Source organism: Euprymna scolopes, chromosome 35 (assembly GCF_053919585.1).
Source record: "Euprymna scolopes isolate OS-2025 chromosome 35, ASM5391958v1, whole genome shotgun sequence".
NCBI lineage: Eukaryota > Metazoa > Mollusca > Cephalopoda > Sepiida > Sepiolidae > Euprymna > Euprymna scolopes.
The window spans coordinates 74215089-74287177 of record NC_136516.1 but is presented as its reverse complement, the minus strand read 5'-3'; the positions used below and the strand labels follow the sequence as shown (position 1 = coordinate 74287177).

Below are 72089 nucleotides of genomic sequence, written 5' to 3'. Positions count from 1 at the left end.
GTTCTAGAACCTGCTTTTAGATGTAGAAAAATAAATTTTTTTCTAATTAATTACGAATTTAAAAATCCCTAATCAGAGCAAAAGTCTTTTTTCCCTCCGAAATATACAATATATAAAAAAAACATTTAAATATTAAATAAAAAATAAAATTAATAATTACAAATAGTATGCCCCAAATGTGGGTGACTAGAATGTAAACAAACGATAGGTGATATATATATATATATATATATATATATATATATATATATATATATATATATATATTTCCCCTATTACATATATATATATATATATATATATATATATATATATATATATAATAGGTGAAATATATTTCATATTACCTCCCTTTGTCTCGTAGAGTCATTGACATGGTGATATCCGATTGTACTTGAACTCTTTAATCTTAATAGGTAGGTGTGGAAACTGAACGGATAATAAAAGTATCAAAAGAAGTTACATTAGGAGACAGTAAAAGAAAACAATTTAAAATCAGTAGTTGTAGTGCAACTCTTTTTAGCAACATTCGTAAACAAGTGGTTTCAATCCCTTCAGCCAGTCTTACTTCTGTTTATTCTACTAACTCAAAATGTTCGCTTTCCTAAAACGAACGTCAGTTGTGAGACTTATATACCTAAGTCTTATCTCGGCTTTGCTTCTTAACATTTTACTAGCCTGCCTGTGTGCTCGGTGTTGCCCGAGTGTTTGGAGGTGTGTGTTGAGCAAAAAAAAAAAAAAAAAAGTGGTAGTAGGCAGGCAGGCAGGCTCTAACCCGTACTGCGAAGGAGAAAAACAATGTGAAAAAATAACGTGACGTCTTTGCCGTTGAGTCCATCGCCAAACCGGAAATGGCGAAGGTTTAAATTAAGGCTAGTCAATCGAAAAGAGGGGATGACTTTCGAAAATATCGGCGAAAAAGCGACCCCTCCTTGTTTAGGGTGAAGGAATTAATGTTTTTAGCCAATTTTTTAGTTTGTCATCCGAAGGGTCGAGCTTCCAAACAGTACCGACCTTGTGAAAATCCGTCACCTCTGTCGAAAGTTTTAGGCATACATACATACATACATACATACATACATACATACATACATACATACATTAAAACAGACAGGTGAGATTTATATTATAGATGAACTATTCAGGAAGTTATACCATTGAAATGTCAAAAACTGAAAACCTATTTATCTAATCAGATTAAAATTTTGAATGCTGCTATTATCAAAAAGTATCAAATCATTTATCAAATTCCACCATTTTATCTTTTATCCTCAAACTCCTGCTTGTGGAACTCTCTTCCTGCTGACTGTTTTCCTTCTACCTGTATAACCTTGATCTTAAAACGAATGGTAACCGGCATTTCCTCTCTTTGCGTTAATCATCGTTCGTTCTTTTTTTCTTGCTTCTTATATAACGCACGCTTTCCTTATTTTCTCCTTTAGTCCTCACATTCCATGAACGAAGTTTCTGGCGAAAAGGGAAGAATTGATTTTTAATGGGTCATAATCGATTCCACCTAACAGTTATTGTTGGAAAGTTTTTGACCTTGAATATTTTTACCTCCTTACATCAAGTGGCTTCATGCCTTGCCTGGAGTGGTTTTCATTAAAAAAAAAAAAAAAAAAAAAAACAGAATTAAATGACTGCATTCCTTTTCTGAGGCGACTTCCATAAAAGCAAAAAGCAAAACAAGAACAAAAAAATGCGAAATTCCATTTTATACAATGATCAGACGCGAAGTTATCGTCAAAAATTATGATCTGTACCTTAACTGTAATCTTGACTTTTTACCTAGGTGTCTTAAAATTACATCAGTTCTAAGTTAAAGCATGATTGGCCTTTTGAGCGAATTTGGTAACAGCTAATTAAGCAATGTTATCGCTAGTCTGTACATAAACAAATATAAGGAGAATCTCGATCGAAAGCATGTATATAATTCCTAATAGGCCAGCTTTTTTTTTATTACTACTGCCATGTTATATAAATTAACATATTGAGTAACACAATCTAATATACTCTCCAATCTTGACAACCATTTTGTTAGCTAATATCATTCACTTATAATATAAGCGGCACTTTCTCTGGTTGTTTGTAAGTCTGTCTGTATTTTCAATTTTTTCAAGGGAGATAATTTCATGAAAACTTCCGGCGTCAAAGGGCGCTGTGGTCGTACAAAATAGATACTAAACTTTGAATTATTTATTTGAAAATATATATTAAAGGTTTACAATTAAAATTTAAAAAAAAATTAGACACAAGGCCTTCTGAAAGTGTGGAGAAACAGGTGTCGTTGGTCATCCTTTGTCACCATAACTACTAAATGTCTCTCCTACTCTTAGCTAGAATCATCAATCACTATCATACCACGTTTACTCCAGCTGCCGTACTTCTTAAACCCCCCCCCCCAAATTATTGAAAATAAATAGCAACCTTTCTATACAATAATTTTATTAGCGTGGAGTGGGGAAAAACAAAAACAGAAATTTTGATTATTAAAATTCACTGAACCCTTTCTAAATAATAGTGTCTACTGTTTTCCGGTTTATTTTGAACCGAAAATAAGCATTCTAAGTTGGTGAGATTTAAGTGGGGGGGGGAAAGAAAATATAGGTTGCGTCGATTGGAGAGTGAGTGATGTCGTTCTAAGTTGAATACAATTTGGGAAAGACAAGTGGCGAAAATTGTTTTTTTTTCTTTTTTTAATAAGAAGTGGACATCTTGGAACTTTCCTATGAGCATGGGGATCATACAGTCGACTATCTCAGAAACTTACTTCAAGCGCTGAGATTCGACAGGACCAGAAATCGTGTTCACTATGCTCAGGAAGGGAATACGTAGTCATACTTGACTTTTCTACACACACTCGCTACTTGTATCCACCTTCTTTTAAATATCGCAAAATGCAATCGTTCTTTCACATCTGAGCTTGACTTTCAATTGGCGCTTGAAGAACGCGATCAGATTCTAATCTCCTGATCAGCAAAAGATTAAAAACCTTGGTTATCACTCAGGCACGACGTTCACACAACTATTCATACTACGAGTAGAATCGTGAAAACACCATTCGTCTCTATCCCAGCTCAGCAATGTCGATTACATAAAATATGTTCAATTGGTGAGGATGCTTCAGATCGATACGAATCGTAACCCTGCTGACATATCACCAGTGTCAACGGGGTTCGCGACATTTCTAAGAAAGCTTGTTCAGGCGTACCTTCTGCTGGAGTTCCGCAGCGGAGACAGCCAGGCGAACTCAGTATTCTGGAACTACGTTATACTACATTGAGAGACAACGCATTTCGCGCCAATTGCCAGATAAGTGAAAACTCACAGTTTTTTTTTTTAAATAAGTCGAACCTAGCGCCCAACTGTTCAGAACGGGTATTATTCTCCGATTATCCAAATCGCTCATCAAGCGTGCCATCAGCACCCCTGATGGAGTTCTGAGAGAGGTTTCCAATTCCTCTTCTGTTAAAGAGACAAGTCTGTGTTAACAGACAGAGGCACACTTTTATAAACGCTCTTCTCCAACTTTGAGGGGGAGTACCTTTTACCTCTTCTTCCCGTTAGAATGAGAGGCTGATTGGTTCCTCTTCCCTAATCTCTGACGATAACCTTTATGAAAACCTGTGATAATAATATTGCATTCAATAAGTCGTATATACAGAGTGAAACGATAAAGTTGTCCCCCTTAAAAGAAACAACACTACGAATTTATTTTAAAACTTTTATTGAAAACATCAATTCAGGTAACTTGATTATGTAATAGAGCTGACATCTATCCAATGTAGCCGCCTTCAGTCTCAATCACCGCCTCGATAGGAGTCCGCCACTGGGAGAATGCATTTTCCACAAGCGGCGGAGAGAGCTCGCCAAATATTCGGTTGATGGCGGCGATCAGGCTGACTTTGGTGTTGTGGGAGACCATGTTGGTGATGTTCTCGACATATGACCAAACGAAGTAGTTCAGCGAGTTCAGGTCGGGTAGGAGGAGGGGGGGCCAATGAGAGGAGCGTACAAAATCGTAGCACTCTTTCTGAAGCCAAGCGTGGGTCTCTTTCAACTTGTGGGCCGGCGCCAGGTCCTACTGCCTCACCAAGAATCTGCCAGCGGCTACCTAATTGCACCAGGGGATCACCACACTCATCAGTACCCCTTGGTACACTTTGGTGTTGACTTTCAAGCCGACTTCGTCGATGTGAGGTGGCATGATGTGGCCATCACTTGAAACAACACCAAAGACAATAATCGTAGCCAGAAACTTTTTCTTAGCCTGGAAACGTTCTTGCTATTCGCGACAATTCAACGATTCATTTTGAGGGTGCTGGCAATGGTCCTGTTGTCATAACTTGGATCTGTAGAGAGCATGAGTTGTACATCGACGCATCTCCGATTTCGCTCATTGAACATTGTATCACTTTCAGACATGATCGAAGGCTTCTTGGGATTTATACACAACTGGCCAACTATAATAGTAGATGATCTGCAACAAAAAAGAAGAAAACTGGTTTTCCTCAAACGGAAATGGAATCATGTCGTCTTTTCTATGTCGAAAATCTTATCGTTCCGCCCGTACACCCGTGTTGAAGATCCTAGACAGAGAAGTTATGTTTAAACACTGCATTGTCTGGGGAAAATACTTTCAATATGTTCCGTTATAGTGTTGCTTACTACAGAAAAACAGTGTTGCTTTTCAATAATAGTAATTATGATACTAATTAGAAAATATTAAATAGGCTAGTTAGAGTATGGCTGTGTAATAATACAGTATTACACTTAAGTTGTAGATGCTTAATCAAAAAGTGATTAATACTCAAGATAGAGCAGGCATGTTCAACGATACACTATTACACTTGCTGAGAGGTATATACTTAATTCGAAAGTTCTCAATATTCTAGATAGTGCGGGGGAGTGTAATACAGTATTACATTTAGCATGTAGTGTATCCAAGCGTGCTCAATACACTAAATACAGCAAGCGTTTTAATAATACTATTAAATATTAATTACATTTGGTAAATGAAAGATACTTAATCAGAATGGGATGAATATTTTAGATTGAGCAGGTGTGCGTAATAATTCAGTAGTAAATCGTATAAATAGTATATACTGAATCCAAGTGCTCGATATATTAGATAGAGCAGGTGTATATAATGACACATTAGTACACTGGGTAAGTGGTATATGCTGAATCATAAAAAAAACCCTAAATACCTTAATTCTTTAACGTACAAACATGGAGTAGACAATAAACTCGGCGTTGCTCGGGAATCCTATAAAACAAACATGTCTTTCATTAGATGAGAAGAAGGAGAGAAACAAAATCTCAGTGTCACCCCGGGAATACATTAAAACAAATCTATGTTTGATTATAAAGTTGATGGAAAAAGTGAATAAAGTCGACGTTATCCGGGAATAGATTAAAACAAATATATGAGTTATTCTATTGTTGAGGGGGGAAAAGACAGACAAGGAACTGAGCCTTACATAGAATATGAAATATGTGTTTTATTGCAGTCTTGACAGAAGAACAGAAACAGAGAGAGAGAGAGAGAGAGAGAGAGAGAGAGAGAGAGAGAGAGAGAGACATACATACATACAGACAGACAGACAGACAGACAGACAGACAGACAGAGATAAAGAGTGGGGGACACAAAAACTCGGCGACATTCCAGAAATACATCAAAATAAATATGTGTTTCATTAAAAAGTTGACGGGGAGAGGGCGAAAGGCAGTATACTTGGTCTTGCTAGGGAACACATTAAAACAAACATTATTTCATTGTAGCGTTGAAGGGGAAAAAAGAAATTAAGGTCCAACTGAAACAATTAAAAACAAAACATGTTAAGAACTTTTTAAACACGAAACAAAAACGTTTAAATGTATTCACATGGATAAACAATAATGTTTATAAATATTATTCAATTCAAATCATTCAAGTGGTGCGTTGCCTGGTACAGGCATTGAAGATTATGTCTCTCTCTCTCTCTCTCTCTCTCTATCTATCTATCAATCTTTCTCGAGGTATTCATGAATTCATTGTTGCTCATCATTTTTTATGTTTCCCAGGAGTTCAGACTGTCAATGTATGTTTCTCGCTGTCGTCCTCTGCTTCGTCTACCCACTGTCTTTTCCGTTATTCTTTGCTGGTTGTTGGAGAGTAGATATATGATGATTAAGTGCCACCTGTCTATTCTGATTCACACTGTTCTAGAATAAAGAGTCTAGTGTATTACCATAGCTTTCTTTGCAGTTGTACAGACTGTAGGTTGCAGTTTCTTTCTGTCCGAGCAGTGCCCATACAGGGCAATTGTCCTGTCCATTGTACCTAGAGGTATCTTCTGTTCAGCACAACGAAATACGTAACCATGAAAAGAATTGTTTCTATTTGCTTCCGTATTATATACATCTGCCCCCACGTTGCCCAGATCGGGGGTCGAGAGATCTCAACCATGCCCAAGGGTCTCTCGCAGGTTAACGGAGGGAAGGAGGTGGCTTACTTTTCCTTTGACAGTAGTGCTGTCTCGCTACCCTATTTAATATTACTTTTCTCAGACGTAAAATAAAACGTCTCGATTCATTTTAGTTTTCGATCCAGAGTTTTCAATCTTGATTATTTTAAGAATTATATTTCTGTTACGCAGTTTCTCCAAATTCATCATAAAGTCGCATTTGCAATCATCTAAACAAATAAACATTTTGGCATTTTCTTTTCATTATGACTTCCTGTTTGTTCGAGTAGACATGACGCAGACAAAAGCGAACATAAACAATAACAACAGTTATTATAAACAATCATTTCATTTGGAAGGCAGTTTAATTAAAACAAATATATTTTGCGTATTACTTGGAGTCTCCCGTCTACAGTTCTCATCTTGAGTGTTATTTTCACAACGTTTTAGTTGATGACACCTTCGACCTCTTTCAGGTGTATTTTGTCGAACTCGAAATACTTTGTATCTAACTCGGGAATCTGCACTTACGAAAATTTTTATTTAATCCACATAACTTAGTTCATGCAGATTCCCGAGTTTGACAGAACGATTCCTGAGTTCGTCAAGATACACCTGAAGAAGGTCGGAGGCTACATCGACCGAAGCGTTGTGAAAATAACACTCATGATGAGAACAACTGCAGCTGACGTTCTTAAGGAAGCCCAAGAAATACGAATAGTCAATCGACATGTCAAAAATTCAAAAACGAAATATATTGCTTATAGATGGGTAAATATAATCTACTCAAAGAAATACTAAAAAAAAAACTATATCAAACAGGAGAATGCTATTTAAACAAAGGGTTGCATTATATGTATAGACATATATTATTTTATTTGATTAATTGGAATTTAAATTAAATAACATATACCATTCGGTACGGACGCGACTATGGAAGATCAGGTAACAAATAAATGTGGATTTATGAGACGAAAAAAATCCAACCTGGATTACCATTCGCAGTGGATAGAGACGTTGAATCTCTACAGTTCCAGGCGAGCATTGTCTGAAGATAGCGGTTTCAGTCCTACCCAAAGCCGGCCAAAACGTAGTGAGACGACAATAACTATTGAAGGCAGTAATTACTGAGGATACAGTTAAGAGATTCAGAATTCCTATACCGTCGCGGTTAACTACCTGACTAAGGCCAGAGGTTGGTTGTTTTGTTTTACGGCATATCAACCCTTTTCAGCTTATTTAATGCCGAATCTGGTGATTTTGAAGAACGATTTTTTTAATATAGTATATTTGTTTTTTTAAGTCGTATTCTATTTAACCCATAGTTGGGATCCTAACAGGTACTACCACTCCGGATCAGAGTGGACCTGGGAGCAATGGCAATTAAAGGGTGGCTCCACACTCCCTAAGGCCTGCAAGCTGGGGCCTCACCATCGGATATAGTTTAAGGTCATATCCAGGACCTAAGGCCAGAGGAATAGTTTGCCGAAACATCGTGAAACAACAACTGGAAGATGAGGATAATCGTCCGCAATAAATAAACGAATACGTATATTATTTTATTTAAAAAAATATACATTACAAGGCCTGTTGAGTGTACCAGAGTTTAATCGGTTTAGGCATGTCAAGTCTAGGATCAAACCGATTTATAGCAACAGATTGACTCATTAACATTTTTGAATGGGCGAACAGACTGTAAAGTGTTAAAAAGTCGGTATATTACTAGAAGTCGACTTGTAACCCAGTCTCAGCACTTTAGACCTTCAGCACCTTTCAGTAATCCAATGTTCGGAAAATTGACGTCTATCCCAAATTCAGCATTTCTAAACAAATGGAGCTCCATTATATACAAAATACACTATAATGTATAGATTTAAACAAATAAAATACCTTATAATAGTTCGCATAGAACATATGATCGAACACTTTATTGTTTTATTCTTCTAGTTTATTCATTAATTATTTTAAAAACCTTACAAATATTTCAAGATGTTATTACGATTCGTAAATGTTATTTTATTGATAGTAGGCTTTTTTTTGTTAGTTTTTATTAGAGATGTTTCAAAATGATTGAAAAGTACTCGGACTCATAAAAAATATGGCGATTACATCAGCCAGTTCCTGCCAGAAGTGAAAACCACCATCATTCGAAAGTTGGAAAGGATAAAAAACAGAATGAGGAGATAAAATAACGTCTACTTTATTTAATGAAATCTATAGGTATTTTTTCACTGTATAATTTTTTAGTTTGAATTTGATGGATTAATAATATTTAATTTATTCAATTTTATTTTCATTATAAATTCTTACTATTTCTTTAATTGCTCTATCTAGTATATTGAGCTTTTTATTATCTTGATTCTAATTTTAAAGATGCTTTTATACATCTTTTTTTAAATTATATATTTTTTATACATCTTTTTTTAAATTATATATTTTTTATACATCTTTTTTTAAATTATATATTTTTTATACATCTTTTTTTAAATTATATATTTTTTATACATCTTTTTTTAAATTATATATAAATAATGACAGTTTTTCTGAAAACATTTCGAATTTCATTGAAAAAACACTTAATTTGCATACGATTGTTTTCTTCCAATTTCAAGGAAACTTAGAATGATTTCGGAATAAACATTGTTATATTAAATTAGACTAGGAGAATCCGTGAAAATTCTAGGGTAGTTAAACATTTTTAGAACACATACAAAAAATGAATAAAAAAATAAAATAAAACAAATAATGACGAATTTAAAACAGTAAATTCCGTTTTTAACCTTTTAAAACTAAAAAGAATTGATAAAAAAAAATAGATTTAGATTTTTTCATCGAAAATTCAACACACAACACATTGTTTTTTCTGGAATAATTTTTTTATATAAATTATAAAGTAACAGATGTCACTTCACTTGCACAATTTTTTTTCATTGTAAAAAGAAACTATAAGAAAAAATAACAGTCTCCTCTCAACACGACTTTTAAATTATAAAGTAAAATACCCAGTCGAATTTAGATCACCACTTATCAAGGCGCGGAAGCCACTCAGGGATAAGGGTTATTGCAAGTACATTATGTTAGTGTGGAGATTTGATGAAGTATTTACTTAAGGGGGCGGTTCATTAGGAATTTGTTAACATTGGACTTGAAGACATCCAAGTTGTAGTCAGGTGGGAAGCAGGCAGACGGAACAGAGTTCCACAGGCGTGCAGTTCTAAGAAAGAAGCTTTGTTCATGGAATCCACGTTTTGATTTAGGCACAGATAAAGAGTGGGGGAAATTTTTCACAGTGGATTCAGCTAGAGTGGTGTTTTTCGTGAAAGATTGGCGAGGGGGGGATCAGAGATTGGAGTTCAGACGAGCACCTGCCATGGAAATAACGATAAAATAAAACTCGAAACGTCTCTTCCGTGACAGATGTGAATAATTATATGAAAAGTAGAATTAACTTAAAAAAAATAATTAAACAGAAACGCTAAATGCTATATTATAACGTGTGTAAATGAAAACATGCTGCCTACATCTACACACACTTTATCTATCTATCTATCTATCTATCTATCTATCTATCTATCTATTTATCTATCTATCTATTTTTGAAAATGTACACTTCGCGGATATTTTCTAATCTGAAACCGTAAACAGCCAGCCATGCTTTTGAAACTTTTTGGAGAGAAAATTGTTTTAATGATTTTTATCTGATAAAGAGCGAATATAAAGGGAGGTATTTTGTTCTTCATTAATCAATTTTTGCGATGATGATGTTTTTTGTGACACCGGACGTACGGACAAGTAAATGATTATATATAGATTATGATCTCTTGTGCTATTATATACTATAAAGCCATTATGGTATCATTACGATTGGGCTATTGTATAAAGTTTGGATTAAATTAAAAAAAAACTATATATATATATATATATATATAATAGGCTGATGTAGTTTACTTGAATCATTGTTTGGTATGAATATAAATGTAATTTATAGAAGACAATGCAATGCAGAGATTTAACGGATAAACAGTAAATTAAAGCATAACGGTGGAATGAATTTTGTTGTTTCCACCTTTTATTAATATATTAACCTGGGTGCCTGGGTGCCTGGCGTTGGCCGAGTGTTTGGAGGTGTGTGTTGAGAAAAAAAAGTTGTAGTAGGTATGCAGGCTCGAACCCGTACCGCGAAGGGGGGAAAGAACGTGAAAAAAGTGTCTCTTTGCTGTTGCGCCCATCGCCAAACCGGAAGTGACGAATGTTTAAATTAAGGGTAGTCAATCGAAAAGAGGGGGAGTTATTTCATATTCTTTGTTTTGGTATTCTTTTGCGACTGAAACTGGGCCCAAAGTGCGTTGGTTCCCCCGGACAACTTTACGTGGCGTTTAAATTCAAAATTGCACAAACAGAAATTTCTACAACATCTTAAGAAAGAAATAACAACAAAAAGCAAAATACGATTTTGTCCAGGTCGTAAACAAAAAAACTAAAACAAGTAATGTATAGCTTTAAGCGTTTTCGGATTCCAGTTTGGAGTTTTAGTTTATTTGGCAAAGTTTTCTGCGGGGAGAGTCAGTTTATACTAACTTTAGAGAAACATTTTTAACAAACAACAGTTTGGATGTAATGCTCAGATTTGAAAGGGTGATAAGTAATGTTATATGATAAACACAAACAAAATCATGGGTTCAAAAGCATTAGTTCATATAAGAAGTCTCTCTCTCTACCTCGTCCTCCCCCTCTCTCTCTCTCCTTCTCTCTTTCTCTCTCTCCCCCCCTCTCTCTCACTCTCTATATATATTGAAAAAATTGTCGGAATTATTTTATTAACGAATAAGGGGGAGAATAAAAGACGTTAAGGCTTGCAACGAAATGATGTCTTGCTTACAAGCAATCTTTTCTTGTAACAGTAACTACCACAGAGAGATCGAGTGTAAAATGTTTGATACACTTAACTTCTCGTTCAACGAGATTTGACGATACTAACATGTCTATATAGTGCATGAAATCCGGGCATCCGTTTATTTTATTACAGAAAAATGGTCTAACGTCGTCCACACACGAGAGTGTCTTACTTCCTCACCTATCCACTCTCGGTAAGTTTAACAATTCCAAATTCTCACAATATATTTGTGGTCTGGCAAGGCTACAGGGGAGCCAACCGAGCAAAAAAAAAAAAAAGAAAAAAAAAAGAAAATTAATCCCAAAGCTGCAAAACTGAAGCTAGCCTGCTACGACACTATATATACAAACGTAAGCAAATTTAGGCATGTTTTATGAGTTTGAAAATATAGGTTCTATTTTACCATTTGTCAAAGATTTTTTAACCATAGTACAGTATAATAATCTTCAAAACGTTTGCAAATTTTCATGTAGTTTCGTCCCATAGAACCAAAGATATGAGCATTTCAATATTCAATTTAGTTACTAGTATATCCACACACACACAAACACACACACACACACACACCCACCCACACACACACACACACACACACACACACACACACACACACACACACACACACACACACACACACGAAATTTGGAATTTGTAAAATTGTCCAAAAAGTGGTATAATGCTCCCTATCTTAGGTTGAGCATTTGGGAAGTGATATACAAATTACCATTAGCGTATGAAGCGATGCTCTTTGTGTAAACAAATTGAGCTTAGGTATTTGGACAATGTCAAAACATTGTTTAATCACAGTCTGCGTAGCAGCAGCCGTATAGAGTAACGGTTAGAGGCTCCGACTGTCGTTTGTGCGATCGGGTTTCGGTCCTGGCTTGAGGTAGTTGCTTGTCTAGCCGCACTGATGAGCTGGGAAACATCAGAGCAGTGCTGTATGTGGATGACTATATATATATATATATATATATATATATATATATATATACATACACCACTCTATTTTACAATTTCCAAATTTCAGCAAATTCGAATAGAAAATTTAGAGAAGGTGAATCATTTTTCGTAAAAGATAAGGTGGGTTATCTATATCGAGGAGATCTTTGGTCGGTGAATACTCTGTGATTTTGAATTTTGTTAGTGAGGGTTTGTTTGTAGTTAAAAGTATCACGATGCCATGTTATCTTGACAAATCTCTGTTCATAGAGATCTTAGACACTCGAGAATTGCGCATAGAAGACGTTGTGTGTGCGTGCGTGTGTGTGGGGGGATGAATTGAAAAACGCTTTCAAAATGTCCAACAGAAAGGCGAGGGAAATTAGTGCAAAGTAAATATTAGTTCTGTCGTGGAATTTGGTTCAGATTTGTTATTGAATGGAAAAATCTGACTTCTTATGCATTCAAGATGGATCAAAACGTCCAGTTTGAAAAGTTAAGAGAAATTCATTGGATTGGCTTATAGTGTTCTATTTCATTTTTATTCAGGCCAACGTTTGTGCAGAGATATGCGCATTGATGATTTAAAACATTTTTATTTTGGACACAGTAAAGTAAAGTTCGCCACTCTTCACATAACAAACGCAGTATGATTAAATTTTCTACCGACCAATATCATTTCAACGTGTGGAAACTGTAAGTTTTTTTGCTTTCGAAATTTCATGTCGATAAAAGTTGCTTTATTAACGCACGCAAACCAAAATGGCCGCCATGATGTCGCTTAACTCTAGGAAAGATTCACATTACTACTAAGTTTTGAAGGTTTTTTTTCATTTTTCATGTAAAATTTCCATCGGCAATATTTTACAGTTGTATCTTGCAGTGGTTGCATATAGTGGTATGAAGTCTATGGATATTTGACGCGAATATTAGCGTATGAAGCAATGCTCTTTGTGCAAACAAATTGAGCTTAGGTATTTGGACAATGTCAAAGCATTGTTTAGTCACTGCCTGCGTAGCAGCAGCCGTATACAACACAATACAATATTATTGCACCACTTTTGTTCAAATTTTAATTTGTTCATTTTTTTGGCGGGGGGGGGTTAAATTTCTTTAGAATACTTATTCAAGTTCTCTGGTTAATGTTATCTTAGAATATATGTTGCTTTGAGGATTTATCTTCCCACAAAAGAAGTTCAGGACCTATTTCTATTCCATTAACTCTCGACACTTATGAAACTCGGCAATATTATTACATCATACTTGGGTAAAACAAACAATAAGACCAAGAAAGTGTTTTTAGTTCGAGTTTTAGGTTCGATATCAGATGACGTAAAAAGTGTTTCTTGCATGCATCAGCGATCGGGCGATGGTATTTTTATACAAAAATAGAGCGTGTAACGTATGTAAATGGAATTACCGTAGCGTATTATCTGTAGCAATAATATCGTTAAACAATCTTACCACGGGGAAAAAAAACAGGTGTGGTTCCAGAGCGTGGAAATCAGAAGAAGAAAAAGACGCAAGTGGTGTGCCTTGTTTTATGGAGGACGTGATAAGCCCACGTGAAGTGGCAAGATTTAATGAGCATAAAAAAAAACTTGAAAAGGGAAAAGGTATTGTTTTGCTTATGTCTGATCTGTGAATATCCGTCGGTTCGTTTACGTGTGTGGCAACTTGACTTCTGTCTAATTCCATTTCAACAAAAAATTATCAACCCTACCGAGCATTATCATATAGACAGCAAGAGCCTGTAGGAATTCCTCGATGCTTTTTACATTAATGTGTATAATTTACTGTTAAATACACGAGGGGCCTTCAATAAGTTTCCAGACATTTTTTTTTTTTTTGCACGAGCATTTAAAATTAATGTAGACTCTTGAAAATTCAGTATGTTATTGCTATACATCTTAATAGACGATTGATCTATTTTTATGATTTCAGGTTCAAATGAACAACTAGAATTTAAATATATCCTACAAAAGCTGGTGAATTTCATAAATGCAATCTAGGCGTGAGGACACTTTAGAAGAACGATATGCAAAACAATTCTGTTTTAAACTTGGGAAAATGTCACAGAAACATATAGAATCCTTCAGACTGCTTTTGGACCATCTTGCATGAATCATCAGTTTTTGAGTGGCATAAGAGATTTAAGGAAGGCAAGGAGTCTGTGAGGGATGATAAGAGGTGTGGGAGGAGCAAGGATGTCAGAACACCAGAGTTGATTGGCTAAATAAAGAATTTCATGGATTTAGGACCGTCAAGTGTCTATAGAGACATTAAATGCATAGTTTGATGACAGTGTGTGTATTTTAAATACAATTATTCGTATCGCGAGGAACTAAAAATGCGGAAGATTTGCGCGAATGCACGTCCACAACTCCATCCTTATCACAGACTATTTGACCAAGGACATCAAGGCAGTTCTTCGCCCTCCAGACCTTGCTCCCTGTGACATTTGGTTATTCCCTAAACCCAAGGAAAACCTTAGAGGCTGTCGTTATAAGACAATTGAGAAGATGAAAGCGGTTGTGACATAAGGTCATTGATATTCTCACACAAGAGAACTTCCATGGGTCTTCCAGAATTTGTTGGAACGGTATAACAAGCGCTGCAAAGGGGGCTAGAGTTTCATTTGTGTACTGTCAATAAAAGTTCCCACACGAAAAAGTCAGGAAACTTATTGAACACCCCTCGTATTTTTTCTTAAATAATAAATGTCTATCAGCACCAGACGAAATGACTTTTTTATTCTCGTAAAAACAATTGTCATTGTTAGATATTCATTAATTTAAGAAAACGAATATTTTCTTTTTTATTTAAAAGTAAAACAATTCAATTCTTTTTAAACACTAGATGTTTCTTGTCTCTTGCCGTAAAGTAAACGCCAAGCAAATATTTTTTTCAAAGCAATAAACGAATTCCATATGTTTAAATGTATTTGTTCTTCCTTAATGTCTTCCTCATCAGACAACAGTTCGAGTATGGTGTCCAGGCCTCTACCCCATATCTAACACGTGACATGCAGAATCTGGGGAGAGTTTAAAGATTGGAATGGTGATGAGTTTATGGAGTCTGCCCTTACGAAGGTTAACTCAAGAAATCTAACCTTTTCTCCTTCGAGTGTCGAAGATTACGTAATGGTCCCATTTAGACTTACAATCTCCTCAATCACCATTATAATTCACCTCACGACGTATTATTCACTTACGTGGACACCACAGGAAACAATTTCGATTGAAACATAGGAGGACCCCTTTCTTGATCAGGATCCTTAAACCGTGGGACAGACTTCCAAAAAAGTTCATAGGTGCGCGAACGACCCAGCAATTCAATATAATTTTAGATAGATGCTTTTCTGTGTAACCTTCTCTCTCTTTTCCTTATATGGCAATTTGTTTTCCGCAAATTAATTGATTCGACAATTGAATTTAAAATCGTACTGTTTCAGTCGACGATACGACATAATTTAAATTTGAAACAATTCATTTTAGAATGGGAATTGTTTACCTTTAAGGATATCAGATGAATCACCAATCATCATATTTTCTTATTGGACGATCTCATTTGTTTTAATGTGTGAAAAGTGATAATGTACGTACGAACTTAAAGTGTCTTAGTGTATATACGTCATCTATGGTAGCACATCTCAGACCGTAAATGACCAAGTTCTCTCCGATTCTCTCTCCTCTTATCTTGAGCACGTGGTACAATGGGGAAAGGAGTGACTGGTTACTTTTAATGCATCTAAAACCAAGCTTTTATCTTTACATCATCAACGCTATGATCCACATTTGGCATCAATTGAAATGAATGGCTCTCGTCTTGAGGAGGCCTCATGTTTTGACAAGCTTCTGAGCTTGACCTTTACTACTGATCTGAAATGGAACATTACATCAAATGTGTTGCCAAGGCCGCTGGAAAAATGGTGGGATTCCTCTATCGATCCAGTAGATATCTTACTGCTGATGCAATTCTCTATCTATATAAGAGCCAGGTATGCCCAAGGATGGAGTACTGTTGCCACATATGGGCAGGAGCTGCTAGAAAGGACTTGTTCTGTCTTGATAGAGTTCAAAATAGACTTCGTAGCCTCGTAGGAGATGTCCTTTTCTCTTCCCCGCAACCTCTATCTCACAGAAGAGATTTTGCGAGTTTGTCTCTGCTTTATCTTTATTTTCATGGCAAGTGCTCGACTGAGCTTCAATCTATGGTCCCCCCTCGCCAAACTTTCACAAGAAACACTCGTCTAGCTGAAAGCACTATCAATAATCCCCCCACTCTTTATCTGTGACTAAACCTAAACGTAGATTCCATGAACAAAGCTTCTTTCTTAGAAGTCCACGCCTGTGGAATTATCTTCCGTTTTCTTGCTTTCCAGCTGAATACAATCTAAGTTTCAAGTCCAACGTAAACAAGTTCTTGATGAGCCGTACCACTTAAGTTAACAAATTTACCGAATTTCCATTACTAACGATTACTATATTGTCCAATTGATTACTGTACAATATTAACCCTTATCCTCGAGTGGTCTCTGTGCCATGATAAGTGGTGATGCCTATGTAAAAAAAAGAAAAAAAAAGATTTTCAAAATATTTTTTTTGCGTTCTTTCACTCCAAGCAAAGCATATAGCCATTGAGACTTAAGAAAATACTGTGATTAGAAGCCAGATTTACGGGAGGCACCCGAAGTGAGGAGTCGTGCAGCAAGACGTTTATCCACAATGCATTTAAATGTCTATATGTTTCCCCAGTCTTGAAAACGGGAAGTAGGGTGGGAATTTTAAAAACAATCGACCCGGGAAAGAAGCTATTAGAGTAGAAAGTTTGGATCAAATGGATCCAGGCACCCACAAACAAAGCACGGCGCTTTCAATATTTAAAACTGCTCCTAAAATGCAAATAAAGAAAATATCAAGGAAAGTATATTATGTATTTACGTGTTAGGTTAAAAAAAAAAAACAACGCAATTTCACCGGTATTTTTGTTGTAAAATCGTTTTTTTTTTAATTTGATTTTCGAATTCTCCCATCGGCCATTTTTCGCTTTCATTAAGATCACTACGAAAGGGATGTAACAAAAAAATTTAAGAATCAACAAAGTCTCTGCCCTCCTCATGGATTCCAAAATTTGTACGGGGATGATTTGACTTTAGTTTTTTAAAACAAAAATACTTTACGTAAATTTTGGCGTTCAGCATTTTTTACCTAAGCGTTAGATAAATAATCAAGTTTTTGTGCAATTATATTTTTTTTTAATATTGGCGTAAATCCGGATAAGTATGTAAAGGGCACATTCGAATTAACACCGGTTGTTTTTATGCACAGTTCATAGCGCATGCACATTGAAGTTGAATGCAGACATGTGGTCTAGCTGTTGAATGTTGTCTATCACGTCGGAAAAGTAACATTCATAAACAAATATCTTCACGTCAAGCCTGAAACACAGAAGTCTACCGGAAACGGAAATCGCCCATTCCAAGCCTTTTTTTATGGTTTAGGAAAAATTTTCGTAAACATTAATATTAAACGTCACTTTAATTATTACTTATTTCAGCATTTTAAATGTTTAATAACTCCTGCAAGTATCTATTATAATAATGTAATATTTCATGTGTGTTTGTTCACAATTTTATTTATATGTACAAACGGTACACTGTTTCACAAATTAATTTTTATACTGAAAACAGACGTTTACACACTTTAGTTCCAGAATGATTTCTATATATATATACCATTTATTCAAACTTAAATTCACATTTAAGAAGTAACCTCATTTGCATATTATATTAAAGAAAATTTATTTTAAAAATTAAATTCATATTATTGTTTGTTTATTCTAATATATGTATTTTAAATGTTCTATTTTGAATTTTTTAAATGTTGATTCATTTAATTTATATTTAATTTGGTTTATATTTAATTTAATTTATTTTCAATGATTATTACTGGCACCAGTTGCCTTTAAAAACGGAAGTTTATTTAAGCTGTGGGGGTTATTTTCCGTTTAATTTTCATAGATGAAAATGAATCTTTTATGATTTCATCAATCGAACACTATTAGGGAAATCGTAAGAAGAGTCAATTATTAGGTTGGTGCAAAAAAAAAAAGAGTTAATTATTAGGTTGGTGCAAAAAAAATATTGCTTTCTCACATATGTTACTTTTATGTATGATTCCTGAAGAAATTCATTGATTAATATAACCATGTTATATATAATTTTCAAGCGCGTTTTTCGCTCTATTGAATCCTGTTATCCGTTACCGTTCTCAATCTCTTCATTCATTCATTTTTTCTAGTCTTTTCAACAGCATGGACAAAATTCAAATCCGCAGGATTTTCTTGTTCTAGTTCAAACTAGGTCTAAAAGCTGCCGAGACAGCTCGTGATATCAATAATGCGTTTGGCCCACGAACCACTAACAAACATGTGGCACAACGGTGGTTCAAGAAATTTCGCAATGGTGACGAGAGTTGAAAGTTGAACGTAAAAAAACGACATTATTTTTGCACCAACCTAATAGTATGTGATTAAACCCTCCGCCGCTAATATGTTTCAACCTGGTAACGCCGGGTATATACAATAGTCTTGTAAGTAATATTAATATTAAGTCATCACACAGCTATACGAATGAACAACACTTGTGATTCTATTTTAATCCCACGAAATTAATTCTCCTATATATACTAGCAGGGGCTCGTGACGTTGCCCGATCGTAAAATATGCTGAATTAGGATATTTTAATCGAAGCAGATTTCGTATTTATTATCATAGAGTTTCATAGGATATTGTACCGAATATCTAGTCATGATTTCAAAAGTAAAAAAAAAATATTATTGGAATGCCATCAGTTAGAATCGAAACTGAAATCAAAGCATAACAAAAACATAGTTTCATGATGGAAACTATGTCTACAAGTTAAGCAAAGACTGAAGTTTATTTGTATTCAATATGGTTGGAATGTGGAAAGGAGTGTGAATTTTATTAAATACAAGCTTATTTTTTTTTTTACTCACGTTCACCCCTAACAGGGCATATCGCCACTTGGATGTAAGGGGTTACTATTTAGGGCTATGTTTAGGAAAGATTAACAAGATATAGCACTACTTCGGCTGAGCACTTTTTTAATAGCACAGCTGGGATGAGGTCGGGTCCACATGCTTTGGAAGTGTCAAGGTTTTTTATGATAGCATGCACCTGAGCAGGGGTGATTATCAGATCGTCTAGCGTGGCGTCTGTCCGCATAGGAAATTGAGGTAGGGGGTGGTTTAGAGGGTCCAGTGTGGAGTTTGAGGCAAACCGACTGGCAAGCATGTTAGCCTTCTCGGTTGCTGAGCAAAGAACCTCGTGATTGTTGGTTAGTGGGGGAATTGTTGATTGCCCATTATTTACTACACTGTTGTAGATTTTCCAGAAGTCACGAGTTCCTAGTTTTTGTGCTTCGATGCGTTTTTTAGTGGTTTCCGTAAATTCCCTCTTAGCTGTCGCTATTTCTTTCTTAACGTTACTTCTAGCTTCTATGTACTTCTGTCTGTTTGAACTGGACTTATGTCGGTTAAACCTGCGGAATGCATGCTGCCTTTGAGCAATGGCAGTTGCGCAAGTCGAAGTAAACCATTGGGGAGAGTGGGGCTTGCTATAGAATTTCCGCATGGGAACATGCGCTTCGATTGCAGTTTTGAACCATTCAGTGGTCTCGGTTGCACACTGTTCAGCAGGAAGAGAAAAAATATTTCCCCATGGGGCGTCTCTGATAAGATCTCTGATGGCTTCCCAGTCAGCCTTTTTATAATATCTCGTTGTTTTGAGCACTGGCTCTTCAGTTTTGGGTCTAGAGTTTAGGGCGATTTCAACCATTATCACCGCATGATCAGCGTTTCCAAGTGGGCTGTCGGCTTTCGTTACACAATCATATTATTATTATTATTATTATTATTATTATTATTATTATTATTATTTTATCCCTACAAGCATTAGTGTTTCATGCGGAGGCAATTATCAGTTCAGGGGTAACAATCTCTGCCGGTCGGGAGATTCGAACACATCCACGAAGCTACCTTTGACACTACCACGAGGATGAATGGGGATTAATCTATAAATATAAAAGCGAAAATGTATGTATGTATGTATGTTCGCTTTTCCTCGATGTCCACGAAAGGCTTCTTTCAAACAAGCGCTTGCTCGCTTCACAACTTTTTAAAACTTTTTATATCATCTAGAAATTGTAATATCTACGAATTATCCACGGAGCTCGCCTCTCTATTTAATTTTATTCACTTTCAAACCTTAATTATTCCACATTTCCCGCATCGGCACGCGTTACATTCGGTTTTCGGTATAAAAAAAAGCGAAACTCGACTCTAATAACAGAAAGCCAGTTTGTTCAATGTCGACTTCGTCATAACGAGACGAGGGAGCGAGTTTTTAAAAACAAACAAACCCATTTATTCAAAACTGTCCCGCACAAAATAACTGCGAATACCTATCGCCGTCACGTCAATCAAAAACGCGCACCTGTTTTTTTTTTTTAAACACTTTACTATTTTCCAACTGCGCGTCGCCAACGCTTCGGCTTTTTTTCACATACCCCGAAAAACACCCGGGCAACGCCGTGTACCCCTCGTACCATTCGGTTTTCGGTATATAAAAAAAGCGAAACCCGACTCTAATCACAGGCCCAGAGCCAGTGAACGTTTGGTCAATGTCGACTTCGTCATATCAGACGGGGGAGCGGGTTTTTAAAAACAAACAAACTGATTTATTGACCTCATTAAAAACTGTCCCGCACAAAATGCTAACTGCTGAATAGCTATCGCCGTCACGTCAATCAAAAACGCGCACCTGTTTTTTTTCACACACACCTACAAACACTCGGGCAACGTCGGGTACCCCTCGCTAGTACCTAATAAACGTACACTTCGAGCGCAGACATTAAATAATGCAGAGTGTTCGAACGACGGAAGTCGTGAACGTAGCATAAACGCTTGTTGACTACTTTTAAGTTTATAGTGGCGATCTTTAAGTATATATATATATATATATATATATATATATATATACATATATATATATATATATATAGATAGATAGATAGATAGATAGATATAGATATATATATAATTTCTTGTAATATATATACTAATCCTTATTCCAGAAGCTCAATGCAATTACAGAACAATATAGTAAATAAATGGAACAAAAAATTACAAAATTTATGATGCTGACCATCTTATAATTTATTCCTATGATTCAGTTGGCATTTACAATTCTTGACAGTATCTGTTTCGTAGCGCAAAATCAATCACTTAATTATATCAATCAATGAATCTATTATGCTCTTAGCTCTATTATTTTTCCATTACGCCGTTTTGAATTAATTTTATTATTTATTATTTTAATATTCAATCTATATCTCTATCTACACTTTATTTCAGGTGTTCATATCTTTGTTAATCTCTTTGTTTCATTCTAGTTTCTCTATTGGTTATATGTTTCCCAGTAAACCTTTTCTTTTCCGCACGGCAAATTCAAATGAAAACAATTTATGTACTTTAAATCTCAATAAAATATTTTTTTAAAAATATATATTCTTCAGATTTAAATATATATTATTCGGGTAAAAATATATATTTTTCGGATATAAATATATATTCTTCAGGTTTAAATATATATTATTCGGGTTTAAATATATATTATTCGGGTTTAAATATATATTCTTCAGGTTTAAATATATATTATTCGGATTAAAATATATATTATTCATGTTTAAATATATATTATTCGGGTTAAAATATATATTTTTCGGATATAAATATATATTATTCAGATTTAAATATATATTCTTCAGGTTTAAATATATATTATTCGGGTTTAAATATATATTATTCAGGTTAAATATATATTATTCAAGTTTAAATATATATTATTCAGATTTAAATATATATTATTCAGATTTAAATATATATCATTCAGATTTAAATATATATTATTCAGATTTAAATATATATTATTCAGGTTTAAATATATATTATTCAAGTTTAAATATATATTATTCAGATTTAAATATATATTATTCAATAATTTAAGTTTAAATATATATTATTCAGATTTAAATATATATTATTCAATAATTTATATTTAAATATATATTATTCAGGTTTAAATATATATTATTCAGGTTTAAATATATATTTAAACCTGAATAATATATATTTAAACCTGAATAATATATATTTAAATATAATATTCAGGTTTAAATATATATTATTCAGGTTTAAATATATATTATTCAGGTTTAAATATATATTATTCGGGTTTATTTTGCTGATCAGACAATAACTTTAATTCTATCGCAAACAAAGAAAAAAAAAACAACTATTACGTATAGGATTCGAACCCTTAAAGATGGCTGAACGCTTTACCAACCCAGCCACTGAAGGAGGGAAAATATTCTGTCTCTCTAAGTCTTTTATAATGTGATGTAATGAATATGAATATATCCGTATTTCGGCATACAAGAATATGATTTGCTGGTGTAAATCATAAATACGGACGGGATAAGCAGCATGGAGAAACGTTGAAAGATACGTCGAAAACCTAAAGCTAAAACATATTACCAGCTATGACTACGAACAATTATTCATTCGGCAATTTACTAGATTGTGTTACGGGAAATATCATGTCAACGAATTCAGCAAGTGATCTCTCGGCATAGATCTAAAATATTTCGAATAGTAAATAAGCATAAAGGAAAGCTCCAATAATAAAGATTGTAAAAAGTATGTGAAATACGCACATTGACGCGACTATAAATAATCTAGACTTATTTTAATGTGTTTATTTATTTATTTTAATTACTTGCAGAGAAAGTCGAGATCATTACATACAAGTACTAGGTACGAGCAAAATGAATGCCGATGCTCAAAATGTATAAACATTTTGAACCCTCTCTTTACTTAAAAAATCAACAAAAATCAGGAAATTAACCAATTTTGATGAAATTTTCAGTATTTATCAAATAATGATTGCAGAATATAAAGAACAAATTATTTTTATTTAAATCTTAGTGGAAATGTATTATTTTTTTCAAACAAAAAATACCTTTACTAAAGTTATGGTTTTCAGTAGTAAATAAAAAACGCAAGTATTTATTTATTTTTTTTTAATATAAATAAAGCATCGTAATTTGTAGCAATAAAAATAAAATAAAATAATTTTGCATGGACATTACGAAAAAAGACCCTAAAGTCCGTATTAATTAATTCGATATGACTCGAAGAAAAATGAATTTCTCGAACTACCGATATTACCATTGAATTAAGCATTGTTTATTTAATATTTTCACAGAAAATTATAATTGCAAAAAATATTTTACTATTTTTTTTAAATTACAGGTTTCGCATAATTTTTATATGCAAGATTTTAATAATTTCCTTGCTCGCAAGAATGTGAAACTTTCGGCGTAACATTTTTTTTATATATAATATTGAACAATAATTTAAAAATAAATAATTGAAAAACAGGAACATAAATAAATTAAAAAATGGAAAAATTTATGCAAACGTTCAGAATAAGAATGTATGGATGCACGTCTGGGAAAAATGAAATTTATCACACCCGTTCCTCCCTTTTAATTACATGACGTCATGTTCACAGTCTTTCGATTGCCTGAAATTTTGGGCGTTCGTATATCCGTGTATACAAAATTTTAGTTTGTTGCGTTTTGTGAACGACAGAATCACTCGGTTTGGGGGCTAATTAATGTATATTTTGTACAAACAAGGTGTTTTTTTTACTTCAATATCTTAGGACTTTACTTTACTAATTATCTTTGAAATAAACCCAGAAAACTAATATTTATCTTTTAAAGGATTTTACAATGAATTTATTTAACTTCAAATTTAGCTGAATTGAGTAGCTCGCCGTGAAAACATTTTTCATAACTTTTTTTTTTTTCCACGTATATAATTTTTTATTTTCCTTTTGGAAATTAAGTTTAGTCATTAATCTTTCAAATACAATCAAAAAGTGTTGGAAACCTACAAAAAAATATGATAAATCGGCTTTCAAAACTAAGTCCCCCTATTTTTGTCCGCCGATTTTTGCCCGTACCTAGTAAGTACGTTGTACAACCAGTTGGAAAAGGAATGAAAGAAAGGAAACCTTTGTTTGTAAGGTTATTTTGTTATTTTGTTATTTTGTTTTCAAATAGCGAACTCGGGAATGTTTCTATCGAACTCGGGGAATCTTGACAAAATTTCAAACAAAATACATTATTTACATCACGGGGATGGCATAGTCTCGTTTCGACAGCCATGATTGGATAGAGGTCCTAAATAATTCGCCCACGCTGAAAATTGAACCTTCAACCTTCCGGAGAATATCACTTTTACAACTTAGTTTTCCAATTACTCTAACCACTGCGTAACCGTTCTTGGGGACAGTTCTAGTACAAATTTTGGGAGCCTTAACCCTATTTTATTTCTCAAACAATACGGGTATACAAACTTTGATACAGTTCTTTCATTTCTATATCTTTTTAACACCTCTTAAATTTAAGCCTTAATATAAGATATTTTCTAGAACCAAAGTCATACAATACATTTTGATCGCAATCTGTGCCTAAATCAAAACGTGGATTCCATGAACAAAGCTTCTTTCTTAGAACTGCACGCCTGTGGAACTCTGTTCCGTATGCCTGCTTCCCTCCTGACTACAACTTTGATGTCTTCAAGTCCAACGTTAACAAATTCCTAATGAACCGCCCCCTTAAGTAAACACTTCATCAAATCTCCACACTAACGTAATGTACTTGCTATAACCCTTATCCCTGAGTGGTTTCCGGGTCTTGATAAGTGGTGACCACCGTGTAAAAAAAAAAAAATTGCAATAAAGATTCTAGAGACAAGCATAACACATTGATTTTTTTGCTTTGTAAGGGTACATAACTGTGTAAAACTCTTCCATTTTAATCATTAATTTTACCGTCTTCAGACGAATATTTTTCTAGTAGTAATTTAGATATAATTAAAATGAGTTTCAAGATTAAAAACAATTTGATAATTTATTGATTTTTGCCATTGATAAATAGTAACTCCTTAGTAAAAAAAAAAGAAAAAAGAAAAAAAAAGAAAAGAACATTAAATAGGGCTTAGCTCTCCCTTAAAATGATACCCTTTCCTAAACTCATAACTTCCGTATTACAAGCTCTATTTTTATAGTTTTATTTATATTGAAATATTTTTAAAATGATTCCACAGGAAACCCTAAACCTTACTTAATTCTAACAATAACTTCGTCCACAGTGACTACATTTGGCATTAAATAAACTAAAAAGATTTACGTGCCGCAAATAACGGAACCAAACATATCAATCCCAAACCTCAAATTATACGGGCGGGTTTGGCCGTCGACAGGAAAAGCAAGAGTATTTCTTTCCCGATAACATTTCTTACGAATTCAATACTTGCGAAAGCGGACACTCTTCACCAAATAGTGACGTAATAAAACATGGCACGCTGACCATCCTACGATATCCTTATTCAAAATGCATTGTCTGACATTCTTGTGACATATATATATATATATATATATACACGTGTGTGTGTGTGTGTGTGTGTGTGTGTGTGTGAATATGCACGGTTCTATATAAACGAGTTCGCCAAAGAGGGAATCGCATCATTTCAGGATTCGCTGTAGATTGTGACAACCACGAAAGAATTTGGAGATTTCAGTTTATCTTTGGTCGTTCCATTCTTGATTCAATGGAGAAAATTCCACGTCTCTATTTGTTGGGGATCTTCCTTTCCGTAAGTCTTTGTTTCTATATATTGCATTTAATTGCTGCTAAGAGAAAACAGCTTTCTTTTTACAACTATAAGAAACCTTTTCCATCATCGATTGCCATGACCCATAGAACCCTTCCCCGAGAATATTTCGTAGGCAACCTTCAAGAACATAGAGGATGCTGCCAATTCTGATGCAAAACGATAGTCTCCATCTACCGGGCTAGAAAACTTCTCACGCTTGCCAGTATCCTATATTGCTATGAAGCCACTATTCACCGGTGCTGTGAATATTGTTGTCACATTTGGGCTACTGCATTAACCACTGACTACTCTTTCTTGGACAAGTTGAAAATAATTCCAATCTACTAGGTCCCGGATGGTTTGCTAATCTCCATCCTTTGTCATATCGCTGCAGTTTTGAAATCCTGTACTTGTTTACAAATACTTTTACGGAATATGCTCCAACTTATTGCACTTGTTCTCTCTAAATCTAAGAAATTTAAATGTAATGTAAACAAACATATTGCTGCTTATTTACGTTTCCCGCTATAAATTTAGCCCCTAATAATTTTGGCAATATGCCTTGTTTGGGGTCGAACAGAAGTAATAAAACAGTGATGTACGCGTATGATGTGTTCATCGCTAATTGAAAAGTTGAATTGTCGCGATTAGGAGTTAAGGTTAAGTCAGTTGCCTTGAAATTGGTGATGTTTTACTGGCGTAACAAATGTGTTGCTTATTTGTCGTTATTGCAATATCTAAGCAATACAATCGACGGGATCCGTACATGTTTAGGTCCGACATGGGTTGAGTTTAAGACGCGCTTTGAGAGTAGGCAACCAAGTCTTTAACTGAGTACGAAATGCTATGTCCATCGGCCATGGATTTTTATCCTGGTCCCCTCAAATCAACAAAGACTAGACCTTCTTGTAATGATCCGGCTCCCGTTGATTTTGCGGTGGGAGTTTAGTTCCGTGTAATTCTAGGAGGTCCACCCTCCCAGGCCTTACCTTCTATCTTTGAGAAGGGGTTAGTTTATTGCTAATACATGAGGTGTCCTTTTCGAGGACTGCTGACGGGACTGCCTGGGCACTGTTTGCAGGTCAGTGTACTCCTCTTTAGGGGCGCTGATTTCTCAATCCTACTTTCCGACTCTGGTAACACAGTTCTTGCAGTGGGAGATAACTAAACAACAATCTAACTCAGAAACGGCCGTTCGCCCTAAACGTGTCTCGTGTCATCAAATCTCTAGACGCCGTCGTAGGTCGTAGATGTTGACATTCGACACGAGTTGGATTCAAGATTGGCTTTGAGATTGGAGAACCCCGTGTTCACCTCCTCGTGAAACACTGCGTGAGTTCGTGAATAAATAATCCTCATGCAGTTACAGGGGAAAACGTTAAGAACAGATATATTGGAACAAATATTATGAAGCAACACAGAATTAGGACTTGATTATAACTTTAAAAACATTTTTTAACTTGTCTGATAATCCTTGTTTGACGTTAATATAACATAAAAAACAATAATGTATGTACCATATATATATATATATATATATATATATATATATATATATATATATATATATATATATATATATATATATATAATATTCGATTCTTCGTCGGATCACTTTGTGGAGAAAAAACGAATAAACAAAAAAGCTGAATAAAGTAAGATGTTATTTCCGCTTTCATACGTAATGTTTTTTTTTACTGTGTGTTGTTGGGTTTTAATAAAAATAACTTCAAATATTTTTTATTAGTTTCGGATTATATAATTTTATATATTAAATTAAATATTATATTATCATCAGTCTGATATTATGCTGTTTATAGATTATTCATATTATTCTGGCTTTGTTAATTCAGTCTGTTATATTACTATATTCCATTATATAGTTTCACTAGTATCGACTTGCAAAAATAAAAATAAAAATTTTTAAAAATAATAATGATAATGTCGTTCATCAAATTTTATCTGTGTTTCTTTACGATATCACTTCAGCTGATATTTGGGCTTGACAATGAATGCCCTGAAAAGTCACTTCTGATTAATCTTTAGTTTTAAATTATGCAAACAGAGAAATGATTTAAAGCGATTTTAAATGGTACCTCTTCTTTGATCGTAAATTTAACTTATTAATAAGAAAAATTAAAATATAATCAGAAGGTACACCCGGGATTCAGCAGAGGACAATTCGAACTTTAGTCGAATGCTCTACCATTAACTATATTTCCAGATTATAAAAAGTCTGGGTTTTTTTTTTTTTTTTTTTTGCTTCGTTTTTTAAAGAAATGATTTGCTGAAATTTTATTATCTCCTCTACCGGTCTAACGTAAAATATTCCCATGTAAAAAATTATTCATTTTTATCTATAAGATAGTAAAGCTGTTTGCAAAATTGGATTTTTTCGATTTCCGATACTTATCGGATGAATTTCTGTGAAAACATATCTAAGAACACTGCCAGATAAAACAAAAACAAATAACACGTAAATCGCGATGTATCCGAACAGTCAGCAAGATGGACGAGCGGTAGGAGCTTAGGCTTCGTACCATGGGGTCCCGATTTCGAATCTCGCTAGATTCATACGCTCTGATGAGTTGTAGACAACAAATCACGTGTCAGTGGATGATCATATTTTGAGGACAATATATATGTATACAGGATGACCCCCCAAAAAAACAAAACAAAAGTTAAATGGAGGTCATCTAGAACATATGCTGTAAAACGGAGAAAAAAAGGCCAAAGACCCTTGTGTTTTGATGTGATGTTTTGAATATAATAAACAAGTTATGACCAAAGTTTCATTTCATTCAGACAAAACACGAAGAAACGGGGCCTAATTAGAGTTGGGCCCGTTTTTTTTATCACCCTATATATATATATATATATATATATATATATATATATATATATATATATATATATATATATATATATATATATATATATATATATATATAATAGTAACATTTTATGTCTCTCTTACGACATAGTGTTCTGAAGGCGCTTATGAAGAGACGTTTTGCAATCCTCTAAAGTATAATACCAAATAAAATATTCACAATTGTTTATAGAGGATCGTACGCCAAATATTTGTTGTGTTTGATTTCTCATAACTGATATAAATAATGTGTTAATTTTATTTATCTCAACTCCTCTCTCTCTCTCTCTCTCTCTCTCTCTCTCTCTCGCTGTATATATATATATATATATATATATATATATATATATATATATATATACATACATATATATTCTTAGTTTGTCTGTTCGTCCTATCTTTTCTCGGAAACTACTTGACAGATATGGTTAAAGTTTTGTACGGAACTTCAGCGAACGCAGTATCATGGTTTCCGTTCGATGCACAATTAGGAATTAATAGCGATTGATGGGGATTACTCACTACAATATCACATTTACTCTAGGAGTTTTTCGGAAACTACTCTGCTGAAATTTTGTATGGACCTTTGTTATCATAAAGTACAGCAAACTAAAAATTATGATACCCATCTGATACACAGGGATTAATATAAAATAGTATTTCATGCAAAAAATGGGCACAAATTTAACCATATTCAACCATTAATTTGACATAAAGTGCTCATTTTAACTCAACGGATTATAACTAAAAAACATCTAAACACACACACACATCTATAATATAAAGCTGAATGTGTGTGTGTGTGTGTGTGTGTGTGTGTGTGTGTGTGTGTGTGTGTGTGTGTGGTCACGAATAGGCTCCTATATGGTTGACTATTTTAAAAAACTGATTGCATATAATGATAGAAGATGTATTGAGACACAGAAATGGGTATGCTTGATCTGGCAGAACAGTGGTTCATTAAAATTGTGGGGTCTGCGTTCGCGCCTGGTCCACAAAGTATGGAAATTAAAAATTAAAAAATTAAAAAAAAACGTTTACAAGTGTTTTTGATATAGATGTATATAAGAATACTTTGATAAGTATGTTTTAACTTAAATAGGTTTGGTATAATAAAATTGTTGGGTCTGCGTTCGCGCCTGGCCTCCAAACTTTAATAAAGACTTTTCATATCTATCTGCGTAAGTATACTTTGATAATTATGTTTCAGTTTGAAGAAATATGGTATAATAAAATTATGGGGTGTTCGTTCGCACCTGACCTCCATAGAATGGAAATATGTCACAAAGTTTAACAAGGTTTTTTTAATATAGATCCACAGAATATTGTGATAAGAGTTTCAGTGTGAACGGGTGTGGTATAATAAATTATGGTGTTTATCTATTTTATTTTTACTTTCATCATATTTTGCTTTGGTTTTGATACCCCCAAATTCGAAGCTATCTCTGTACGACCCTTCCTTTTCATAACCAATCACACTTTCATAAATCAGAGTCCACTTTCTGTAGGCTGTTTTTGAACCCAGTCAACGACGGGTACTTTTGCTAGTATATATATATATATATATATATATATAGAGAGAGAGAGAGAGAGAGAGAGAGATAGATAGATATAGATATATAGCTTAGAGAGTTAGGAGAATAGAGTAAATTCAATTCTATAAAAAGAGACTTATCGAGATAACATAAAGCTCAATAAATTTCATTCGAGCTTATATAGAAAACAACGAAAATGGAAAATGAAGCCACAAAAACTATATATTAATGAATCTAGAATGGTTCGTTTATTTAATATTTATTAAATAAATGAACCATTCTAGATTCACCAATATATAGTTTTTGTGTCTTCATTTTCCAATCTCATTGTTCCCCCCCCCTCTCTCTCTCTCTCTCTCTCTCTCTCTCTCTCTCTCTATATATATATATATATATATATATATATATATAACTGATAAAAGCCTATATTCCAAATTTCAAGATGTTGACCATTCAACAATTTATTCTTTTAAGTACGTTAACATGCACCTGTTTCGTTGCGCAAAATGATCCATTTAATTATTATATCAATCAATGAATATATGGCTGTTCGTTACTCCTTAGAAGAAAATGCATTTGGGCATGATTACAAAATCCGAAAATTGGAAGAAAAATTGCAATTATCTTTTATTTTTACGCCATTTTATAGTGAGAATATAATAGTGCTTTACTTTTATAATCCCCACCTACGAACATTAAAATCAAAACATATTGATAATACACCTTGTCTAGAATTAATTCAATTTTGATAAAAATCCAATACTTGATTTTGATTTTAGAAAATACCTAAAATTTAAGTCTTAAGCTTAAGTATTCTTAAGATGACCTTGCCTTGGAATCTTGCTTAATTGGTGTCTAATGACTAGGGATAAAATTCAAAGCAAGTCTGAAATATTTGAATTTTTAAAGGAAAGACCGTGACTATATTAGACTGTATAAAATATTTTAATATGCACCAAAGTAATGTAACGTTGCCGTTAACATGTAGCTTCCGTTGCAAGGAAACAAAAATGAAAAAGAAAAGAAATTTAACACGTTGTTTCAGTGTGTGTGTGTGTGTGTTTGTGTGTTTTTAAAGACCTTTATTCCAGCTTCTTCGGCCACGTGTGACTTCTCGTCTTGGCAAAAACGTCACCCACGTGTCTCGAACACGTCCTTTCCTGCTCTCTCGTATCTCGAACACGTCCTTTCCTGCTCTCTCGTATCTCGAACACGTCCCTTCCTGCTCTCTAGTATCTTGAACACGTCCTTTCCTGCTCTCTCGTATCTCGAACACGTACTTTCTCGCTCTCTCGCGTCTCGAACATGTCATTTCCCACTCTCTTTTATCTCAAACACGTTTTTTTCTGTCCTCTCCCTCTTTCTCTCATGTCTTAAACATGTCTCACATCCTGTACGCCTCGAATATCTCGACCAAGTCTCGAATACATGCTTCTCTGAACACGAATGTCTTTTTTTATTTCTGCTATCACATGGCGCAGCTGGCTTGGTCATTTGCATATGGTTGCAGCTAATAACCAAGCGTCAGCGGTTCTGTTAAAGAAATTGAAATTTGCAGGATGTTTATTAACTAATTATTGTTAAATTAAAAAAAAAAAATCAGAAGTATCTTCATATCAAAAATCATATAAAAAAATCAGAAGTACCTTCATATCAAAAATCATATCAAAAATCAGAAGTATCTTCATATCCAGGGAGGGTTCTTCCCATTTTACTCGTTTTACATTAAATTAAATTAAACAAAATATAGTTCACATTTAGATCCTTTACGCTTAGTAATTGTATTCCAAAATTCATAATGTTCGGTTATTTAGTTTAGGTTTGGTTGTTTTGCTTTGCAGCACATCAACCTTTTTCGGGTTATATAATGCCGAATGCGATAATTTATCTAAGTGTTACTTATGAGGGTCGTTTCAAAAGTAAAGAATTCTAGTTGAAGAACTACGACGACGGGAGTTGTACTATTAAAAGGAGCGACATTTTATACGCCAGCATTTTTTTTACATATATTTTTGTATGTATATATACTTAATTTTATCACATAAATTAATACATGAAAATATAATTTTATGCGTAAATTTTCAGTATTTACTTCAACAGTGCTCAATACATGAGTGAAAATTCGTCAGACTTATGCCAGACGAATTCTCACGAGAATGAAACGCGGAATATTCTATGTAGCTTAATTGACATATATTTTTTATAACTTACTATATATATATATCCTGCTTTTCCGTTTAAGAGTTTTTTGGGTGTTTTTTAGAATTCCTGGTATTCCTCGTATTTCCAAACTCCACCATTCCACGTGAAATGTCCAACCCTTCCTTTACTTAACCAACGAAATAACCGGAAAATTATTGCTCTGGGATTTCCAATAAATCCGTATTAATACAAATCCAGGGAGTTCCTCAGAAGAGTTTAGTGCTTCAATCGGAATGCCGGTTGCCGGATAATAAAATGTCGGGCCTAAAAGAGCGCACTTAGAAGAATGTGATGGAAACGCAAACCACAAGTGGAAAATTTTGATTGATTTGGAATTTCCAGGAAGAGTTGAGATTATTTCGATCTGCATAGATGATACTGGGAAATATGTCAGCGGTTTGAAAAGTATTGCTGTGTCTGGATCCACGAAATAGTTTGAATTTAAGTTTAAAATTAAAAAATAAAGTATCATTGTGAAATTGTGCTTTAAACAGAAACATTAATTTCGAACGCGATCCTGTCATATCAAAGAACCTACTGTTGATTTTTATATGTTGTGCTTTTTGGCTTGTGTTGTAATAAAAGTTCTTAAATGCACTTTTGATGTTAGGCTGTATAAGACGTTAACTTTTTTTATTTTTTATTTATTTTTTTTAATTACATTTTCACCCCAAACAAGGCAAATTGCCACTTTGGTGTAGGGGGCTACTATCAGGGGCAACAACTACTGGGGTACTATGTAGGGATTTGGGCAGCAAGATGTCGGTTCACGTTACACTTGAACTTCTGCACGTCAGTACTGTTGGGGAAGCAGGGACCTGGAATGGAATTCCAGAGTCTAGCGGTTCTGGGGAAGAAACTATTGGAGCAAAAAAGATCTTTTACATCTAGGGATCTCTACAGTGTGGGGGTGGGATTTAGCAGCCTGTCGGGTTTGTCGAGGGTGCTCACGTCGTGGGTCACAAGTGATTGCAGTTCGTCAGAGCATTCACCACTAAAATACTTGTAGAAAAGGCAGAGGGTTACAACATTTCGTCGATGGGACAGAGGCTGAAGCTTAGATGCCAGTTCAGGGCCTATCAGGTTTGCGACTCTCTTTTGGACCTTGTCGGGTCGCCTGTTCCATCTTTCATCGGATTTTTTCGATTATCGGTTATCGATACTAATCGGATAAATTCTGACACAAAACTTAAGTTAGAAAACTGCAAGATACATAAAGTACATTTATGTGAATTTCATAAAAATCGATCAAGCCGTTTTAACTAATAGAAGACGAACTCTCTCTCTCTCTCTCTCTCTCTCTCTCTCTCTCACACACACACACACACACATTCTCACACATTCTCACACCTACACACACATACACAGACGAACACACACGCACAATAACACACACATACAAACACACATACACACATTCACACACATACACATACACGCACATACAAACACACACACACATTCTCACACCTACACACGCATACACAGACAAACACACACGCACACACAACACACACATACAAACACACATACACACATTCATACACATACACATACACGCACACACATACACACACGCACACACATACACACACAACACACACACACAAAGATTATTTTATATGAAAGTAGAAATGGTATGTAGTTCTCTCCCACTGCAAGAACTGGTTCTACACCAGGGTTGGAAAGTGGGATTGAGAAGTCAATGCCCCAGAAAAGTGGCACTCTGGCCAGCAAATTATGCCTGGGCAGCCCTGTCGGCATTCTCCGGTGAGAGCGCTTCAGACGCCTAGCAATAACCTATCCTCTTCTTAAAGAGAGAAAACAAAGCCTGGGAGGGTGGACCTCCTAGAACTGCACAGAACAGATACTATTTTTATTTGCTTTCCCACGAAAACAAATTAGACACAAGGTCGTTTTTAATGTGGGAGAAAACCAGCTCCCCCCAAAAGAGGACACTCTGGCAGTGTCCAAATATATAGCAATTGTCTCGGTATGAAGGGTTTTCCCCACATTGATCAAGACCTAATTGCTTAACAGAACAGATACTACACTCTGATCCTAGCCCGAAGGCCAATAATTCATTTTTTCTACTTATTTAAAATTTACAGTAATGATTATCAGATCGTGTAATCTTTTAATCTTGTGTGTATATGTGCTTATTAATTTTTTCATTCTTTTTGTTTGCAGTGTTTGGTTTTTGGAATAAATGGATACGAAAGTAAGTAAATAACAATTTTTTTAATTTTATGAAAACTTAATGGGATTGCGTAGAGCAATGGTTCTCAACCGGGGTCCATGTGGACACCCATTGTACATGTAACGTTAATATCGATTCAGTCTTCCTTCAAGATAAACTGTTGATATACATTCTTTGTTTTTTTTTTTTTACATTACTGAAAAATAAAATAAGCTATAAGGGATGAGCAAAATACATAAAAAATAAAAGAAATTCATGATTATAAAAACGTTGAGAACCATTGGCGTAGAGCATCCGCATGGTGCGAGTCTGGACTAGATTTTCTTTTTTTAAATCTTTTATTTACCCAAAATAAGGCACATTGCAATTGAAATGTAACGGACTACTGTGCTAGGAGCCAGATTCATAAGGACCAACTTGAGTTTGAAGCTGAACAACAAGATATTTGTTAATTTTACATTTAAATTTCTCCATGTCGGTACTTTTGGGGAAGAGGTAGCAGGAGAGGAATTATAAAAGCAGCAGTTCGAAAGAAAACATCTGTCAGAGTAAAAAATCTTCGGGACTTCTATAGTGAAGGGGTAGAATTTTGCTGCTAGTCGAGTGATCAGGTGTATTTTCGTTTAGGGGTACAATTGCAGTGAGTTCATTGGTGTATATTTTATGGAAGTACTTATTAAAAAAGCACATCGACGCAACCATACAGCGATACATCAAGTGCAGGATCTATTAAAGACGTTTTTGGCATCCTCTCTGAGGGGGAAGCTACTGGCTAATGAAACAAATTGTACGTTGTAACAATAGATATTTTCGTCCAATCGTCTTAGTGCTACGTTTACACATGTTTACACACGTAGACCCAACACGTTGTAGCAGGTTACGTCGCAAGGGGCATAAAACAAGTAATAATTCGACTCCTTTTCTTTTTGTAACAACGACATTTATTTCATCATTCTCCCGCCATGCGTGACTTCTCGTTATCAACGTCTCTAACGCGATCGTCTTCTCTAACGTGCTCACGTTTTCCTTTTTATAGTATTTTTCCTTAAAGTGGCGTAATTTGGCATTTCGTATGCATTTGCATACGCGCATCCGCGCTCTGTTGCATGGATCACTTTCTCGGTTTCACTGATAGGATCCAAAAAAAAAAGCATCTTTTATCAGCCGTTAGATATATTCCTTTTAGAGTGGAACAGAGAGAGAGAGAGAGAGAGAGAGAGAGAGAGAGAGAGAGGGGAGGAAGATACGCTAAACGTAAGAGAGAGGGATGGAAATAGATAATGAAAGAAATGGAGAAAGAAAGAAAGAGATAAAGAAATAGAGAGAGTGATGAAGAAAGAGAGAGACGGAGAAAGAGGTATTTAGTTCTCGACTACTGCAAGAAATGTGACACCAAGGTTGGAAGGTGGGATCGAGAAGTCAGCGCCCCTCGAGGAAGAGCCATTCTGACCTGCAATAAATAGTGCCTGGACAGCCCCGTCGGCATTTCTCGGCAAGAGTGCCTCAGGCGATTAGCTATAAATTAACCTCTTTCTCAAAGAGTGAAGACAAAACCTGGGAGGGTGGACCTCCTAGAACTGCACAGAACCAGAATTACACTACAATCAACAGGTCATTACAGGAATGGTCTCATCTCTGTTGATTTGAGGGGGGTGGGCGAGGATAAAAATCCTTAGAGAAAGAAAAAAATAGATAAAGGGAAAGACAGAAAGAGAGAGATAAAGAAAGAGAGAAAGAGAGAGAGAACGAGAGAGAGAGAGAGAAAGCGAGAAAGAAAGAAAGAAAGAAAGAGAGAAAGAAAGAAAGAAAGGGGTATAATGTGTTGTACACAACCATCGAGATTTTGGATTTCATTATTGTTTCTTGTTTGATCTGTTCCTCAGCTAAATTTCCTGATGCATTAGAATGTTCGAGAAACCCTGCCGATATCGTGTTGATCCTGGATTCTTCGAGAAGTATATGGGGTCCTGATTTTCAGAAAATGTTAAAGTTTGTAAAAGATCTGGTGGATCAGCTGGACGTCGGTATGGGAGCCTTACAGGTAAGCGACAACAGCAGCTTATACCATTCACTTCCTCTTTTTGAATTTACTGTTGAAGTTTTATACCACACTAGGTAATTTCATGCCGAAATTATGCGCGTGCTTCCCCTATGAATGCTGTGTAGATTACTTTGTTATGTAAGCATATACTTTGTAAATAAATACTATGTAAACGATTTACATGGCCCGTCATATTTTAACTTGAACCAATGAGACATCAGTAACTAGATAATTGCATTTCGACATAAATCAATCTGACAGAAGTAACTATATAATTGTATTCAACCAACCAGATCTTAGTAACTGTATAGGCATATTTCCACATAACCCAATCAAGCATAATTAACTATATAATTATATTTCAGATAAATGAAACAGGCATAAGCAACTATATAATTTTACTGGAAGAACAACTTGAGTATCACTTCAATCTTTGACGTCTAATTTAATGAGATTAGAATATCGACTCCTTTATATCATTTTTGATCCTTCAGAATACTGTTCTCATCAATAATGTTATGGTCATAATGTTTCGGCCGATCTACCCTCTGACCTTCTTTAGATACGTGTTGTCGAGCTTGAGAATCTGTACGGAAATCGAACGAGACTGTTTATTTTACCCACGGGTTAAGCTCATTCTCATCCTCTCAGCTATGACGGTATATATGTCTTAAGTAGTTAGTTATTACATTCTTACTATCGCCCACACTAATAATTGAACCTACATCCCCAGAAGACTGTCACGTAAAACTGAATAAACTTAGCACTCTTATCCGCTGAGCCATTGGTTAAGAAAGTACACAAGATTTCTACACGGTCATGTCTGACAGAACGAAACGAAGATACCTCGCACGGATCAAATAAAAAAAAAGGACCCATTAAAATATTCCGACAGATTTCCGAAGTCAAAAAGATGCGCATGAAGATAGTCAGCTGTTACATTGGCCGAAACGTGGTGAGAATAAAACCCCCACAAATGAATTCAAATTTTTAAAAAATCCGAAACATTTTTTTTTGGGGGGGGTATTATTTATGTACAACAAATTCAGATATGACAAAATCACGACAAATTAAAGCACAGCAAAATCACAAAAAATTCAGATACGACAAAATCACACAAATTAAGGTACGACAAAATCACAAGAAACTTATATACGACAAATTCACGACAAATTAAGGTATGCCAAGGATGATAAGAAGCAACCGATTTTAATTTAAACAGACTTGCATGCTGTAATTTTTTTTTTTTTAAATCTTTGTAAAAAAATAATTTTTTCATATTTAGGGGAAATATTTAACAGAAATACTAGTCACATATATAAAAAACATATTCCCTTAAAATAAAAAAAAATATTTGTTTACTTTTTTTAATAGAAAATGTTTTTAATGGTGTTTTTCGTTTGTTTTTTATAGTAAATATTTACTAAACAGATTTTACAAAAAAAAAAAAAAAAAAAAAACACGAACACACAGCATGGCAGTCCGTCTAAATTAAAATCGGTTGCTTCTTTTTGTTCTTGACATAAGAATCGAATAACGTGCATAAACATCACATGAATAGAAAATCAGCTAATATCATTTGCCGTGCCTTGCCGTGCCTTGCCGTGCCTTAATTTGTTGTACGTAAATAAAATTTCTTTTTTATTTTATAGACTAGACTGGGAGTGATGTCCTTCAGCAACTGGGCTCAAATCGAAATCGACCTCTATGACTCCACAGACAAAGCCGAGCTGAAAAGAAAGATCAGCAGCATCAGACAGCTCAACGGAGATACCAACACAGCCGACGCCCTGCATATTTTAAGAAATGAGGCATTTAAGACGGACCGAGGAGCGAGATCTTGGGTCAGACATATTGGTATTATCCTCACGGATGGCGAGTCTCAAACCCCAAAAGAAACCCAGATCGAGGCCGAAGCTTGCAAAAATGCAAATGTGTCACTTTTTGCAATCGGAATTGGAAACCATGTTAGTGTCCGTGAACTCCGAGGAATCGCCAGCCACCCCAAAAACGAATATTTTATGCACACTTCGAATTACAACGCTCTTGCTCGTATACGATCCGATATTCTGAAGAAGACTTGTAAAGTGGGTAGGTTCAATTTCACACGCTATGGCACTTAATGTTTGTACGTACATTATCACCTTTCACACACATTTAGTTGACATTTACTCCTGACCTGAAATGGAACACGTATATCAAATCCATTGTCAAGGTCGCTGGAAAAATGGTGGGAGCCTTCAATTGCTCCAGTAGATATCTCCCTCCTGACGCAATTCTCTACCTATATAAAAGCCAGGTACGGCCAATGATGGAGAACTGTTGCCACATTTGAGTAGGAGCTGCTAGAAGCAGCTTATCCTGCCTTGACAGAGTTCAAAATAGACTTCGTAGCTTAGTGGGGGGGGGGCCCTTTTCTCTTCCCTGTAACCTCTTTCTCACAGAAGAGACGTTGCGAGCCTGTCTCTGCTTTATCGTTAGTATCATGGCAAGTGCTCATCTATGGTCCTCCCCACCCCCGCCAAACTTTCACAGAAAACACTCGTCTGGCCCAAACCACTATCAATAATTTCCCACACTCTGTACCTAGACCTAAATGCAGATTCCACAAACAAAGCTTCTTTCTTAGAACTATACTATCTTCCGATTGCCTGCTTTCGAGCTGACTACAATCTGATTGTTTTCAAGTCCAATGTAAACAAGTTCTTGGTGTGCGTCCTTTAAAATACAAAAACCGGATCACTGCTCGACATTCAACAGGCTCCATTTCACACCTGACTCAGTTCAAACACCTGTAAAACAGAAACCACAATTATTTCAGAGCTGTAATTTGCCACATAACCCGTAGTGATATAAATCATTGCACATGCAAAATTTCAGCTAGATCAGACAACTGGGAGCGGGTCAGGGGTATTACTTATTGCACGCCCCTTGTATGTATATATATATATATATATATATATATATATATATATATATATATATATATATATATATATATAAAGTGACCTTGTCTGTGTGTGTGCAGAACCTTTCTACTAAACTCCTCTCTGAATTTTTGGCCGACAGACATGAAACTTGATAGGTAGAGAATTTCGATCTGTGGAACAATTTCGTTTTTGTTTTTAGTCTAAAAAGCATTTGCTAAGGGGTCAAAATTGAGCAAAAAAAAAAAAAAGTTGAGATTGGCAGAGTAAGTCAAATAAACCATTACTCCTGCTGTTACTTTTGCGCGTGTGAAAAATTAAACATTCATAACTCAGAGTCGCTTAATTTTCAACCTTTAATATCCATGTGTTGGTAGCTGGAACGGTATCGATGCCGGAGAGATAAATGACGACTAAACGTTCTAGCGGGTTGTATCGGAGTCATATATTTTTTTAAATAACTTTTGAAATATATATATAAATAATAATCAATAGAGAATTAGTTCTATAATAATAAAAAAGAAATCTGCATGAATTAAAATATATTACCTACACGTATTATACGACCAGGGAACACTGGGCGGTCTGCTAGTACACACACACACACACACACACACACACACACACACACACACACACACACACACACACACACACACATCAAAAAGGAAAAACTCTTTAAAAAATCATGAAAATATTCACCGAATAGACTCAACTGCTTCCACCCATCAAATGAATTTAACTCTAACCGATTGAACCCTTGACCTGCCAAACTCTAGACACCAAGTCTCGTATTGGCAGTTCTCTCAAAAACACAATCGGTGCTAGCAGAAATAAAATGAAATTCTATAAACTTTTAACTCACAAAACATTATAAAAAATATTTGAAGAGAGCTAAACAATGCGTGAAACGCGTTATAAAAATATTAAAAAATGATAAAAGTTTGAAAAATCTACAATTGTTGATGGCTACACTCTTTTTATACACACACACACACACACACACACACACACACACACACACACACACACACATATATGTACATATATATTGGTTTACTGTTTTGGGAAAGAATTCCATCAAAGTGCTCGATTACAAAGAAAAAGAACTTAATATTTATTTAAAACTGTACAGAAGGTCAGAAAAAACATTGGTACCGTCGGTTTCAAGCCTAACATAAGGAAGACTAGTTAATGGTAAATAATGTTAGGCTTTCGTCAGCCATATTGTTTTCTGTTTATCTTTCTAGACAAACTGATAACAATAATATATAAAGAGAAAATTAAAAGGCTGACGAGAGCCTAACATTATTTACCATTAATTGGTCTTCCTTATTGAAACTTGAAACCGACGGTACCAATTTTTTTCGGACCTTCTGTACAGTTATATATATATATATATATATATATATATATATATATATATCCTTGTCTGTTTAATCTTCCTCTAGGGTAATCAGATCTAAGCCCGACTTGAAGGCTTACATTGCACATTCACCGTATCATTTCTCTTCATGCAACGCATGTCCTCAACCCTTATTGGCTTGGTTTCACTTCCATACGCTAATGTGATTATAAGTTTGCATACGAAATAAATAAATAAAGGTATATACTTTGTCTTTTTCCAATCACTCAATTGGGAATTTTATTTTAAAGGCCAACGTTTTTTTTTGTTTGTTTTTTCAGTCGTTCCTACGTCAACAACGATCCAAACCAGTCCATCTCGTCCGACAACGACAGTGACACCATCGACTCGTTCGACAACAACTGTGATACCATCAACCACCACGACCATCGAAATCCCCCTTCAAGATAAAGGTAAGATTATTATTATTTGTACTAATTAGGAGATCACACGCAGGTCATCATCAGAGATTAATCCCTAATAACAACCGGTGGTGTTACCTGGAGTCTGGATGACAATAAGTCAACCGAGATTTACAGTATGCTCCGCGTCTTCTGATAACCTTTGCAAATGACATTGCGTTATTGTAACAGCCGCTTGTTAACGATTTCTCGCTGGCAACGACAATTGGTCATCACTTGGATTTGAGTGACAGTAATCCTATCTAAGATTCCAGTCCTCTTCGCATTCTGTCAGTGGAGGTCTGATTAGTGCTCTACCTCCTCGATCTTTCCATCCTCCTTGACCATTCACCGGTATTTTGTGTGATACCAGCTGAGACAGATGCATTTGTTATGTTTGACTCATTTATTATTTATTTTTATTATTATTATTATTTATAATATAAAATTCTTCTTCTTCTTATTATTATTATTATTATTATCATTATTAATATTTTTATTATTATTATTATTATTATTATTTATAATATAAAATTCTTCTTCTTCTTCTTATTATTATTATTATTATCATTATTAATATTTTTATTATCATTATTATTTTTGTTATCGTTAATTATATTATTATCATTATTATTATTTTTATTATTATTATTATTATTATTTTATTATCATTATTAATATTTTTATTATCATTATTATTTTTGTTATTATTATTATTAATATTATTATTATTATTATTATTATTTGTATTATTATTTTGTTATTATTATTATTATTTTTATTATTATTTTATTATCATTATTATTTTGTTGTTATTATTATTATTTTTGTTGTTGTTATTATTATTATTATTATTATTATATTTGTTGTTATTATTGTCATTATCATTATTATTATTATTTTTATCATCATTATTATTTTTTATAATTATTATTATTATCATTATTTTTATTATCATTATTATTATTATCATTATCATTATAATTACTATTATTATTATTATTATTATTATTATCATTATTTTTATTATCATTGTTATTATTAGTTTTATTATTTTTATCATTATTATTATTATTATTATTATTATTCATTATCATTAAATTATTTTTAAGATCATTATAATAATTAATTTATAAATTATTATATTAAATTATAATAAAATTAAAAATTAAATTAAATTATAATTTATAAATTAATCATATAATTATCATTATTATCATGATTATTATCATTAGCATTTTAATAATAATAATAATAATAATAATAATAATAATAATAATAATAATAATTATTATTATTATTATTATTATCATCATTATTATTATTTTATTGCTATTTTTATTGTCATTATTATTATTAATATTTTTATTGTCTTTATTATCATTATTAATATTATCGTTATCATTATCGTTATCGTTATCATTATTATTATTATTATTTTTTTTATTGTCATTATTATTATTATTATTATTATTATTTTTATAATTATTATCATTATTATTATTATTATTATTATTATTATTATTATTATTATTATTATTATTATTATTATTATTGCATATTCTCAAACAAGTTATTAACAGGAATCGCACAATAATATCGCACACTGTTCTCTGATCTCTGAATGACAAGAAATTTTAGAAGATTTCCAGAACTTACCATTCTTTCAGACACTTTGTCAAATCACTTCTCGTTCTCACAACAGCCATTTATCCCTGATAGCGACCATTGGTTTCTCTGGAACCTGACTTGGAATAAGCTTTCTCAGAATAGCAGTTATCCTCATACTTTTCTACTGGTGATTGCGCTTTCTTTCCACGGTCTTTCCATCCTCCTTAACCTTTCATGCCCCTTTTCCGTGGCACCAGCTGATGCTTGTAACAATAGTTTTTTTTTTTTTTCGTAATCGTGAAGGCGGTGGAGGGGGGCAGCAGATGATATTGTTTCTCTGATAGTTTTATTCTTTTAGTTTTATGTTTCGACAGTATTACTTTATTTTGTTTCACACCTTTTCACTCCAAACAGGCGTATTGCCGCTTAGATGTGATGCGCTATTTATTGGGAGCATGTATACAGGCCACTATGTCGCAAGTTGAGTGGTAAGATGTCTGTTCACGTTACAATTAAACTTCTGCATGTCAGTACAGTCAGGGAAGTAAAAAAAAAAAAACCAGGAAGAGAATTTCAAAGTTTAGCGGTCCAAGAAAGGAAACTATCAGAATAGAAGGTGTTCAAACAGCTAGTTTATCAACAAATGGTCGAACTCATTCGACCATATGAGTTGGTTTCTGCACTCAATGATTTTTTTTGAGTAGTTCAGCTGTTTTCAACGTTGCGGTGCTTTAAACAGTATCTATTTTCCCTTTGAATTCAAGTCACTTTTCAAGGTTTTTTTTGAAACTGTTCTAAGTGCTCCTATTATTATTATTGATATTGCTGTCATTTTCTTCAAGTTCCGTATTCCTTTCATCTCTCTGGCTAGTTTTGTGCATTTGCTTAGCTTTACTACCTCATTGACCATCACCATGTGAAATGCTGGGACGTGGAAATCTATAATTTGGCAGATTTTTATGTTCTTGTCGACTATTATCACACAGTTTCCTTGCAAGGATAAGTTTGTCAATTTGTACCATCATATTAAAGAGGATTTTATGATTTTCATTTTTCATTACTGTTTTCAGGTTATGTCTGTTCCACTTGTCTGCATGTTCAAGTTCAGACGTTTGCATAGTTCTCAGTGAACTGCCTCCCTCGCAAATATGTGTGTTTTTGTATTTCTTTTTGCGTAGTCTGTTGCATTCACTTATCATATGATTTATAGTTTCGTCTCTTAGTCCACAGAGTTTATATTTACTCTTTTTCTGAATTTAACTCATCTTAGCTTTTATATAGTTTGTTCTGATTGTATTGTTTTGTGCGGTTGTAAGTAGATATTTCGTTTCTCTGTTCAAATATCCTTTTTGTAAACAAGTCTATATGTTATCGCATATTTTTTTTTTTGCCGTTCATGTAGCTGCCGTTTTCTCATTTTACTTTTATAATCGTTTGTTTTTACATTGTATTGCATTTTGTATTTTTCATTTTGCTGGTGCTTTATAATTTGAAACAGTAATTAACCTAGATGATGATGATGATGATGATGATGATGATGATTTATCTCATTTTATGTCTATTTAATCTTTTAGCCTGCAGAAACAAAGTAGCGGATATCTATTTCCTCTTGGATTCATCGTCAAGCATTCGGATAGACGAGTTTCAGAAACAGGTGAACGTCATCGAAGATATTGTCGCAAAGTTCGATATCGGCCCTTCAAAGGTGCGAGTCGGGGTGTCTGTCTTCAGTCATGAATACTACTCAAAACTGCGCTTCAATGATGCGACCACCAAGGAAGACATCCTCAAGGTCATTGGCAATATCAAGTACCTTGGCGGGGGTACCAAGATTGGCAAAGCCCTTCACGAGATGAGGACTGATGAATTCAATGACCAATCGCTGCGGGATGGAGTGGACAAGATCATTGTTTTGTTTACAGATGGGAGGACGTCTGATCAAGAGCAAGCCTCCTCCGAGGCAAAGCAGTTGAAAGAATCTGGCGTGAAACTGTTCGTGATTGGGATCGGACCGTTTATTGACCAGATAGAACTGGAAGACATTGCAAGCCGGCCGTCTGAAGACTTTGTCTACACTTTTGAAACGTTTGATGAATTGTTGCGAAACAGTGGACTGCTCTCCAAAAAGACTTGCACTGTCAAAGACCAAATACTTGTACGGGAGCAGGAAGGTATGTTGGTTAATTATTGTCCCTTCATTTACTTAGTGTATATATATATATATATATATATATATATATATATATATATATAGAGAGAGAGAGAGAGAGAGATTAGACTTTTTGTCCATGAAAAATGTACTCAGTCATGGATATGTAAGCGACTACATGAAAGTTAACTAATTTGCATATTCTTTTGAAAAACGAGTGTTAATTACTTATTCATTTATTTAGGGTTTCTTATTAGATGACAGGTTTAATTTCACTATTACGCTGAATTCTATTTATGCATAGTTTCTACATTCTGAATAATTACGTAGAATTTAAGATGAAAACGTTCTAGCACACAGAAATATTTATATATATAATAGCAGGGACACCTAACGTTGCCAGAGTATGAATGACAATCAACGAGTGTTCCACCCTCCCATATTTTCATTGTCATCGAAATCAGTAAAATTGCCAATTTTTCAATCCCCCTGGCAGTTTCTTAGTCCACAATAGATTGTAGTCAACATTGCACAATAGAGAATCTACATTAGATTTTATGAAATTATTTTCATAAAATCGTTTCAATTAAAAGTTAAAATACAAATATCAAGAATCATCATCTAATTGTGCTCTGAACAGAAAGATTCATTGTCAGTGCGCCTCTGTCATATCAAAGAACCTACAGTTGATTTTATATGCCAAGCCTTTCTGCTTGTGCGGTAATAAAACTTCTCAAATGCACTTGTGATGTTAGGCTGTATAAGGTGTTAACTTTAGTCAAAATCGCCTGTTCCTTTTTTATCGGATTTTTTCAATTCTTATAATTAAGATGCTTCTTGAAGACATTTCGATACAAAATCTATCTAAAACACAGTTGGGCATATAAAGTACATTTGTTAAAAAAATTGTCCCAGCTGTTTCGGAGTCCACAAGGAAGTCACACACACAGGCACACACAAATGTTCATTATATATATATATATATATATATATATATACACTAACTATATATATATATACGCTAACTATATATATATATATATATATATATATATATACATAATTTTGTCAGTGTGTATGAAAAGTGTCTACCAAACTCCTCTCTGAATATTTGGTCTACAGAGTTGAAATTTGATAAAAAATGTTTGAACTTGTAGCACACTTTCGACTTAGTTTTTGGCCGGCAGAACTTGCTGCTAAGGGGTCAAAATCGAAAACGAAACAGTAAGCTAGCTAGATAGATAGATATCTAAGTGACTTTGTCAAAAGGGTTAAGTCGAATAAAACATTACTCCCACTGTTAATTTTGCGCATGCATAAAATTAAGCATTCATAGCTCAAAATCGCTTAACATTTAACAATCTGCAGCTATCTATTAGTAGCTCAGACGGCTGGAATGATTATTAACGGCTGGGGTGCTAACGTTCTGGTTTCAATTCTAACTGATGGTAATCACGTCATATTTTATTGTAACTTTCGAAATCATTGCTATATATTTGATAATAATCAATAGAGAACTGGATCCGTAATAAGAATCTGCAGGAATTAAAATATAATATTTATGCGTATTTTACAACCTTGCAACGCCGGCTAGCCTGCTAGTATATAAAAATTAGGTACGTTCAAAATGAATGCCGATGCTTAAAATGTATAAACATTTTGACCCCTCCTTTTACTGAAAAATTCACCAAAAATCAGAAAATTAATTAATTTTAATGAAATTTTTAGTATTTATCAAATAATGATCACGGAATATATGAAATGCATTATTTTGTTTAAAAAAAAAACATCTTTACTAAAGTCATGGTTTTCAGTCATAAAAAAAATGCATGAATTCATTTTTTTTTTTTTTTTAAATGAAAATAAAGCATCGTAAATTGTAACAATTAAAAAGAATATTTTTTTTAGGAACATTACGAAAAAAGCCCCTTAAGTCCGTATTAATGAATTCGGTGTAAATCTAAGAAAAATGAATTTCTCCAACTACTAGTATTGAATTAAACATTGTTTATTTTCACACAAAAACATTATAATTGAAAAAAATATTTCTACTTTTTATTAACTTACATGTTTCGCATAATTTTTATATGTAAGATTTTAATATTTTCCTTGCTTGAATGAATGTGAAACTTTCGGCATAGCATAATTTTTATATAATTTTGTAAAATAAAAAAAAAAATTATTTAAAAGCAGGAACACAGAAAAATAATTAAATTAAAAAATGGTAAAAATTATTCAAACTTCTACAAGAGGAATGTACGCATACACCGCTGGAGTGGTGGGGGGAGAAAAGAAAAGAAAACCAGCACTCCGTACCTCCCTCCAGCTACTTGACGTCATTTTTAGACAGCCTTTTGATTTTCTGGGAGATTCGAACCCCGTTACAAAGCTGCCCTTTACTTAGTAGGCTAGCATCTTTTCTTCAGTCTACAGACAATTAAAACATTAATACTATAAATACCATATCGGCGGGCATTCACACTAAACTGTCAGTGAGAGTATTCAACACTCAGAAGTCAGAATGTTGCATTTACGCTAAAGTTGATCGCATTTTCGTAATTCCTTAAAGAGGGCGTAACTTTAACTTCTCAATTGGGCTTTTAACAATTATTTTTATACCCACAGAAACTAATGTTTCATGCTTACACAACCAGCAGTGTAAGGGATGATAATTACTGCTGGTCGGTTAGAACCCAGTCAGAACACCACCCATGATTTCGTAGGCTATATGAATAATACTATACACAATCCCATTATTATCAATCATTAAGTATTTTCTTCTATTTACTTTAATATCATTTTCTCAAAATCACATGAACTTATCAAGTATTTTTTATATAAAGAAATTTAATTTTAAACAATTTCAAGCGATTAATGTGAAATCGGTAGCATTACAAAGCTGATCTCGCAAGTTTGAATTATTGGGAAGTTGTTTGCCCTTGTTTTTCTTTAACGGCAATGATGCGAGGCAATCCCTGTTTTGATTACTGATGAAATTTTATTTTCTTAGTTAAAAACAAACTATTTGATCAATTTACGTAATTTTTGGAATATGAAAACTTCGTTCTGTGACGAAATATTCGTTTTGTGACCAGAAAGATTTTTCTGTATTTTTGTTTTTTCATTAAGGTTGAATGTACTTGCACCTAAATAAGTTATTAATTTTATATTTTACTTAATAATAAATTTAATATTTAATTTTAAATAATTTTTATTAGAAAATATTCTGTACTTGAATTTTGCGTGTTTAAAGTTTTTATGTGTTCCTTCGTGGTTCACCTTTTTTTTTTTAAGTTGGTCCTTTTGTCTCCTCTAAATTTCTCATTGTTCCTATAAAAGGTGGAGGCATCTTACCCTCATTGACCTGAATGTTTGGAAAAAATAAAAATGTAAAAAGTTACCCCCCTTGAAGTTCAAATGCAAATGTTGATAAGAAGTAATCTCCCCTGATCTTACAAGTTTTGGTCTTCGTTGTAAGAAACTATCTCCCTTAAAGCTAAATTAATAAATACAATTTCTCAAACTTACATGATTAATAGGTAGGGCAAAATGAATGTATAAACATTTTGACCCCTCCCTTTACTTAAAAATTCACCAAAAATCAGAAAATTAACCAATTTTAATGAAAATTTAAGTATTTATCAAATAATGATCGCAGAATATAATGAACGAATTATTTTTATTTAAATCTTAGTGGAAATGTATTTTTTTCATTAAACAAAAATATCTTTACTAAAGTTATGGTTTTCAGCAGTAAATAAAATACGCAAGAATTTATTTTTGCTTTTTTTTATATAAATAAAGCAACAATAAATTGTAACAATAAAATTTTTTTTTACAGGAACATTACGAAAAAAGCCCCTAAAGTCCGTATTAATTAATTCGATATAACTCGAAGAAAAAAATAATTGCTCGAACTACCGATATTACCATTGAATTAAGCATTATTTATTTAATATTTTCACACACAAAATAAATATAATAGCAAAAATATTTCTACTTTTTTTTTAAATTACAGGTTTCGCATAATTTTTATATGCAAGATTTTAATAATTTCCTTGCTCGCAAGAATGTGAAACTTCGGCGTAACATAATTTTTTATATAATATTGAACAATAATTAAAAAAAAATTAATTTAAAACAGGAACATAAAAAATAATTAAATTAAAATGTGATAAAAACTGATACAAACGTTCAGAATAGGAATGTATGGATGCACGTCTAGGAGGGGGGGGGGAGAAACCTGACACCCCTACTCCCTTTCACTATCATGACTTCATTTTGAAACAGCGTTTCGATTGGCTGAAATTTTGTGCCTCCTTATAAGCGTGTTTACATTTTTTTTTAGTTTGTTGCGTTTTTGGCGAACGGTAAATTACTTGCTTTTTGAGGGTTAATTAAGTTTTTTTTAGTTTTTTTTTTTTTTTTTTTTGCACAGACAAAGTGTTTTTTTTTTTTTTTTTTTTTTTTTTTTTAAATCTAATTCAATATCTTAGAACTTTACTAATTATCTTTGAAATAGACCCAGAAAACTAATATTTATCTTTTAAAGGATTTTTACGATGAATTTATTTAATTTCAAAATTTAGCCGAATTGTATAGCTCGCCGTGAAAACATTTTCATAACTTTTTTTTTTTCACGTGTACAAATATTTTTTCTTTATGAAATTAAGTTTAGTCTTTAATTTTTCAAATAAAATCAAAAAGTAGTCGGAAACCGACAAAAACAAATTATGATAAATCGGCTTTCAAAACTAGGTTCCCCTATTTTTACCCGCCCATTTTTGCCCGTACCTAATGATTAATAGATGTAATTATATTTATAATTTGATTAAAAAAAAAAAAGGAACTATACAGACATCACATACTGTTAAATATGATCATGAACAGACCTAATTAGAGCGATTAAATGTCTTTTGTAGCAGGGTTACTTAATCAATTATATATATATATATTGTAGTTTAATTCAAGCATTATATAAAATAAATTTATAAAATCAACAGTAGGTTCTCTACAGTGCCATATAAACTACAATGTATTGTGAACAATGACACTGTGGAGAGATGTGTGAAGTTTCCTCCCGGTACACCACAGTGGGTCCCAACTAGAACAGGCAATCTATTGATTTGATTGAAAAATGGACGATTTCACCGATTTTGATGACAATAAAATATAAGAAGGTAAAACATTCGTTGACTCTCGTTCAATCCGGGGCAATATCGAGTCTCCCTACTATATATATATATATATATATATATATATAATCGAAATGAGTCCTTTTTTTCTTTGTCTTATTGCTCTGAATTTTGTAAAACTTTGAATTCTTGTCTTTAAAAACAAATTTATATGGTCGCGACACTGGACATGTTTCGAACAAATGGTCAGTTAATAACAGAAGTTCACGTCAGACGACTTAATAAATGGTTCCTTTCCATAGAAGAAATCAGTCCTTATTTTTTTTGTCACATTTTAATTTCTCGTTGTTCAATTTCTGGCTGGTAGAGTCGTCTTACCCTCCTGTACCTTAATTGAGTAGAAAAAATAAAAATGTTACTTCCATTGACTTGAAGAAGTTCAAATGCAAATGTTGATAAGAAGTTATCTCCCCTGATCTTTGCAAGTTCTGGTCTTCGTTTTAAGGAGTTACCTCCCTTGAGGCTTAACCAGTCCTCAAATCTTTTGTTCGAGAACTGGTTTCTTCTGTGGAAAGCAACCATTAATTAAGTCGTCTGACGAAGACTTCTGTTTTTAACTGATCATTTGTCCGAAACATTAGCACGTCCTATGTCACGACCATGTAAATTAGTTTATATTAATGAACATATATGTTGCTCTTCTTTTATATATATATATATATATATATATATATATATATATATATATATATATATATATATATATAAGAAGAGCAACATATATATATGTGAATGAATTAAATTATTTACGAAAGTGCATTTTTACCTAAATGCGAGTTGAGAATAATTTTCCCTTTTAACCTATTTAGTACTCCCACATGGGGAGCGGTATATATATATATATATATATATATATATATATATATATATATATATATATATATATATATATATATATATATATATATATATTATTTTTAAAATATAATTATCCACTGACACGTGTTTCGTCGTCTACGACTCATCAGAGTGGTTGAATCTAGCGAGATTCGAAATCGGGACCCCACAGTAATGAGCCTACACTCTTTACTGCTGACCCATCTCGCACGACCGTCTGGATATATCGCGATTTACTTAGATGTTTGTTTTGGTTTTAGCGATATGTTTTGAATGAATTCAATTATTTACGAAAGTGCATTTTTTACCTAAATGTGAGTTGGGAATAATTTTCCCTTTTAACCAATTTGGTACCCCCACATGGGGAGCGGTATATATATTATTTTTAAAAATCTTCTGCAAAATCTCGAGTCTGTAGACTGAACATTGACAGATTAGTTTGAGAATGTACACAGACAGACACAGGCACACAGACACACACACATATACACAAGCACACACACGCATACAATTTCACTTATATATATATATATATATATATATATATATATATATATATATATATATATATATATATATATATATATATACATACTAGCAAAAGTACCCGTCGTTGACTGGGTTCAAAAACAGCCTACAGAAAATGGACTCTGGTTTATGAAAGTATGATAGGTTATGCAAAGGAAGGGTTGTAATGAGATATTTCGAAGTAGGGGGTATCAAAACCAAAGCAAAATATGATGAAAGTAAAAATAAAATAGATAAACACCATTATTTTATATGCCATACCTGTTCACGCTGAAACACTTATCACAATATTCTGTGGATCTATATTAAAAAACCTTATTAAACTTTGTGACATATTTCCATTCTATGGAGGTCAGGTGCGAACGAACACCCCATAATTTTATAATACCATATTTTTTTAAAACTGAAACATAATTATCAAAGTGTACTTACGCAGATAGATATGAATAGTCTTTATAAAAGTTTGTGCCTATTTCCATTCTATGGAGTCAAAGCGCGAACGCAGACCCCACAATTTTATTATACCATCCCTATTTAAGCTAAAGCATGCTTATCAAAGTATTTTTATGTACATCTATATCAAAAATACTTGTAAACTTTTTTTTTTTTAATTTGTGTAGAACCAACCACACTTTTTGATATTACTGCTAATCTTTGTCGGTGCAGATGGCTACCACAAGACAGAGTATACAGTAAACCGCAGGTTTTTACATTAGAGTTTCCGTCTCCTAGATACATGTCTTAACAAAAACAGGGGGTTCATTTGTCCCAGTGAAGTAATGCGCCCCCAGATACCAACCTTGAAATTTCTACGATTCGACGCGATGCATATAGTGCCTAGCCTTCCGAAATGGTCACCCATCTAGTACTAGCCAGCTCATCGTTGCTTAACTACGATGATCTGGCGAAAACCAGTGTGTAAACGTGATTGTGCCATATATATATATATATATATATATATATATATATATATATATATATATATATATATATATATATATATATATATATATATATATATATATATATATATATATATATATATATTTGTTTACTATAATAATTATTAAATACCTACAGACACTAGTGTTTCATCCTTTCGGGAATCTTCAGTGCAGGGTGTCACGATTAATACCAGTCGAACGATTCGAATCCCGCATCACGAGACATCTCTGGCTCGATATAGCGAAGACCTATTCCATTCGGCTACCATTAACCGCGTGAAATAACGTCGAATTTAAACATTTTAATTTTAAATGTTCATTACGCCAATATATATATATATATATATATATATATATATATATATATATATATATATATATATATATATATATATAGACTAGCAGAGAAACTTGATGTTGCCCGGAACTGAATGATGATCAACGAATATTTCACACTCCCATATTTTTATTTTCATCGAAATCTGTGAAATCGCTCGGGAGGAAGCTTCACATGCCTCCATGCAGTAACTTAGTCCTAAGTATATGTTATTCTACATTGCACTCTAGAGAACCTACTGTTTTTTTTATAGACACGCTATCAACCAACTTACTCACAGTAGAATTTTCACGGCCTGTTGTTCTATCATTGTTGCTAAGCGACAACATCGAAAAAATCGCTTTACCGATGATAGATTAATTAAAGTTACGGTTTTGATTATCGATTATCGGTAATTATCGTGGATATTCTGAGACAAAATTTAACTAAGATCACATCCCGACTAATACAATAAAGTTTTGTAAATTTTAAAGAAAATCTGTTCAGCCGTTTCGGAGTCTATAAGGAACGAAGTCACACACAGATAAAGTTGCATACATATATATATATATATATATATATATATATATATATATATAGAGAGAGAGAGAGAGAGAGAGAGAGAGAAAGAGAGAGATGCCCATTTTTTTCTTTTGTATATAAATAACAGCTAAAATATACACAGGTATCTAACATAAGTATTTCTTTCATTTCTTTTAATTCCAGTGTGCAACGCCACTCAAATGACAGACGTGATGTTTATGGTGAGCGACAACCATTTTGGAAAAGAGAAGACTGATCGAATTTTGAAGGCGTCGGCTGAGGTAATCCGCCGTACTGGAAGTCGCGGCGCATTTCGATTTGGCACCCTCTTCGAGGAATGTCTACCAAAGGAAGGCGTGAAAATCGGGTCGGTTATGGAGGAGAGGCAGCTCGTGAACGATATTGTCAGTTTCCGACTCGGTTCCTTGTCGTCGCTGGTCCGCCAGCTGAGGATTGAGAAGTTCTCGCCGTCCATGTACGTGCGCAAGGTCGGTTTGCTTTTCTTGGACAAAACCATCGAACTGGATGACCCTCAGATACAAATGGAGGTTAAACGTGCACTTTTCAAAGAGATCCACATCTACGCCATCATCGTTGGCGATGGAGTTAATATCGCTAAAGTCGTGCAAAACATTGCCCCGAAAGAACGAATCATTTTTATCGAGTCATATGACAAAATTGTGTCGTCTCTGCCCTTCCGTTTCACGAATATACTATGTACAACAGAGAGTACCACTTACGGACCGATACCTGGTCTATCATGAAACGTAAAAATATACTAAAACTATTGTTCATTGCTTCGGACATTTTTAGATGTGGATTGGTAATTTTTGGATTATTTGGATTTTCGGACGACAATTCTTGATTATGATATTCCTAATGTTTCGACCGATGCAACCACCGACCTTCTCCAAGTGAATTTTTCCATTGATTAAATAAAGGGTTCAGTCCGGAATTTATTCAATAGATTCATAATTCAAATTTGAAACAAATATGATTATAAAATTGAAATGCAATAGTTCAATTTTATACACTTGAAAAAAGTCAATACCAAACATTGGATTCGTTACTGTCCTCCTATTTTAGACAATCGTTTTCAACTACCAATTGAATAAAACAGAATTAATAGTTTGCTCAAGTGAAAAAAAAAAAAAGTTGGTTCACCATACGACTACCATCATATCCAAAGGTTGTGAGTTCAATCCCAAGTAATGGAAAAAATTACTGATACACGAACGATGTTTTATATATATATATATATATATATATATATATATATATATATATATATATAATGTTTGTGTACATTTGTTCTTTTGTTGTGTGTCCAAAAATATACAATAAAAGCACAAAAAACAGTAACAATATATAAAATAATAACAATACAAAAAATAAATATATAAAATAGTAATAATATAAAAAAATAAATATATAAAATAGATACAGGCGTTGGACATTAAATGAAAGTGGTTTAATTCCATAGACTAAATATTGGGTTCAGTTCAAAATTGCAAGAACGTAATTGGCTTCAACAGACTGGAACATGAAGAAGCTAGGCGAGTACATCGTCCGAAATGTTATGAATAGAACACAGGTCAAAATGCAAGGAAAAGTACGGGATGTGTAAACAATTGATGAGTTAATTTTATAATATTTTCTCCATGTTTTCCAACCTAAAATTACAGACAAGAAAAAGAAAGCATTTATTTATGCTTTCATGAAGTTAAACACATTAAAAATAAAAATGAGTAAAAATATATAATAGTCGATAATTCGAAAATAATAAATTATCAAAAATAAAATGATATTAATATAAAAATTAAATTTAACACTCATAAAATTTTAAACACATTAAATTTTATACAACTTTAAATTTTATACATATTAAATTTCACACACATTAAATTTGTTACACATTAAATTTCACACACATTAAATTTGTTACACATTAAATTTGTTACACATTAAATTTGTTACACGTTAAATTTCATATACGTAAATTTTACACACGTTTAATTTTATACACATTAAATTTTATACACGTTAAATTTTATACACGTTAAATTTTAAACACATTAAATTTATACATGTTAAATTTTATACACATTAAATTTTATACACATTAAATTTTACACACCTTAAATTTTATACACATTAAATTTTATACACGTTAAATTTTATACACATTAAATTTTATACACATTAAATTTATACACGTTAAATTTTATACACGTTAAATTTTATACGCATTAAATTTTATACGCATTAAATTTATACACATTAAATTTTATACACATTAAATTTTATACACATTAAATTTTATACACATTAAATTTATACACGTTAAAATTTATACACGTTAAATTTTATACGCATTAAATTTTATAAACGTTAAATAGTTAATGACAACATTAACGTCATTGCTGTCCTATTCTGAACAATCGTTTTCAAGTACCAATTATTAACAACAAAAGTTTGTGGATATATCCGGAATATTTTTTGCATGGAAGTTACCGCTTATCAATGCCTGAAGGCCACTCAAGGATAAGGGTCAATGGTGTCAGGTGAGACAACATCAGTGATGATCGGTGATGGTGGGAATTGGATAAGTTAGGGAGTTTCAGCTGATGTCCTACTAGCTTGACAGGCCAAGAGCAGGCTCGAAATATTCCCTCAAATAATAAGGATGGAAAAGTCCCCGTAGAGTCAAGTAGAGCCGGAGAACACGGCATTGGTTGACATAGATGGTTGAGGAAGTCTTACGTGAGGGACTAACATTCCACTTGCCTCCATGGCGATCAGTTAGACTTTGAATCTGTTGAGAATATCAGCGTTTTCTGTACAGATTCCCGAGTTAGACTAATAGGTTTTCACATTAAAAATGATACAACTGAAAAGGTCGGAGGTTACATCAACCGAAACTCTGTGAAATATAAAAAATAAAAATCAAGACGTGAATTGCAATCCAAATAATACATATCTTTTTTTTTACTTTATTGAATATATTTTTGTTTTGTCTTGTTTTTCGCACCTAAAATCATGTCTCAGTGTTTTTTATTACGGATTTATTTTTTTGAAAAAAAAAAAAAAAAAAGCAAAAGTGTAAAAACAGAAATGCCTTGAATAAATTATATTTTTTATAAAAATTCATTATTTGTATTTTTCATTGCTAAAAAATTATTCGGTTGACTTTATTTTACACCTTAGTGTGTGTCTGAAACGATTGTCGCACCCCAGTTATCATCACACAAATAGACACACAAAAATGCACACACACAAATGCACACACACAAATTCATCCAAACAAACAAACAAACACACACACACACACACACACACACACACAAATACACACACAAACAAACACAAACACACAAATATACACACAAACCACACACATAAACAACACACAAACACACGCATAAACAACACACACCGCAAACAACACACACAAATACACACACAAACACACACAAGCACGTAAAAACAACACACAAAAACACTCACACAATACACACGCAAACACACACAAACCACACAAATACGCACAAACACACACAAATACATACACAAACATGCACAAACACATACACAAACAACACACACACACACAAATACACATAAAACTGGTAAACGTTATGAGGATATTTTCTTCACAGATTGTGAAAGTTAGTCGAACTCAAGAAAAGCCATTCTATTACTAAGAAAACTAGGTACAGCGGAACACAGCAAGTTTGTAGATTTTATTCTTCCGAGGAAAACAAATGAGTTGGAATTTTCGGAGAAAGTTAAATTGCTAAAGGGGCTGTTTGGATTAAGCATGTCGCTTTGGCATAAACGATGGTTTTGCATGAATGTCTCTAAATCCGATGATCAGAATTACTTAACATATGCGTCTATAGTAAATAGGCAGTGTGACAACTTCAGATTGGCAGAGATTACTGTTGAGGATTTCAAGTGTTTAATTTCTGCTCAAGGACTAATATCAAGTAAGAGTTCCGAAGTAAGACGTAGAGTTTTGTCTAAACTCGAATCTGAACGGAACCTTATCTTGCAGAAATTAGTAGAGGATTGCCAGCGGGCCTAAGTTTAAGGAAAGCGTTTCGACAAATCGAGGAAGCTGGCATTGCTTATATTAAAAAAAAACAAAAAAAAAGGTCAAAATACCCATCAGCCAGAAATTGGGGTAAAATATCTGCGTATTATAAAAATAGACAAAAAAAAATTTAAAAAAAGAATGCGGATGAACAAAATGTCCCACCATATAATTGCAGACGTTCCAACGAAAGACAACGGGAGGTAAATTGTCCATTTAGAAATAAGAAATGGTTCGTTTGTAACAAAAATGGACACAAAAGTTTGTGTTGTAAAACAAAAAAAAAAAAATCAATAACCGAATTAGACAAACAAGTTCGAATATCAAATCACACTGAGATTTTAGGAAATATGTGAGGACTGAAATATTTAGAAAAAATATCAAATTTCAGCTCAATTCAGGATCAGACTTGACAATAATAGGCTATAAAACATGGACATTTTTTGTAAATAAGCCTACGATAATGAAGTCATCGAAACTCGTTTGTACAGTAACTGACAAGGAAATTAACTTCGAAGGCGAGGTTGTAATTTCACATGAAACTAAACGGGATTGTTAAAAAAAATAAATGTTTTTATTCTGAAAAATGGCGAAAACTTGTTGGGTGCAGATTTAATTAAAACATTCGAATTGTGGTATAAACCTTTAAACTCGTTCTGCAGAAAATAGAAAGTAATACGCAAACAAGACAGGACATTCTGCTAGATCTACAGCAGATGTGCTAACGGTTATATCATAGGATTAGTAGATTTCTCGACAAAGGCTTCCTTTCTAGGGCAATTGCTCTTGGCATATCAAAGGCCTTCGATAAGGTATGGCGTAAATGCCTACATCACAAGGTTTCCAGCGACGGCATAACTGGAAATGTTTTCTCAATTATTAAATCGCTTCTCTCTGATAGGTTCATAAGAGTAGTGATTGATGGGCAGAAATCAGAGGCTCAGAGTATTAATGTTGGAGTCCCTCAAGGGTCCATCCTGGACCCAACTCTCTTCCGTCAAATGATCTCCCAAAACATATACTTAAATCATTCGTTGACATTTATGCTGATGACACGACCATCTATGGCAACACATCAAAGGCCGTAAAGTTCTCTCTGATTCTCTCTCCTCTGATCGTGAGCGCGTGGTACAGTGGGGGAAGAGGTGGCTGGTTACTTTTAATGCATCTAAAACCAAGCTCCTATCTTTATACCATCAACACTCTGATCCCCATCTGGCATCAATTGAAATGGATGGCTCTCGTCTTGGGGAGGCTCCATGTTTTGACAAGCTTCTGGGTTTGACCTTTACTTCTGATCTGAAATGGAACACGTACATCAAGTCTGTTGCCAAGGTCGCTGGAAAGATGGTGGGATCCTTCTACCGCCCCAGAAGATATCTCACTGCTGATGAAATTCTCTATCTATATAAAAGCCAAGTACGTCCAAGGATGGTGTACTGCTGTCACATCTGGGCAGGAACTGCTAAAACAGCATATCCTTCCTTACAAAATAAACTTCGTGGCTTAGTGAGGGATGCCCTTTTCTCTTCCTTGCAACCTCTCTCCAACAGAGGAGACGTTGCGAGCCTGTTTTTGTTTTATCGTTATTTCCATGGCAGGTGCTCGACTGAGCTCCAATCTCTGCCCCCTCTTCGCCAATCTTTCACAATAAACACCCTAGCTGAAACCACTGTCAATAATTTTCCCCACTCTTTATCTGTGCCTAAATCAAAACATAGATTCCATGAACAAAGATTCTTTCTTAGAACTGCACGCCTGTGGAACTTTCTTCCGTTTGCCTGCTTCCCACCTTACTACAACTTGGATGTCTTCAAGTCCAACATAAACAAATTCCCGATGAACCGCCCCCCTTAAGTAAGACACTTTATCAAATCTCAAATATTAACGATTACTACGATATTATCCCATTGATTACTGTACACGCAATAACCCTTATCCCCGAGTGGCTTCCGGGCTTTGATAAGTGGTGATCACCATGTAAAAAAAAAAACATTAAAGAAGAATTAAAGAAAAAATTCCGGAAATTTTCACACCTGGTCTTGAAAGATGTAACAAGTTTGAAGCCAAATTTGAGCCCAAGGAAAATACTATGTCAATTTAAAAAAAAAAAGTAAAAAAATTAACGAAAAACTTGATAGATTGGAAAAAAAATGCGAATTATATCAAAATCGGGTCAGCCCATGAATTAGTTTCTACAACTAATTCATGGGCTGACCCGATTATTTGCATCAAAAAGAAATCAAACCAAATCAGAGTCTGGCGGATATATATTTTCAAAAATCGACTTATCGGACGCCTATCTCAAAATTCCCGTCGAAGAGGAATGTTCGAAGTTATTAGGAATAAACACTCATAGAAGGTTATTCAAATTCAACAGGCTTCCGTTTGGTATTAAAGTGGCACCTGCCATTTTTCAACAAGATGTGGACATCATGTTGAATAATTTGGACTTTGCGTGCTGTTACTTAGACGATATCATAGTAAGGAACACAACATTCAAGTATTCAAAAAAAAATTCTTTGACTTTTTGATTGTAAATCAAAGAGTTAAAGTGCGAATTTCGTTTGGAGGAAATTAAATATTCAGCACAGATAATCAACAAAAATGGTAGACTTCCAGATCCGGACAGGTCCATTGCAATTAGAGACATGTCAGCGCCCACTAAAGTGGAGACGCTACAAAGTTTTCACGCGTTCATTAAAGGAATGTACGACCTAAGAGCTCTGTTGAATGAACTATTGAAATAAGACAAGGCATGGAAATGGACAGTAGAGTGTCAAAAAGCCTTTGATGAAATCAAGAAAAAAAACTTACATCCAACCTCTTTTTAACCCATTACAATTTAAAACTGGATATTGTAGTGGCAAGTGACGCCAGTTCATAGATGTATGTGCAGTTGCTCCATCTTTTTGCCACTAATACCCTGACATGTTTGCCACTAATATCCTGACATGTTTGCCACTAATATCCTGACATGTTTGCCACTAACATCCTGACATGTTTGCCACTAATACTCTGACATTTTTGCCACTAATACCCTGACATGTTTGCCACTAATATCCTGACATGTTTGCCACTAATACTCTGACATGTTTGCCACTAACACTCTGACATGTTTGCCACTAATATCCTGACATGTTTGCCACTAATATCCTGACATGTTTGCCACTAATACCCTGATATTTTTGTCACTAATACCCTGGCCTTTTTGCCACTAATACCCTGGCAGTTTTGCCACTAATACTCTGACATGTTTGCCACTAATATCCTGACATGTTTGCCACTAATATCCTGACATGTTTGCCACTAATACCCTGATATTTTTGTCACTAATACCCTGGCCTTTTTGCCACTAATATCCTGGCAGTTTTGCCACTAATACTCTGACATGTTTGCCACTAATACTCTGACATGTTTGCCACTAATATCCTGACATATTTGCCACTAATACCCTGACATTTTTGCCATTAATATCCTGACATGTTTGCCACTAATACCCTGACATGTTTGCCACTAATATCCTGACATTTTTGCCACTAATACTCTGACATGTTTGCTACTAATACCCTGACATTTTTGCCACTAATACCCTGGCATTTTTGTCACTAATACCCTGGCATTTTTGCCACTAATACCCTGGCATGTTTGTCACTAATACCCTGGCATGTTTGTCACTAATACCCTGACATTTTTGTCACTAATACCCTGGCATTTTTGTCACTAATACCCTGGCATGTTTGTCACTAATACCCTGGCATGTTTGCCACTAATACTCTGACATGTTTGTCACTAATACCATGGCATGTTTTCTGAGGTTAAATACAATTCACTAGTATATCTCTATATCTCTCATCAGTTACAGTCACAGCATTTTCGTTCGTATCTTCAAAGAAGAGCCCAATAACCCTTTATGAGGTTACTCAACGCCATATTGTGGCTTTAAATGGGTGCATTGAACTCGCATGAACTTTGGCGTGAATTTTCGGTGCTTCAGAATCTAGTATTCTGCTTATTGACATACACATTCAAATGGAAATGAGCCTCATCTCCCAGGATCGACTTGTGATTAAACTCATTGTCATTTCTTGCAGTTTCCTGAAATCAAGCAGCGCAATTTAGTTGTTTATGAAAGTCTGGTAGTTGTAAAGATTGCATTAATTGAACCTTGTAAAGATACACGTGTAAGTCTCTTTAAATGCGCCGTAGAGAACTCCGTGAGATATCAAGTACTTGAGAACGCCTTCAAGTGGATGTGGTTGGGTTCTTCTCAATGCTACGCCTCACATTTTCAGTATTCTCAGGTGGACGTACTGAGCGACCTCGTCCATGTCGAGACCAATCATTTACAGAGCTCCGCTTTTGAAAACGCGTCACTAAGTTTATTATTGCAGGCCTACAAGGAGGATGTCGACATTGAAACATTGAACGTTGCAACGATTGATCGTCGATTTTCAAAGTAAAATTCAATTATCTTTATTCATTGCTCTGTTTTTGCGGTACGTTTCTTGAATTCATTCAATTATTTACGAAAGTGTATTTTTTACCTAAATGCGAGTTGGGAATAATTTTCTCTTTAACCAATTTGATACCCCCATATGGGGAGCGGTATATATATATTGTTTTTAATATATATATATATATATATATATATATATTCTAATAATATATATTTCTAATTATTTAAAAGGACAATACAACTTTGTTATATATGGGTAGTTGAATTGCATTTATCTGCAAAAGATCTAGCTAATTTGCATATTCTTTTAAACAATCATTTTAATTAATTCCCTATGAGTTTTTTTAGTTTTCTTATGGGATGATCATCTTTAGTTTACTATTATGTGTAATTATATTGATGCAGATATTCTACATGATTTATACTTGCATTCGGTTTTCTGCTTTCTTGATGAGCTATCGCCTTTAAGTAATCCAATTTATCAAATTTCCACTACTAAATATGATTACGATGTGTTCCCCTTGACCACTGTACACTCATTAACCCTTATCCTCGAGTGGTCTCCAGGCCTTGATAAATGGTGATTCTTTTGTAAAAAAAAAAAATCATGTATGCGCATATATATTTATTTAAAAAAAATTTTTCCTACCAAACTCCTGTGTCAGTTTTTGGTCTATAGACGTGAAACTTCATATATAGGGTATTCAAACCCATGCGAAACGTTATATTTGAGTTTTAGCCGGGGGAAATCGGTGCAAATGTGTAAAAAAAAAAGAAAAAAAGAAAATTTGCTAGGTGAAGGTCGAACGACGGCATTACAGATATGCATGCATCGCGTAATAGTTATTGTTCATGTTTTAATTTTTAGCATTGCAGTAAACATGTCTTCATAGTCCAGCCATTAGCGTCAAAGGAAAAAATAAATCGTAAGCTAAACATTTTGGTTTCGATTCTAGTTGTTCTGTTTTTAAACATTTTAAATCATCACCATATATTAGCTCCAATATAATATAATAATAAATACGAAATCTGCATTTATCAAAATATTATATTTAAACGTATTTTACGACCGGGTAATGCCGGGCGGCATACCTAGGTGTATCAGAATTTTTGTAGGAATTTTTGACACCCCTAACATGAAACTGCGAATAAAATATACAAAACTCGTAATTTCTCTTCTAAAAGTGGGTCGTTTATTTTTTTTTTTATGGATTATACTTCCAAAATAAACTATTAAAGTTTTATAAAAAGTAATAGAAATATTATTATTAAAAAAAAACAGTAATGAAATTAATTGAATTTTTACGAATTCAGTATTTTTCAATTTTTAAACTTTAAAAATCTATCAAAATTTTTCTATTGATTTTATTTTTACGATATTTTCAGAGTCAATGTGAAATTTTATGCTCTTTCCAATAAACTGAATATAATATTTTAGACAATCGTTTTTTTTTAATTCACCCCCCCCATTTTGAAATGTCTATTAAAAAGTAAATACTTAATTTACTCACCAAAGTTTTATATATCACAAATTGAAGATAAAAAAAATCAATAAATAATATATTTAAATTTAAAACAAAAAAGAAGTGTTTTTTAGAAATTTACCTGTAAAGTCCGAAGTTTAAAACCTTTTATTTTTAAAACCACGTTGTTTATTTGTTTTTTTTTAATGAAACCTTGGTCCTTGCTCTTTTAATTGGAAAAAAATTAGGGTTTATATATCACAAATCGAAGATAAAAGATCAATAAATAATATATATTATTTATTGATCTTTTATCTTCGATTTGTGATATATAAAACTTTGGTGAGTAAATTAATTATTTACTTTTTAATAGACATTTCAAAATGGGGGGGCGTGAATTAATTAGACCTCCTGTCTTTCCAAGCTTATATAACTACTCGAAAAATGTAATTCAAACCCTAATGTTTTTTTCAAATTTAAAACAAAAATTTTTTTTTTTAGAAATTTACCTGTAACGTCCGAAGTTTAAAACCTTTTTTTTTTTTTTTTAAATCACGTTTCTTTTTTTTGTTTTTGTTTTTTAAATGAAACCTTGATCGTTGCTCCTTTAATTGAAAAAAAAAATAGGGTTTGGATTACATTTTTCGAGTAGTTATAAGCTTGGAAAGACAGGGTGTCGAATTATTCAATATTTTGCACGAAGTTTTTGACACACCTGTCGTCGACCCTATATCAAAAATAAATAAAATATTTTCCGGCGGTGTTACTGTTGTATCTAAGAAACTGTCATAGCTATGAAAATATATCAAAATAAATTTCTAAACTTTTGTCAAATAACTTCGTCAATATTTTATTTTATTTACTGATGTGTAAAATCAATAATTAAGTCAAGTAAATGTGTTTTTGAAAGGCGCGTTCACGTTACAAGGGAGATAACTTAGATTGACTTCTTTAAATTCGATGCCATTTAAAAATGAAGTACGATTTTATTCTACGTAAATTTACATACTTTTGTTTTTTGTATTGCGATGTGGATTGACAATGGTTAAATCAAACAAACGTTAGATTAAGCATTTAGATCACATTCCTAATATATATATATTTTTTAGACTTATGCATTTTGGAGATGAGAATATTATTTTAAACTTATGACTGACAAAATGCAGCGTTTTTAAAATCCTCATCATTGGGCTGGGGGAGATAACTCCATTTTACTCAGAGATTTGTGCGTTCGTTTTGATACAAAAACTTATGACACTAAAACCAACGCAACTACAAGGATTTTTTTTTTTTTTTTTTGATAATATCATAATTTTTATTAAGCAAAACATTCAATTATTTGGTAATCCAGCATATTCCTCAAGACAAGATTGGCCAAATACTCTCTAACCCTATATAACGTAAAAGGAACTAAATTTCCCTAATCACTGTTATGTAAGTACTGGCAATTTAATGACTAATTCGGTCGGGGGTTTGGTTTTGAACGCCGGTTAATCATAATAATTTTTTAAATTTTCGATTACTTTTTTTATTGTGTTTGAAAGATTATAGTTCAAAGTTAATTTCTCCAAGAAAAAAAAAAAAGTGTGAAATAAAAAAATATCTCAAATCTGAAAAGCACTACATTTCACGTAAAAATTTATTATGAAAAAGATCATGATTACATTTTTCTGATAAGAAAAATATGTTTTCTGGAATTATTTCCAAGTTAAGTATTAAGTTAAAGTCTTAAGATAATGAATAAATGCAATAAATGTACTTAACTTTTGCCAAAAAAAGTAATAATTATCCAAAAATGTAACACTGGTAGGAACGAGACCTGTTCATCGTGTAAAAAAAAAAAAAAAAAAAACTATGGCGGAAAAATTCAAATATGTATGGAAGGACAAATTAGACATAATTCATTTCTTTATTTAACATTATTCCGGCATACCGAACGACTTTTATTTTTGAGTCGCAGACCCCCCTCTCCCTTCATTTAAAAATGTATAAAAATTAATTATATTACTGACAATTTATTCATTGAAAAAAAAAGTTATCACCATTATTTATTAATATTAATACAGAATTACAATTGGTTAAGAAATTTTTTTATAATTATTGAAAAAATTACACGCTAAAAAATACAAACTTATGTTAAAATTTATCAGAATGTCTACGTAAAATTGAAAGTTGATAAACACAAACAGGCGGATAGTTGAAGAGAGGAGGAGGGTGGGCAAAACAGACTGGTTTTCTTTTCAGGTCTATGCATCCGTACTTACCCACATGGAACGTTCGTATAATTTTTACCATTTTTTAATTAAATTATTTTTCTGTTTCAATTTAATTTTTTTTTTTTTTACTTCATTTTCCAAGATTATATGAACATTATCTTACGTTGATGATTATGCGTTCTTGCATGCAATGGAAATATTAGAATCTTACATATGAAGATTACGTTAAAAATATAATCGTAATAAAAAGTAGAAATAATTTTTGCAATTATAATTTTTTTGTGTAAAAATATTAAATAAACAATGCTTAATTCAATGATAATATCGGTAGTTCGAGAAATTAATTTTTCTTCGAGTTATATCGATTTCGTTAATACAGACTTCAGGGGATTTTTTCGTAATGTGCCTGTAAAATTTTTTTTTTATTGTTACACACTACGATGCTTTATTTTCATAAAAAAGCAAAAATAAATTCTTAAGTTTTTTATTTACTACTGAAAACCATAACTTTAGAAAAGGCATTCTTTGTTTAAACAAAATAATACATTTCCACTGAAATTTAAATGAAAATAATTAGTTCATTTATAGTCCGTGATCATTATTATCATAAATACTGAAACTTTCATTAAAATTCGTTAATTTCTTGATTTTTGGTGAATCTGTAAGTAAAGGGAGGGATCCAAATATTTATACATTTTGAGCATCGGCATTCATTTTGCACGTACCTACTGTTATGTTACTATATAAATAGTTTTAAATAAGAAAAATGTTGTAGAGACGCCCACTAATTAACATAGGTGGGTGAGTGAGATATATAAAGGTATCAATCACCAATACCCGGGGAGTTCTGCAACGACCGCCAAATAGGCAAGACGCCTATGTTGCCTCCAGTAAGACATGCAACACGCCACCTGCCGGAATATCTCCAACTGAAGTATATCTGAAGACATGTAAATATGTATATAACTTTTCTGCCTAATATATTATTGTTATACTTTTACTTTCCGTGTTCTTGTTAATTATTTGTGCAGACACAACAAAAAACATACGCAATATAAACGTAACTTTTTTTTTTAAATAATAAACGTTTTTTATTTATTTTAAACAATATACAGGACTTTTTTTAAAATTTAAAACAATATAATCACATATTTAATAATTAATAATTTAATTGTAATACCTACAGGAATTTCTCTGGCGTCGAAGAATTAAACGCAATTTCTTCGTCAATATATTATACTGGATTCGTCATTATTATGCAGTTTAACTTTTATTTAATTTTGCTATTTATTTATCAAATTAAATTTTCATAATTTTAAAACTGTAAAAAAACCCAGAGTATGTATTACTGTACACATAGATTCGAAAAAAAAGTGGTCAAAAAATCAAATATCGAACAAATAAATGTTATCAAAGACAAGATAAATTACTCTTCTAGCTATCTGCAAAAGTTTTAAAAACGTGTAATCGGTTCGAAAATCATACAGTGTTTATCGGTATATTTGAAAAAGCAAAATGGCGGTGTGCTCGCTATTGAATACGATAAGTTTGGGAAAATGAGTTCAAACTAAATAATTATATAAAATACTGTTAGAAACTCACTCAATGTACTGTGACATAGGTGGACATATATTCAATGGGATAAAATATCTTATGTTTAAATTTTTTTTCAACAATTGATTTGAACAAATATTTTCTTTCGCGCTAAAAACATCAGTGAAACATTTAAAAACAATTTAAAATGTTAAAAATAATAAAACTGGAACAATAAAATAACATATTAAGAAACAACGAAACAATATTGCTCTTGATACAGCAGGAATAAAGTAAAATTTATTGAATAAATATGTAATTCAGCATTTCATAAAATATGATAAAATGTAAGTCTAGAACAGGAAGTTTCATCAGATGTACTGCTGAATTGGTAGACCGAGAGCAGGCTCAATGAATAATAAGTTCGTTTCGAAAATTTTACACTGTCCTTTGTTCAACGGTTGATTATATTTTAATGTGTCTTTTTTTGACAATACCGTACGCGGTCTTCAGGTATTTCTCAGCATCTTGTAATCTGAAATATTAGGAGTGTTTGGCTATTTAATAAATCTAATCTGGTTGAAGGTGTACATGTCAAAATAAAATAAATTTTATTTATTTACTTATTTATTGTCGACTATTATCCTCATCTTTTACAAGTTGTTTTCACGACGTTTCGGCCAACTAGTCCTCTGGGCTTCGTCAGGTGGTTACCACGACGGGATAGGAACTCCGAATCTCCTAATTGCATTCTCAGCAATTAGTTGTCCATAGTTGTCATCTCCGCACATTTTGGCCAAGCAAGCCTCTAACCGGCTTTGCGTAGGATTGAAAACACTATCTTCAGAAAATTCTCACCTGGAATCGTAGAAATTCAACGTCTCTTTCCACTGCGCCATGCGTGGCTGAGGGTGCAGTTGGGAGATTCAGATTGTAGTGAAATATCTGAAAGAAAACAGAACATCTATCTATAGGAGAGAAAAGCTATTTTTAAGATCGGATTTCTCCGATTTTCGGTACCTATCGTAAACATTTCAGTACAAAACATATCTAAGAACACTGCCAGACATAAATAAGCTCTGCATAAAATTTGACAAAAGATAGACTCAGCCATTTCGGAACCAATGAGGAAAGAACTCTCTCTCTCTCACACAAAGTAACTTTTCTATAATAGCAGAGATTTGATGAAGTATTGTTGACACATTTGTTGCGGTGCCTCTTAGAACACTCTTTCTTGCCTTTACTGTGTTTACAACCAACTTCGAAATCTAGTGGATGATGTCCCCTTCCCCCATTCCACAGTTCTTTTCTTAGAGAAGAGAGGTTTCTAGTCTTTCTCTTGTGATATGATAGTATGTTAGGAAAGAAAAAGTGATATATATATATATATATATATATATATATATATATATATAAAGAGAGAGAGAGAGAGAGAGAGAGAGAGAGAGAGAGAGAGAAAGTAAGTAAGACATCGGGCAAAACATAAAAGGAAATAGAATTTATCACTAGACAATAGGGAGTAAGGTAGACTGAAGAAACTTGACTAGGGATTGTTGGCCAGGACGGTAACAAAAGAAATAAAACAATGAACCTTAAATATATTTAGATTTGGTTTGTGGATACGTTAGAATCGACAATGAGTTTTATGATGCTGAGGATTGACAAAGAGTTTTACGACGTTTTACGACAGTAGTGATATGGACACTTTTTTACAGTAGCAGTGGCGGCTCGTGCCTGGAGCTGTGGAACTGCAGCACCCCCAAGTCATTTCTACTCATTATTATCGATACACGTTAAAAAGAATACGTTTTTTTTCTTTCTATGTGATAATATTATATATATATATATATATATATATATATATATATATATATATATATATATATATAATCCTGAAGCTTAATATCGATAATTGTCCCCATACTCATATAAGCATAAAAGCAAAACTTTGCTTGGAGCTGCGAAATTCACAGTTACACATTCTTAGTGAAGTTCGCTTGTGCGCATGCCCGATCTAGAACGGTCGATATGAGCCAATTTGGAACTGTAGTTTTCGCAGTTCCAAACGCGGTGTTTGCCGATTTCGCTTTTTTCTTTTTTTTTTAAGAGGCTTGTTTACAAATGTTTTCTTTTTATTATTATTAAAAAGTGTAACGTGTTCTTATAAATAAAATCTCCACCTTAAAAAAAAAATTCCCACACTTTTAAATGCGATTTAAGCAGACAAAAATATACAATATGCCAAACTTTTTTTTTAATTAAAAGTGTTTGGGCTTTTTTCTACCAACGCGACTAATGCTATTTTTTTACCTATATGGCTGATTTTGTTTGAGTTTTTAAGTAGTTTGAAATCTATTTATTTTGTAGTAGTTAAACATTACAGAATAAAAAATATTTACATTTTTTTCTATAGAAAAACGAAGAAAATTTTATTTTAAAAATACATTTTAGTTAGAAATGTTTTTACCTTATATATATGCATATATAAATATATATACATATATATACATATATATATATACACACATACATATATACACACACATATATATACACATATATACACATATATACACACACATATATACACACATATATATACACATATACACACACACATATATATATATACACACACATATATATACACACACACATATATACACATATACACTCACATATATACACACACACATATATATACACATATATAATGCGACACAATGAAGTATGCAAATATCTCCACTGGACGATCTGCAATAAGTTAAATATCGAATGCAGCAAGAAGTCATGGGAACATATACCCGAAAGAACAGTCGGAAACAAGTCATATACCATCCACTATGACTATGCAATCCCTACAGCCACGTACCTAGAAAACGGAGCTATAAAACCCGACATTGTAATATGGGACAAGAAGGAGAAGGAAGCAACCTTGGTGGAAGTTAGTGTCCCGAATGATGCTGGGTTAAACAGAGCTGAGAGGGAAAAGATTACCAAATACCAGGGTCTTATGTATGACATGAAAAGAAACTGGAACCTTAAGAAGATCTCTATCATTCCAGTAATTATAGGAGCAACCGGACTTATGAAAAAGAATTTTACAAACTATCTTACAAATATACCAGGTAAACCAAGTGCAAAGGAGATTCAAACAATTGCACTTAAAGGGACGGTTAGAATTTTAAAAAGATCTCTCGGTTGGAGTGTCTAAAATAGCAGGTGTATGTTTGGCATCTGGTAGGATGCCCCATCCCTGGCTTAAACGAAATGATAAAAAAAATGAAAAAATATATATACACACACACATATATATATATATACACACACACACATATATATATATACACATATATACACATATATATACACACACATATATATACACACATATATATATACACATATATATACATATATACACACACACATATATATATACACACATATATACACATATATATATACACACACGATATATATACACACATATATACATATATATACACGCATATATATATACACACATATATATACACACACATATACACACATTATATATATATATACATATATATATATATATATATATATATATATATATATATATATATATATATATATAAGCTTTAGCATTTATTTACCTCCCACGAGGACAAAGCAAGAAGTTTTACACTTTCAACAAATTTTTTTTAATTAAAATTTGCAATAACAAGACGAGTATGTAAGCTTAGTAAATAGCAAAGTTTGTTTTTATTTTTATATAAAAAGTTGTAAAAAGATTTGTAAATAAAATTATGTATCTTTAATTTTTTTTTGTTTGCTCATAGTACAAACATGTAAACTTTTTTATTCTATATTTTATTCACAAAGTTTTGTTATAAACACATTTTAAAATTTTAAATAAAACTGTTATCCAATAAAGCCATTTTTAAATGGTAAACTCCTAACTTTACCATTGTTTGCAGGCAAGTAAATTTCAAAGATTCTGTTTTTATGAAAAAATAAATTATTAAAAAATGTTTTTCGTTTGTTTGCCTGCGAAAAAAGCCCGTAAAATTTTTATTTAATCTGTAAAGTTTAAAAGAAATATATTTGTATGTTTTTTTATTACTCTGTAAAGTGTACACAATTTAAAATAGTGTTTTTTTAATTAAAATGTTTTTGCGTATTACCCCTTTTTTGACGGCTTATAATGGCAAAGTTAAAAATATTTGTATTAAAAAAAGCAATTTTAATGACAAGCTTATTTTGCTATACGCCTATTTTTAATTAACAAGAAGCTTTTTATAAATAAAACCGTTGTTAAATAGGAAAGCTTTTTTCGTTAATAAAAATCTGTGACCTAAAAGTTATAAAAGTATGATTCAACTCAGTTAGAACTTCTGGTTCAGTTGAATCGCAAGAGGATCACGTAAACATTGTATTCCCTTCTACCCTAATTGATATTCTACTAATAGACTGCCTAGTACTTACCTTTCCCAATACAATTGATATAAAAAGAATTTAACCATGGT

General features: G+C 33.1%; 1 protein-coding gene across 1 annotated transcript; it reads left to right on the top strand.

The window, feature by feature from the left end:
- The first annotated feature begins 25900 nt into the window (after positions 1-25900).
- LOC145259931 (matrilin-1-like) lies at positions 25901-54922 on the top strand. Its single transcript, XM_080117891.1, has 7 exons — positions 25901-26099; positions 34899-34929; positions 36792-36949; positions 38602-39040; positions 41563-41694; positions 44868-45464; positions 53989-54922. Exons 1-7 carry the CDS (start codon positions 26055-26057, stop codon positions 54567-54569), a joined length of 1983 nt encoding a protein of 660 aa, XP_079974017.1. The 5' UTR covers positions 25901-26054; the 3' UTR covers positions 54570-54922.
- The last annotated feature ends 17167 nt before the right edge of the window (positions 54923-72089 follow it).

What these genes read in the sequence shown, in the direction of transcription:
- LOC145259931 (XM_080117891.1), top strand. Translation starts at nt 26,055, where the DNA reads ATGGAGAAAATTCCACGTCTCTATTTGTTGGGGATCTTCCTTTCC. An exon ending in TCGGTATGGGAGCCTTACAG is followed by an intron (nt 36,950 to 38,601) that starts GTAAGCGACAAC and finishes TTTATTTTATAG; the next exon opens with ACTAGACTGGGAGTGATGTC. An exon ending in GAAGAAGACTTGTAAAGTGG is followed by an intron (nt 39,041 to 41,562) that starts GTAGGTTCAATT and finishes TTGTTTTTTCAG; the next exon opens with TCGTTCCTACGTCAACAACG.